We start from the raw sequence: 72,089 nt of genomic DNA on the forward strand, positions 1-72,089 counted from the left end.
CATGACATCAAAAACTAATGATGTAATGTATGGTGATTAACATAGCATAATAAAATAAAATTAAAAAAAAAAAGAAGAGTACAGCTTAGTTCTAAGCCACCAATAGTTGGTTCCAAAACTAGTATCTGGTTTATAATAGGACTTTCCATGAGGAGTTTCAGCTTTAACTCCTCTGACATAACATTTGAAAACACTTTGCATGGGACAAGGCAGAGCAGAAGTTTGTGTTGGGATCTGGGGCAAGAGGCATGAATGTGAGTTTGGCTATACTGACAGAGCTCACTTCTGCTGACAAGGTCCATCATCCCTGCCGACCTCAAGCACAGCCTCGGTGCCTTGGGGACACTGGGCACGTTCCAGCATTATTGTGTTTCTCTCTGAGCCTTTATCAATTTGGAGCGTCCATCTCAGCATTTATCTCATCAGCAGCCTGCTACCCACCTCCTAGGTGTGTGAATTTTTCAGGGAGCTCAATGTCCGGGGAGACCAAAATAAAAATTCATGTCTAAAAGTAGAGGCTGCAGGTCCGCTTTGAGCAAATATTTAGTGATATAGGTACAGTCCCTTCAGTAGCAACTTTTAGATGTGTAAATATAAAGTGGTGAGACATGTTTACTGAATTAAGGGAAGGACGAATAGGATCTCTTAAGGTTCAAAACAGGCTATCCTTTTAATTACCCTCTAGCATACAGAGCTGACATCTCTGTTTCTTGTGCCTTTCCCCAGCAAAACTAATGCTTGGTTCAAAGACCATTTGTCACAGCATCTCTGACACTTTCATCCTCTGTCTTCTCCTACATAGTAGCAGTCAGAGCTTTTTTAATTTACAAGGAAAAAGTAGCTTTAGCCAAAACAGGGATTTCAATATAAGGAGAAACGGCAAATTCAGAAACATGTCAGTGCTGATGTGTCTCAAGAAGATACTGACACCAGGAGTAGAAAACTGAATCATCTGTTTCTTTGTCTCTGCTCCTGCTAACAAGTCTGTCTCTCTCTCTCTCTCTCCCTTTCAGATTGATGTGCTCTGTTTAAATTATTCAAGTCCATACAAAGGGATTCCTTTCTCTATAAAGTTGGAATGATAATACACAATGAAGGCAAATATGATTATAATAATGCTGCTGCTGCTGCTGATGAAATACCTATTTTCTATGCCTAAAAACAAGGGTAATACCCATCCAATATGACTGTTGTAAATATTGGACAAAATCGTATTTGGAGAAATTTAGCTCACTTCCTGAGCCACAGTAAATTTAGAAGTCAAGTAAGGGTCCGACCACAGAGGGCTTTGCATGCTGTGTCAACAGTGATATTAATTAGCATTCGTTAAACACTCACTGTGTGCCAGGCAATTTTTGAATGGCTTTAGGTAAATTATCTTCTTTAATATTCTGCTCAACTGTATGAGTTGGGTGCTATCATTACCCTCATTGTCCAGATGAGGAATCAAAAAGACAGAGATGTGAGTAGGTGGGTAGCAGAACCTGAAACTGAAGCTTGTCCGCCTGACTCAAGGGTTTGTGCTCTTGACCTCTCGGTTACACTGACTCTCAGGTCGAATTTGAACCCCAGGACCGTGGTGATCTTATAATGGTTTCAACCAATGAAATTTTAGGAACAACTTGAGACCTATTTGGTTTTTATAAAGATCACTTAGATGATAACATCGAGAATACTTGAGGATACAAAGGTTAGCTCCCAGCACTGTTAGTAAAATTAAGCATAAAAATATCTCTGTGCCAAGAAACTGGAAATATATGTGACTCAAAATAACCCAGATAAATATATCACAGCCTTGAAACCATTTGATGATTTTAAAGGGTTCAGACCAAGGTTACCCTACATGCTGGTTTTTCAGAAAGCATTAGTTCTCCCTCTTTTCTCCTATGAGGCAAAATCTAGCTTAATGGCAGGACTAAGGACTTTTGAATTACTGACAGCAGACCAAGACTTGAGATAAAACAGCCTCGGATTCATGAAGAGATCAGTCAGATATTCAGCATTTCCGGATCAGACTGAGAGTGAGCTCCAGAGGGTTACCTGAGGCCTAAGTTTAAACATCCCTGAAGAGCAGGGGTACAAAGCAAGTATGTGTGTGCTGCCAATCCTACGCCCTAACAACTGCAACTCAAAGAAAGCCGAGTGGACTCAAAAATATTTCATCTTCATACTAGGCACAGTCCCAATTTCAATTTGTAAACTGACGAAAACCAGATTTCTCTCAGCACTTGGCCTTCGCTTCTCAATTTCTCTTCTCTCTCTCCCACACACGTCCCCACATATATAAACACATACACATACAGATGCCTGCATACTTTAGTCATTAATTTTTCTTTCAATATATTGTGTTTAAATAAATTCAGTTCCAGACAACATGGATAGGAAATTGTTCCCTTTCATTTAGTTTGGAATGCTCTTTGGTTCGTTGAACTTTTTAATAATTTACTTTTATGTTTTAGATTCCCTCAAAGTCTGCACAGGGTCTCCCTCTATAAGTAAGTAATAGACTCAGGGCAACAAGAAATAGCTTTTTTATTTCTCATAACCCAGGTCTATTTCATGATATTTTAGTTGATCTTTGCTTTTATAGGATATGAAGTCTTGCTGTTCTGGTTACAAAAAGAAAGAAGTCCATCTTTTCCCTCCTTAGCAACCAGCCTATTTTTCAGAGGTGAGGCTGTTGACCTAGATACTCTGCAGTGATCTGGTCACTTCCCCTGACCATTCTTCAAGATGGTATTATACGGAATATTACTCCATTATATAACCCATGGATGATCTCTAAATATATCCCTATCCACACTTCAGAATGTCTGTGCAGTTATCAGAGATCAATATGATGTTTGTATAACAAGTATTCCCCACAGAAATAAAATCTGATGAAGTAAGGCACGTTATGTGTGTGCATGAGGTAAGGATCTGTCTGGAAAAGGCCGAGAAGTTTATAACCCACCACAAAGGAACTACAGGGATAGTAGCATTTTTGTTCTTTAATAGATTTTGTAATCATATTTAGAATAGGTTATCCCAGAGTATCTCTGATGATCCCAAAGGCCTGCCTTGCAGGTTTCCTCCTTCTTTGACATGATTTGCTATTATCCAGCACAACAGAAGAACTATTTTTCCTCTTCATTGGTGTACCTACATACATGCAGGAGTGATTTTTTTTTTTAGAGTTTATGTTATTGCTTCTCTCCAAAACAATCTCTGAATGTAAGCACAGATTAAATTAAACAATAATTTAAAGTTGTATAAATAGTAGATGGGACTATTCATTCATTCAACTAACAAATATTTTTTTGAGCAGCAATTAGGTGCCAGCAAATGTGCGAAGTGTGGAAAATGTATCATCTGAGTTCTACATTTCCTTGGGATATAGAAAGGCAGAGGACAATTCTGTTTCCACTCTAATAATGAGAACAAGCCAGATACTATATAAAACCACAGAAGTTTTTAAATGTATTTGAGAACAGAGGCCACAGGGTAACCTGGGGGACTGAAAAGCACAAGGTGACGAGCCTCTTGAGCCTCTCAGATGAGAGAGCAGACACGCATTTGGCAGGGCAGTGAGAGGAAGAGGGAGCTGCCATAGACATGGGTAAAACGAAACTAGATGGAATTTTAATTACTTTTTAAATGCTGAGGCATGGAGATCTCTCCGCATTCCCTCACTGACTCTTTCCCTGGGCCTTCACGGAGTGCTCACAAGAAAGACTGGGGACAGAGAAGAGGAAATAAAAAAGACACTCTCTGTGGTATAAGGTATATGGCTATCTAAGTGAGAGCGAAGAGTGGGAGCCAAGAGGGGCCTGCTTGTGGGAGAAGGCAGTCATGGCTGGAGGGAGGAAGGGCAAGATATCACTCCTCCTGAGAGGCAGGCACGCCCCCACCCCCCCAAGTCTGCAGAAGAACTGCAAGGAGCCGGCCAGTGCTCCAGGCCTCTTACCAATTAGAACAAAGCCCTTGCTGCCATGGGGAATTTGAGGACTGCCATGCACAGAGGAGAACTAAACAGGGGGGTGCAGAGCAGATGGGACAAACAGAAGGTAAACACCAAGATGGTAGACTCAAATCCAACTGTTTCAGTAACTACACTAAGTATAAATGGATTCAATATCTAGCAAAATTCAAGGATTGCCAGGCAGGATTAAAAAAAAAAAAAATACCCACCTTTTTACTGTTTACAAGTAACACAAAAAATGCAAACAAGTTGAATGACAAAGAAATAAAATAATATACCTTTGAACCTTAAATGTAAGAAAGATGGTCTAACTTGTGATTCAAAAAGTTGCCCACATGATAATGTCCTGCTATTGGAATCAATCAACCTTTCCCTTTTGACACATTGATATCCTTAAGCACAAGGTATCTCCATTTCTCTGTTCATGCCATACTTTGTCATGCTTTGTCTTTTTCACTGCAAAATCTCCATATATTTTTCTGATTCTTTTTCATTAACCTAATGCTATAAGCAAGCAAAATTAAGTGTATCAAATTCACCGAAGTTTACAATCTCATTAGGGAAGCATGATACAGAAACAGAAAATGAGTGTTCAATGATTTGGTAAGAGGGACTGTTAAGGATTTCTGGAAAAAGAAGTCTGACAAGGGTGAAGACGAGGCAGACAGTGCTTTGAAGAAACCAATAGCTTCCCAATTGATTTCAAGGTTTGCAGTCATGCCTCCTCAGCTTTTCCTTAACAACAAATAAAAATGTTAGCAAAATAACAATTTGATTATATTATTTCCCTGCACAAAATTGTTCTCCCCAGTGACCCTATCTTCACCGGCAGGGATGGCTGTTTAATATGGTTAAAATCCAAAGCGGCAGCCTTTCTTCCTCCCCAGAACCTTGAGCACTCACTCTCTTGGACTGTGTTATCCTCCCAGAGTCTTGGCCCAGTTTCCTGGGTCCAGATATCATGCTTACCCATTATTTTGTTGGGTCCTGACATTATGCCTACCTACTGCATCCAGGCACTAACTAGGAATCTTTTGCCAAAATTGAGAACATGTTAGGGCCCCCATTTGTGCCCAGGAGACTCCCATAGCCATGTTTCATCATCTACAGAAGATGTCCCCTTAGATATCAATGCTGTGTGGATCACATCACCATGTTTCCTTGGAGTCCATATATTGGACTGATGCTTCCTTTATTGTACACCAACCCACCTCTGAGGTCCTAAATTGTTTCCCAAGCACAGGTTTATATAACATGGTTCCATTTGCCTCTTCCCTTGCTGACTTCTAAACTTCTTTCTCCAAGAAAAAGAACCAGGGATGATGGGAAGCAAATACACAAAGGATTGAACTCAGCCAGAATTATCATCAAATTGAAAGACAGTGAGTTAGTGCGATAGGCTTTTAATATAGAGGGCAAGCTATATCCTCACCTCAATACAGAGAACCATTTAGAGGTCTCAGGGCACTAAATGATATGAGGTCATGAGTTAGAGGATAGTGAATTTCCAGAGGCAGGAGATCCTGGTTAAAATAAATTTTCTAGGAAAAAGGAATGTGGGCATCAACACATATTTATGACTCCAAGACGTATTTACTTATGGGCATGTTGGTAGACACTCAAGCCCACACCTGTTTTATCATAACAGATCAGTCATGAGTAGGATGATTACCTTCAAAAATACTGTAAAAGTACTAATGCTAAGGAAGGTATAAATAACCTCCAAGTCATTACTGGTTAAGGGTGGTAGTATATAATTTTCTGTCAGGCACAGTTAAAGGAAGAATTACTAACTCACTGTCCACTCCATTGCATGTCAGATAATAAACATTGAAAATAATGTAGCAAAGTGGAAAGAAAACAGGCTCAAGTCTAGAGCTGTGGGCTCAAGTACTGATTCTTCCAAATATCCTGAGCCAGGCTTTTGGTCTCACTGAATCTCAGTTTTTATATCTATAAAATGGGCTGTTAAAACCTGTCCTATCCCATAGGTTGTTGGAAGAATAATATAAACATTACATATAACTTAGGTTATATAAACATTACACTGCCATGCAAAAGGTAATTATGCCTTGTTATGGCCATTTGCACAGGCACAGTGTCTCATAAGCAGGTTAATATAATGGCTTATTTTTGACATGTAAATGACCACTAAATGTTTTAAATCCTTCTTTAACACAGGAGATTTGAAGATCAGCTTTTGAAGCTAGGGTTTTGGCCAGAGACCAAGATAATTCAGCTGCCAGCTACAAAGTGCTACAGCAAGTGCCATAAACACTACTCATTTTTGAATTGGAAAAATATCTTTGCCAATCCATGTCTTAAGGGTTTTTATAGTTCTTTCCCACATGTCGCCATGAAAATGTTATTTTTCATATCTCATTTTTGAATGGTGCTGTCAGGATAACAAGTATTAACTCTTTTCCAGACCTGGGAAATTGAGGAGTATTTTAGGGAATCCAGTGAGTTATGTCTTGAAGGCATGGGCAGTACCGACTGAAATAAGCACAGGGGGCTGGTCTCCAGTTGCTAGCTGGTATTCCCAAGTCTGCTTCTGCACAGAGAAGCTCCCAGACAAACATTCGAGGACTGGCATCAACACCTGGGAGGACACGGTAGCAGTTGGGGAAATATTTGAAAAATGTGACAACTAATCATGTTATAAAGAAAGAGAAAATGCCATTGTCACTCTTAGCCATCCCCACCTCATGGCCACATTAGGAAAAGGAGGTTTGTTTAAAGCAGACCACAACATCTACATTCCCAGCAGCTAGAACTGAAGATGGTTTGGGGAGGGATGAGGACTCCGAACTGATGTGTGCAGGCCCCTGTTGCATCCAGGACCTAATCAGGAATGTCCTCCCTCTCTTACACTGCCATCCCGAGTATCAGCAGGGACCCTGAGAGGCTGAAATGGTAGAATAAATAGGTCTGAGTTTCTTAGGATGGGTCTGAAACTTTAATAAATGAAAATACTTGGAAAGTTATAGGACAGGACTAAAATAGTTTCAAGGGACTCAGTCCCCCAAGAAGATCATTTTTTAAAGAACAGCTGATAGAAGTTACTGCAAACAAATACAACTGTTTTGAGTTTACATCCTACATACTTGCAATACCACAATAAACCACTTACATACTACCAAGAAGTTTTGATATGAGTCAGATACAAAGCTATTCCCCTCACAATATTTGTCATTCAACTTGGTATATCCCAACCAGCCAAGAAGATTTTGCTGAGTTTAAACTCTGTAGCCTGGCATTCTGAAAACCACAGGTTTACTGAAGGTGCATTTTCAGACTCTTCACCTTGTCCACCTTTAAATATTTCTGAGCTATGGGGAGCCAGCTGAAGACTAAGCAGGGGTGTGACACTGTGACCATTGCCATGGTGAGGACTGGAGGAAGGCAAGGCTGGGAGTAGGAGGGGACACAGGAGGCTGTGGGCCAGTGACACAACTCATGGGAGCTTAAGACCGACACATGTGCACAGATAGAATACGTCTTCAGAAGTGAGCAAGAGTAGGAGGTCATGACTAATAGAATGTTCGGGGTGGGGAAGAAGAAAGAATCAATGACAGTGCCTATTATTTCTGATTTTGGAAACGTGGTGAATGGCAGTGCCCTTAAAAGATGGAGATGAGCTTCCTTTGGGGATGGGGAAAGGATGATGTACTCAGATTTGTGCATTTTACTATTGCTAATGGAACTTGTACATCGATGTACAAGTGGGAAGTGAGATATCTGGTTTAGAGTTATGGCAGGCATTTTTATGTTGACCCCAGATATTCAAGCTTTCTGTAAAACTCTGGTTTTCAAGCTTTGGTATTCAAGCTTTCTGTAAAACTCTCACCTTGAGGAATTTGCTTCTGACCAGCAGAATATAGGAACATTGAGGAGATGTCTCTTCCATGATTAGGTTACAAAGACTGTGACTGCTATCTTGCTAGGGTGCTCTCTCCATTGCCTTCACAACTTGTGCACTTAGATGAGGCTAGCTACCGTGCTGGAGAGGCCCACATGGCAAGGCACTCAGGGTGCTCTCTGGCCAACGGCCAGCAAGCACCTGAAGGCTTTAATCCAAAATTATGCAAAGAACTGAATATTGCCTCCACTGACTGCATGAGCCTTCCCCAACTGAGTCTTCAGATGAGAATGCAGACCGCCCGCTGACACCCTTCTCACTCTTTGTGAGAATCCAGGAAGCAGAGAACCCAGGGAAACTGAACCCAGATTCCTGACCCACAGCGATTGTAAGATGATAAATGTGTGTCAATTTAAGCCATTAAGCTTCTGGGTAATTTGTTTTGCCCCAAGAGATAACTAATACACAAGCTCTGGAGATGGGAACTGGGTTGGAGACTCACCAGCAAAGGGATGGTTTATGCTGACAGTGAAAAGCTCAACAAAAGATAATGTGTAGTGATGGGGAAAAGGAGATTGGTACAGAAGCTGGAGGAATAGTAAATTTTTTCAAAGATTTTATTTATTTATTTATTTGAGAGAGAGTGAGCAGTCATGAGCGAGAGAGCACAAGCAGAGGGAGCAAGGAGGGAGCAACAAAGAGAGAGGGAGAAGCAGACTCCCCGCTGAGCAGAGAGCCCAATGTAGGGCTCAATCCCAGGACGCTGGGATCATGACTTGAGCCAAAGGCAGATGCTTAATCTACTGAGCCACACAGGCACCCCTGGAAGAAGAGTAAAGTTAAGGGAAGGAGGGGGGATCACAAGCCTAATGAGAACTGTAAAGAAAGAGAGATCTGAATGGTGCGAATTGCAAGGTTAAGGAAAGCATGACCTAGTATCAAATGCTGAGATCAAGACTGAAAACTGCTTTTAGCAGCAAGGTGTCTTCTGCTTACTTTGATGTGAACAACTTCAAAGAAGTGACCCTGCAGAAGGCAGATTTCTACAGACTGAGGAGAGAACACAAAGTGAGAAGGGAAAAGAAACTTCTTTGAAGAAGCACAGCTGTTAAGAGAAGGAAAGAATAATGTGCTATTTGCAGTAAGATGAAAAGTCAGTGGCTTTTTTATGAGGGGAAACAGACTTGAGCCTGTGAGGCTTCTTGCTCATGCAAATTTTGATTGCATTTTCTGGTATTTATAACTAAGCTGTTATAACAAAAACAATAAAGAAATAACGCTCATTCATAATCTTCCTGCCCTTTTGAAGGTGCATATATGTCCATTTGCATTTTACAGAACAACAAAGCATTATTTTTGTATATATTATAAACATCTGCTAATGTATATCAGCAGCAGAGTTGTTTTTAATATTGCATAATATTGTCAAGCTTGCATACTATAAATGATCTATTTCCTATTTGTTGGACCTCTAGGTTGTTTCCAACTTTACATAACTGTAAATAATGCTGTGACTAATTGTGCAAAGTTGCTCCAAAACAAAAATGGAGAGGTTCCTCCTAAAAGATGTCTTCTGGATGCTTGCCAAAGCAAGCACTCCTTGGGCTTTGCAGGGCTCTGAGCTGAATGCAATAAAAATTCAAGTAAAAACTGCAGGGGCTCTTTCTTTTTGCTTCTTTCATTATCCCAAACTTCAAAAGCCCAACAGGTGAGTAGTTCAAATATACAGAAAGAGATCACTGAGTGCCCAAATTGATGTTCAAATTTCACTGAACCCAAATGCATTCCGTGAACTCACCCTGGCTTGATGTCTTTCTAACCAACATCCAGAGGTATAGGAAATATAGCAGAGGGCCTCACTCACCTTTCTTTTTTTACTTATTTATTTTTCATATACCTTCCTTGCCATTGCACTCCAAGTAAAATGATCTACTCTCAGAGGGCCAGGGGTGCTACCAGAAAATATCTTCCGTTTGAGCCTATAGCAATTGTTGCAAATCTGCTAAACATTAGGTTTGCCAAATCCTTATAAAGAATCACTTTCCCATTTCTGGTGAGATGCTTTTTGAAAGGAAAATCTTTTACTGCTTTTGCAGTGGTCAGCTGAAGTTCACCATGTTTAAAAGAGAGTATGTCATACCTTTTTCTGCTCATCCCCTGATTAACCTCTCTGCCTCTGAGATCACCCTTCTTTTATTCATCCTGGTTTAAGATGATGAATGAATCTTCTCATCTCCCAGGGCTAGTGCTAGTAGGATAGTTACCTACAAAAGGACAAGGGAGAAGTAAGTGAACCCTTTACATACAATGTCTTATTCAATTCCTTGTAAAGATTCTGTTTTACAGGTAAGGAATAAGAGCTGTTAAATAACTTGCCCTAAATCACAGAGCTCATCCATTTACTTGGGCTTAGAAGCTGGATCTCTGTTTTAGAAGTTCAGCTTTATACTTCCTCCTTCAAGATGTCTTTCCTCTGTCTTCCCCAGTTCTGTTGGGGAACTGCCCCATTGTTCCAATGATCAAAATGTTTGGATCAATAAATGATGGTGTTGACTTTTCAGGAAATGGTCCCTATTACTCTCCCTTGTCTTTTTTTTTTTTTAAGATTTTATTTATTTATTTGACAGAGAGAGAGATAGCGAGAGAGGGAACACAAGCAGGAGGAGTTGGAGAGGGAAAAGCAGGCTTCCCACGGAGCAGGGAGCCCGATACGGGGCTCTATCCCAGGACCCTGGGATCATGACCTGAGCCGAAGGCAGACGCTTCATGACTGAGCCACCCAGGTGCCCTCTCCCTTGTCTTTTTGTTAAGGGGCTTACCACACTACCTGGCACAAAATAAGACTTTGATAAATGGTAGCTATTATTAACAATAAAAAAACAACTTAACTCTGTGCAAAAATCAAGGACATCTGGCAGTTAGAGTTAAGTTGGAAGAGACAATGGCGAGAAGGTGACCACTGTTTGACCCTCAAGCTAGCACCGGGCAATTAGAATCTCCTCACCTCCTCCCCTGTCCTTGGAATGTGCATTCTGCCTGGGAGCTCTTCTAATGCCATAGCCTTGAGTAAGGTGTCGTTGAGACCACCTGGATGGTATACATGCCCAAACCCAGGTAAGACCTCTTAAGATGCCAGCAGGCAGGTGTAGAGATCTACTCATCTTGTGGCTGCCCCAGACAAGCCTTGTAAGTTCTCTTGCTTATTAAACCTGCCTCTGACCAGTCCGGAGACGTCTTCCTCTTTCCTCAGTCTTTCCTTGCGCTCTGTGTATACGGGGGATCAGTTTGTGAACCACCAAGGTATCTCCTAGGTAAAGCTGCTGTCAGGGAGCAGGGGGCAGCAGTGAGTTCAGGGAGAAAGGAAGTAATGGTGCTTCTCATGTGGATGGCATCCAGTGCTGCACAAAATGAAGAATTTTTGAAAGCAGGCAGCAAACAACCAAAGAGTCTCTCCACTGGTGGAAGGACTGTAGTTGCCAGGTGGGGTTTTGCTGTCAGGGTCCTGCTCTCAAGACACCGATAGTAGGAGTAAGACTAGGTCCCAACCCCAGAGAAACCAAGACAAGGGGCTGGAACCAAAAGAACCACTAGGGCTGGGAGAACGAATGGGGAGCTCAGTGTCCAAACAGCTTCTGACCGAGAGGGGGGTTATGACTGCAAGCTGAGTTATCCACCAGATACAGGCCCCCCACACCCCACCTGCTGAGCCTTTTAAAGAGTTCCTCCCAGGCTAAAGCTGGAAGAAAATGGATAATACCTGCACTGCGGGATGACTACTTGCTGGGAGAAAAAGCACCTATACACACAGAAGTATACTTCACTATGCTGGCACTTATAGGTCTCCAAGAGGCTGCTGAAATTTTATGCAAAATTTAGCATGAGTGTGTGCTGTTTTGAGAGGGAAAGAATCCATCGTTTTATCAGTCTCAGAAGGGTATATGGTCCTCGATCTTGCAAGGGCAAAGGACCAATGCTTTAAAGAAATGCTCTTTTTAAGCACAAATACTACAATCTATTTCTTTCCTTGGTCAAAAGTCTGGTGAGTTGAGACAGGGTGTTCACCTCCTATGGCGGAATTTTCTCATACACCTGGGCCTCCGATTATCATTCTATCTTTCAGTTTGCTCCCCTCCATTTTCAAAATACAGATTCAACAACTTCTGGTCTACTAAGGAGCTCCATTCTTACTACATGGCTATGTGTTTAATAAGTCTAATATCTTCTTCAAATCATATCTGCGGGTTCCTATAGGGTGGAGGCTACCATAAAATGGGCCCAGTCTGTCGTCCTGAGACTGAGAAATGCCCTACCTTCTCCCATTTCTTCAATCTTCCCCACTGCCTGGGCCTTGCATGTCTTTTACTCCCCCCTCTTGATTCTTCACAGCTCAGCTCAAATTTCATATACTCTTTGGAAGCTTCTGGGATTAAGTTAGCCCCCCGGAACTCTCTCCCTTCTCCAAAGTCTATACTACCATTAGGTGCTGGGAAAAATGTGTCAGGCAGTGAGTGTGTTGTAGAGCAGGCTTTCTCCACTATGGCACCACTCACATTTTTGGGCCGGATGATTTTTCATTGCAGATTGCATCTCCTCTCCCAGCATGACAACCCCAGTGTCTGCTAACATTGTCAAATGTCCCCTGAGGGACAAATCACCTCTGGTTGAGAACCACTGTTGAAGTGTGATCTTCATGTATCAGGCAATGTGTTAGACTCTGTACAGACTTTATTCATGGTCATACTGTACTCTCCTACCTTTATCTTCCTTTACTTCCATTCGCTCATTTCTTTTGAACTTATTTTGTACTGCACCTTTACCTTTACAAAGAACTTTAAACTCTTTGCAGGGCAGGTAATATAAACAAACACTTATTGCTTCTTTTATGCTTTGTTGCACATAGCCCAGACAGGTGAATATTACCATTGCCTTTTAGCACATAAACACTGAAGGCTAGAAATCTCTGTTTGCTAACCAAACTAAGGTCTAAATAACAACTACTAGAGCAGCAAAGACTCAAAGTCAGGACTGTCTGCTTCCAAAGTTCACAGTATTTTCAGAGCACAATGCTACTTCGGTTACTTTCTCTCCATAGACTCATTCTTGTTACTGCTCAACTGTATTTCAGCCTGCAGAACTGGGATCATGTCTACTGCCTCTTGGGAATACTGTGCATTTCTTAAGATGCCATAGGAATAGTTAAAGGAAAAATCTAACTTTCTTTTTTTTAAGCTCTCCAGAACCCCACAAAAGAGAACGAGGGTATAAAAATCTGGTATTAAGGGCATTCATTTTCTAACACTTAAACTACACTGAAACTATTCAATACTTTTGAAGGGTCAGAAAATACATTTCAGGAAAAAAAAATAAATCATCTCAATTATTACTTTAAAGCACAACCCTAGCTTTGTGGCATTTCCCTCATTTCCACAGGGGAAGGCTATTTCTCCAGCTTAATTCTTTTCCATTGATTGCTAGGATTTCAATCTCTTTAGACCCGTCTACTTGCATTAGAGGAAGGTAACAAATCTGCTTTACATTTTTCTCGACTCGAGGGGTTTGGAGTTTATCATATTCTTTCCCCTTTTCACGATCAGTAGAATTGAATTTCAAAAAACAAATATGCCTTTTAGGACAGAAAGCTACAACTCAACGTTTTGGATCCGCATCACATCCTCAAATTTGGAAGAGTAGAGGTTAAATTTCTCACTTCTCCCAACTCTAAGCATTTAAAGAAAAGCAATCTTGAGAAACAGACTTCTGAAGGGAAAAAGGAGGAAACCAGCAAAGGCACGGGTTGCATTTTCTGTCCAAAGGCTAGTTTCTCTCCTGAGATTTTGGTCAGCTGTCAGCACGAGGACATTCTGTAGCACAGGCGGGTCTGCTGAGGTTTCAATTATTTTACAGTCCAGGTGATTTCACACTTTCAATCACAACTACGGTTCAATGAGGCCAGTGTTCTACAGCTGATGAAATGAAGGCCCAGTGGCTAACTGACCCACTACCAATATTCAATTTCAAGTCCACCCAATTCCTGTCAGAGCAAAAGACTTTGATACATTTAAAGCTTTCCAGTCATGGTCAGGAAGTTTCCACTTAACTTTAGGCCAGAAATAAATCTTTATTACAGTTAAGACATAGAAATATTAATATCGCTGTATTTAGAGGACAACTGTTAAATTAAGCCTTCCAAACCACCACACGTGGACTGAAGCTTAGAGTACTTGCCCCTGAGAGATAATAGGATTTCTGAAAGCTGGAAAACAACTTAGAAATGATTTTACAGAACAAGGTGAGTTTATGTGTCTCGCAACATATGGATTTCTTTCTCCTTTTGTAACTGGGAGGCAGCAGGAACAGTAGAACGTTCTGGATTCAGTGGAATCTAGACTTAGCATTATTAACTAGAGCCCCAGGTATGCTACTTCCCCTCTGTAAGCCCATTTTTATTTTAACAAGAGATGAACCAGATAATCTTCCAGCACTAATGTTTTGTGACTCTATTATGCTTACCTTATCTTTACTGGAAAATCCAAAATAGGAAAATAAACATATTACAACCTTAGATTAACCTTAGTCTTTTTTGCTTTAAAATTGCAGTGACTTTTTTCTCAGCCATAGCCTTCCAAACTTGATGGCCTCTCACTGTTTTTCTCTCGACAGGGGTAGCAACAGAGGCACTCATGTGGTGAAGGATGTAAAAACCTCTGTACCAAGAGGCGCCTGGGTAGCTCAGTTGGTTAAGCGTCCGACTTTTGGTTTCAGCTCAGGTCATGATCTCAGGGGTGTGAGATCAAGCCCCGCTGAGCACGGAGTCTGCTTGGGACTCTCTCCCTCTCCCTCTGCCCCTCCCGCTCGTGCTCTTTCTCAAATAAAATCTTAAAAACAAGCAAACAAAAAAACCTCTGTACCAAAAAATTCAAAATGATCTCCCTCAAGTTTTTGAAGGTTTGTTTCTTTATGCTAGTGTTCTTCTATAGATTTTCTTCCTTAAAAGAATCTCATTAGCTCCTCTACTCTCATAGATTGTTTATTAATAGAACATGTCTTAGCTGCCTCCTCATAGCAAACAATTATTTTATAATTTGAATTTAGAAAAGGAAGACTTGAGTAATAACTAATATTTACATTCTCCTATCTTCCAAGCACTGTTTACATGCTCTACATATTAGGAAGGCATTTAACCCTCAGAAAACTCTGTGAAGTAGGTACATGTATATCCCTTACTATTCAGATCTATCCAGTTCTAGGCTTTGGTGGTTAGAGGTCAACTAGAGGTCAGTGAGCAAGTATGCCTGGCTGGGAAACTGCCTTATCTGAATCTACTTCGGTTTCCCCACTTGGGATGGTGAAAGGCTTGAACTTAAGTAAGGCAAACAATGGCATCCGAAAGTACAAATCTATTTGGTTCCGTCATTGCAACAGCAAGGATTTAGAGGGAGAGCTCACACAGGGAGGGTTATCTATCCTGCAGTTCAGGCACCTGAAGCACATGTGGGTTAAGGAAACTGCCTCAGGCTTTATGGCTTATATGAGGCAGAGCCAGAAAGCTGATCCAGGCACCAGGCACCCAAGTCAATGCCATGCTTGTGCTTGACTGCCCAGCTAAAACTTTATTTTCCTTTATGGGTGGTGGTGTCTCCACACATACAACACTGTTGTTCTCCTGGATAGGTCTTTGGGGAGGTTAGCCCGAGTTCCCATTCCATTTTTTGCAGAGCTCCACCCATCAACAGACTCTGATTCCATGTTCTAGTAGCACCAATAGAAACAGTTTTAGATTACGAAACTTGTTTTTTCTACAGCTTAAGAGTTTAATCACACAGCTTGAGGAACTGTGATGTTCCATTTAGTCACCATCTTTAATGAATTCTGCCACTGGGGATGAAACAGTGATCTGTCATCTAGAAACAGGAAAAGCAGACTCCCATAGCAGATAAATTCAGGTTGAAGTGCAGTGGAACCTGAGCTCTCGTTCTGGGTAATCCCTCTTGTAATGTCAAGAAATTTAGGGTCTCCTCGAACCATTGCTTGTCAACTAATCATGCTTATGAGAATTGTTTCCCATCACCAGTTAGGTTCACACCTCTATGTAGTCTTTCAATATTTCCCAAAGTATTTTATGAATGATATCAGCAATGATTCTCCTTACGAGCTCGGCCAGGGTTCTCATGAAATTGTGCACAAGCACGGGTGCCCTGCATCTTCATGACTTACTCCCATCGGGGTGAGCAGATAGCAATGCAGGTGGAAAACCAGAGGATAAGCTCCTGCTTTCCTGTTAAATAATACCTTATTGGTTAAGCTGACAGGTAATATCTCTAAAAGTTCTAGTGAAAAGTAAATTCATGCTTGATTTCAAAGGCTATTTACACTTTCACAATAGCAACAAGGAAAGCGAGAAATAAAGTAAGACTGAGACGGCATTCATAGCTCCTTGGAGGCCTTCCACATGACAAGCACCCTGGCTCTGCCTGCCATTCATTGCGTCTGCTTCTGAGTCATCATGTGGTGAGAGAGTCAAAGGCATGTGGCAGTGCGCCAGGACACCCAAGAAGCCACACCTTACACATGGGGCATATTCCAGCAAGGAGAGAAAAGACGTCATTGTAGTGAACTGCAATAAAAGTCGAGGCTTCAGACAAAACTCTGACGCTTAACACGTGAAATTTCCAAGTATACACCTAGTATCTCCAGTCATTTTTGATTTTTTTGGTGGAAAGGGCTGAGACTCAGTCTGAAGATCTTGGTTCTACCCAGGCCCAGTCATTTACCACCTGTGTGACCTGACCCGTGTCACGTGCCCTTTTCTAAGCTAATCATTCTTTCCATGCAAAGAGAGGAATAGATCCCATGAGCTCTATGGTCCCTACCGGCTCCAAGAGGCTTGTGAATTTTGCTTATGTTTTAGAACTCTGACCACCTAATCTGCCTGATTGTCACATCATTTCTAATAGATGCCACCTGTTTAACCCCACAAAGAGATTTCATATCACTGTGAAATATCCCTTGGAGATCCAAGATCAGCCCAAATCTAAACTGCTAACTTCTCACTAATTTACAAATGCTCACCCAGTGAAGGCTGACCAATACTTCCAGATGCAAGATACACCAAAAGAAAGTTTAATCAGTATCCAGATCTTTATCAAAACTGATTTCTATTTTTGGCCTCTAGCTCATCAAATATCCATGGAATAATTTTAGGGTTAACTAGTCATTATTTGAGTATACCCCTTATCATAGAGATTCATAGTTTGTTTTTTTAATTGAAATACACTCAAATTCTTTGTTTTCAAAATACTTATTACATAAGTAATAACCATAAGTCTAACTGAAAGGGTCAATGGAGAAACCTGTTAAGCACACATATGAATTCTATAATCTCTATCACCTGAACACTTACAAAAATCTTTTTTTTTTTTATTTTAAAGATTTTATTTATTTGAGAGAGACAGAGTGTGCGTGCACTCATGATGGGGAAGGCAGGTGCGGGGGAGGTAGAGGGAGAAGCAGACTCCCCGCTGAGTGCAGGACCCAACCTGGGGCTCGATCCCCAGACCCTGAGATCATGACCTGAACCAAAGGCAGATGCTCAACTGACTGAGTGACCCAGGAGCCCTCGTCTTGTGACTTTTACAGTTTAAAAGGCTGGGAACTGCTCCCTACAATTGAGGAACTGGTGTGGCTGCCATGGCTATGCTCTCAATGGCACACTCATCAGTTCCTCTGCGGATCCGGAAGTAACCATTCTCACCCCAACTGGCGCCCCAGCTGTTTTTAACAATCCAGTAATCCATCCCAGAGGCTGTGTCAGTGCCATAGCCCACCAGCAAAACAGCATGATTCGTCAGCTCAAAGGGGTTGAAAGGGTCTCGTAGGCCCGTGTGGTAATAGATCCCTGTGTGGTAGTGGAAGAAGTCATCATAGACTTGAAAAGCAACAGCCATGGGCCCGTGATGGACCAGCTCGAGCTTCATCAGGGCCTCGTTGCAGCCGCCATAGAAACCTCCCACATAGTGGTACTCGGAGGAATAATAACGGAGGCAGTCCTTCTTCGGTTTGCACGGAGAATCAGTGCCCGTGTAGGGGAAGCAGGCCTCTTCCACCAGCCCAAAATCTTGGGCATATTTTCCTGCGATGAGGTACGGGAAGCCACCTTCACAGCCTGAGGAGGAATAACACACAGTTATTATTACCCCTCTGTTAGAAAGGGGCACAGAAGAAATGGTCCCATTTTTCTTTTTTTCTTTTCTACTCCATTAATTCTTTGTTATACTCAGGAGTTGTTCTTAGCTTAAATGTTACTTCGTTCATTCATCCATAGCCCTCTAGCCAACTATTCTCTCATCCCCATCTCATGAACAGTTATTTGGCACCTGGTGTGGAAGGTAACTATAGCATAGTGGTTACATGGGGAGGCTCTGAAGCCTGACCATGGAGGTTCAAATCCTAAACTGTGGAAAGAATTTAACTTCTCTGTACCTCTGTTCACTTATCTGTAAAATACAGATAGGACTAGAACCTTCCCTGTAGGATTAAATTAGTTACTTAATGTAAAAGCAATAAAAGTTGGCTACTATAGTCATTATTAAATAGCCAGACACCACAACATGGCTCTTCCTGAAGGAAGTCTTCTCTGATCACCCCCTGTGAACAAGGTCTAAATCCGGTCCCCATCACCCTCCTCCAGTCCTTGCTGTATTATACACGTCCATAATCCTATATTTTTTCTTCAACGTTCCTTTAATTACTTAATTTCTCCTTTCCTCACTTCAAAGCTTCATGAGGGTAAGGACTGTCTCTGATACTCAGTCCCCAGGGCCTAGAAGTCACACTGTTGGTGTTTAATAAATATTTCAGAAGGGACTAAAAGGCCCAATGACAAATAATCATTCCTAAGCAGTTTCACTTTCTAGTGGCCAAATCTGGAGATGACAGCAGAAAACTTTGAAATGAGAATGTTTTGCTCTAAATCAATTGCAGCTGGGCTTTCTGCATCATTACACAGGGCCTGTTCTGAAAGCCCAAGGACAGAATTGTCACTTTCTCAAAGGGGGAACCAGTGTGAGTGTGGTTTTAATATGAATTTGGTTTTGGAGTGAAACTTTAGTTGGAACTGAAACTCTAATGTTTAGAAGCTATGTGGCCTTCAAAATATTATAGAACAACTTCATGTCTGTCCCCTGGCAATAAACAGGGATATCTACTTCTCAGGGTTTTGAGCATCGTTGGATAATGTACATAAAAGGCTCCAAAGAGCTAGTGCTCATTCAATACGTAGTAACTACTGACATTTTGCTGAATGGTGCAGTGAATTCCATGAGAACCACTCATTAGTAAGTGATAAGGATTGAACTCCAGAACTTGCACTCAGGTGCTCCGACTCTGGACACCACGCTCTCCACTACACCATCCTTTTACCTTTGCCGACAATGGCCAACTGCACCCCGGTGAAGAGTGCCTGAAATTTAACACTCACCTTGAGCATACTGGCTGCAAGAGACCACCTCCTGCGGACTCAGGATTGGGGTGTGCGTGTTGTTGGTTAGTATTCGGAGTCTTGCTTCCAGCATACCCATAGAAGCAAATGAGTAGCAGCTTCCACATGATGCTGGTGATTGAAAGGAAAGATATGTAACCAAAGGGAACTCTGAAGCACTTGCAAAGAAACACAGACAAATCTGAGTGGAGAGATACAGTAATATATTTATATTGAGTGTTGCTGTTGTTGTTCATGAGGATCAGCCCAATATAGAAGATTCAATGGAGAAATACTATTAACCTTATAGGCAAACATAAAGATCTCAGCTTTTTCACCAAAAGACAAATGTTACTACATGGGGCTTTCCTTGAGACTATTTTAGGAGGCAAAACAAAACAAAACGAAACCCAAAAAACTCCTCTGGTCTCTGCAAGGCATTTGATAGTATTCTTGATAATGAAGAAATGATATAGGTCCACAGCACGTGGAGCCTTTCAGTTCAGAGACAACTATGGAGGGATACATGTGAGCTGAGCTTTTCAGTATCTCAAGAGCAGCATTTTCTTTCTCTTTTCTTTTCCTTTTTTAAAGATTTATTTATTTGAGAGCGAGCGAGCACACACACATGGGGGGGCAGAGGGAGAGAGAGAAGCAGACTCCCTGCTGAATGCAGAGCCAGGACTCGGGGCTCTATCCCAGGACCCTGGGATCATGACCTGAGCCAAAGTTGAGAGTAGGATGCTCAACTGACTGAGCCACCCAGACGCCCCTCAAGAGCAGTATTTTCTAAAGCTGCTTGTTGGGGGGAACGAACCCGAAGAATGGCTCAGGTATGGGCATATTAGAAAAAGTTCAATTTACCCACGGTCCAGGAGGCAAAATATAACAAAGTCCGAGAAAAGTAAGAGATTATAATTATAAATGGTGAGATTAAAATTATAATGATGGATATGGTATTTAAGGTGGCCAATGAGGAAGTAAAACTCTAAGGATGGAGGTAGTGAAACTGAAAACAGACTGGTTCTAAGGGAAAAAGGGGAAGAGCAGTGCAGCTGTGGTTCCCTGAAAAGTGTCCCCTGGAGGAAAGAACATGAAGAGTAGCTGAATGGAGGTCGGGGAGCAGGGAAAAGAGAACTGCTTTAATACCTGGATGCTCTGTTGAAGACAAAATAAATGTATTTAAGAAGCACATGCTAGGAATATAGTTGCTATTTCAAGAGAAGGAAGAATGTTTTGTTATGAGGTAATTTATATGGACAATATTATCTGTGTTTCCTCAACAGATGTGGGTAAATACATACATACATTTAAGAAAATATGGCATGCATGTAACAAAGCTGGGATTTCAACTTGTTATAATTCTAGAAAAAAAAATGAACATAATTTTAATATCTCTATTACTATAGAGCCTCTTTTACCTCTACCACTGATATAAATTCTACATGGAGATATGCTTGTACCAAATCCCAAACATTGGTATTAAATGTAGTTATACACAACTGATGTTATTCAATGCACTAATATATTATTTACCAAATTATTTGAATGGTGAGCACTCCCTTATGCACATACAGTAAGATTAATGGACAGCATTACATGAAAAAAATCATCCTACGCAAAGTGTTGCCTTTGTTCTCTTTAATAAATCTGAATTTAGTAATTTAGTACTGCCTTCCTTAGAGAGAGAAGTATTCAAAAGAACACAATGCATTAGAATACCATCAGGGCACTGTTTTTCCCTTCCCCAGGTAATGTCGATTCATGTTCCTCCCTGAGTGCAAACGAAAGCCGGGACACTGTATGCTCAGCCTCCAACATCCTAAACTCTTCCTGAATTACTTATATTGCTTTCCTCAGACTAAACTGTGAATTTCCTTGAGCGTACATAGGACATGTGCCTTCTTCATCTACGTGCCTGATGCAATGAAGAAACTCCATGTATGTTTATAGAAAGAAGACTCAAATTAGGAACAAGTAGACACATATTTACAACGAGGAAAAAGAGTGACTTCATCGGAAGCAGTCAACCTTTCCTTGTTTCTAAGCTACCAGGGAGGCAGAACCTACTGGGAGCCCTCTGGCGAGGTTCAACACCACCACAGGTCCTGGACTAGGGTCTATCAGAGTTTAACTACCCTTTAACTCTTCCATTTCAGATGTTCCCCAAACTTTTCCCTATAAATAGCTCAGATTTATCCATACCTTCTACTGCTTTTGCTGCCAAGAGATCACCTCAATTATGAAGATTAGGACAAACGCTTGGGAGAGGATCTTAAATTCATCTAGTGTACTATTGACTTGATAATGTATACACGGAGACTCAGAAAGAAGCAATGACTTGTCCAAAGTCCCAAAACTAACAGATGGCAGGTGCTAGTGGCTAAGTGTCTCCTAATGCAACTTGTGCTCTTTTCAGTTCATAGGTCTGCATCTACTTTAAAGAATTTTCAAATTTTCTTCCCCATCATCTAGTCACTAACCATGCCAAAGTTAACTGGCACAATTTGTTTTTGGAACCATCCAAGTAACACTATCCTTGGGAACCCCTCTTTCAAACGATAGAGTGTCAAAGAACTAGATCATCAATAGTAAACTGACAAAGCCAGTGTTCCTTTCATGTGTCTTCTAATAAATAACGTCCCAGGTATCTGGAAATGGCCCCATTTTGGTCATCCAGCTTTCCTGAACCACGGTGGCCACAGAAATAATCACTCTTGCTACTAAGCATGGAACGCTCCTCATGGGACCATCCAGCACTGTGGGAGGGCAAGGCCATGTGTCCATCCAAGGACTCAGAATGTGCTGTGAACAGAGAAACCAGGGGAATGAGGTAAAGAGATGACCTTCCTCAAGCCACTGACGTTCCCAGAAGAAGGTGTCAGCTGCCAAGGAAATTAATGCCTCTTTTCAAACAGTCAAGGCCAGAATGTAGATTGTAAAAGGACTATTATCCCTTAAGAAGACTAGAGCGTAATAAAGAATAAGGGGAATCTGACCCAGAGGTCTGCAGTAAATATATTTCCACAATCCCCAATAGGTAAACAGGATGATTCTCACGTGGTTTAACAGTGTTAGGCTGCAGCTTCCCTACAGGGGAGAGCACGCTGAGCTAAGAGTAAGGAATCGGGAGTCTTCATCCTCAGCCCATCACTCGGCCGTGGGACCCTGGGCATATCACTGGACCTTCCTGGCATCTCTTTTTATCTTGTGTGTAAAATGAACAGCGTGGAACAGAGTGTGAGGTGTCTGCATTCCAGCTCTAAGGGTACAGATGGTATTTAGAACAAGGCTTAAATGAACTAGAGTTTAGACAGTAGGAAAACACTGCACTTCCTAACTAATGTGACCTGAGAGACACTCCCCTTCTCTCCTGAAGATACAATCATAAATAAAGACAGCATAGTGGGGAGAAGAATCCAGAAAGTCCAAGTCTTCCAATTTCCTAGCTTCTCCTCCCTCTCACACTTGGAAGAGATCTAGCTACACAGCTGGTGCTTAAAGCTGATTTCAAGTATAAAGGTAAAACCTCATTTGTCCTCCCAATATTTCTTTTTTCCCTTAATCTTGATTTGCTCTCTGAATACAGAAAAGTTGTGAATTCCCTTAAGTTGGGTAATTCTGAATTCTGGTTTTCTAGAATGCTGGTGTTCCTAAAGTGAATGGAAATTTCCAAGTAGCCCCGTATTTAAGAAGAGAAAATAACTAATTTTTCCCCAACCTAAAGTGCAAAAAAACAAAAGGAAGTCAAAAGAGGAACCTTTAAAAATTGCCCATGTCTGTACAAATCATATTTATAGCACTCAAACAATATGGAAATCAGAGACAACAGCTTTTGCCAAGCTACAAGAAAACCAATGTCAAAGAATTTGGCTTTAAAAAGTCTAATTTCTGCCCCTGAATTATTGTCTTGTCATCAGTCAATTGTATCTTTCGGGAAGTGAGTGGAACTAAGCTTCTCTTTTGACCTTCTCCTATGCTCCTGATGAATTAAAAAAAAAAAAAAAAAACACTTTATTAAGTATTTACCCTATGGTATTTTAATATTTTGCTTGCAGATCTTGCTAAACTGCAAGTCCCTAGGCTGAGAGCCATGCCACAGTTGTCTTTATATCCCCAGCCATTAAAAAAAACTTAACACGTTAGATGTTCTATAAACACTCTGTAATATAGCAAAAGCAGCCACGTGCCAGGCTTTCAATAATCAATGCTTGACATTGCATTATTTACTTAATCCTGTCAGATAGGTACAGGGAATCTGTTTGATGACAGAGTAAATTTTAATCCTCTCTTAACATCAACCCTTTAATTTCACTTCCCATTCATTCCTCAATTACCTTCAAAGTTCTCTCACTTCCTAACCCTCCTTTCCAAAGAAGCCCTCCCCAGGAAAGGAAAGGCAGGGGAGAATTTTCAGGATCCATAATTTCTCTAGAGCTGAAGAGTCCCAGAAGAACTTGTAAAAGCAAAGACAAAGAGATGAGATCTCTGATGTCATCTGTAGGACAGGAATGCAGCTGGCTGGCTGCTCCAAGACCTGCTCAAAGCTCCACATGCTCAGAACACTTGGCAAGAATTCAGCGAGCATGGAACTGAAGGGCTGGTGGTGAATGCTGAGCAGTCAGAGGGGCTGATTGTCATTGAGTTTCTAGGAAAGGGGAAGGACAATTTATCTTTGGGTGTTATTAATTTATAATCATCTCAGGAGACACTAATCAGAATGTTTCCAGACAGCAAATACTACACCTATTTTATAGTAACAAATCAGTCATGTGTACTATAATTATCTTCAAAATGAGCTTAGAATAAACCTGAGTACGGTATAAATGATTCTCCGAGTCATTGTTGGCTAAAATTTAGGATAACAAGATAATTTGCTATCAAGTACTATTAGAAGAAGAGTTATTAAATCTACTCATACTGGATCAAATTTCCAAAAATAATAGGTAAAATGCAATTAGAGTGATACTTTTGGTAAATCTGGGCTGTGCAAGGCCACCATTTAGGAAGTGGGGTTAATACTTAGCATCGTATGTCATGTTCTGACATAAAGTGAATTAAAAAGGTCCTTTACACAGCTCAAAAAATTTGCTTTACCAGAAAAAAAAAATTAAAGGATCCATTTTTCTGGGCTCTTACAGTAACTAAAAACTAAATGATGGGGGGCAGGGGGAGGTGGAGAATGGATGGACAAGTAGCAAAGAAGGATTCCACCAAACCACTTGTAGAAGGAAGACCAATTTTAATTCTATGCAATCCTTTGTTTCTACATGAGTCTCTCCTACTGGGGAGGGCAGAGGAGTTTGTCTTACCTATTACTGATTAATTTCATTTGCTAGCTAGAACGTATTTTGAGAAGGATACTCAAGAATGCTGGGCTCAGCTGGAGAGATTATCTATTATCCAAGTCTATGATGGATACAAAAAGGAAGAGGTGGCCGTTGGCCAAATATATTCCATTTCTTTACTAAAGTGGATCATGCCTGTTGCATCTCTGTATCCCCAGAATCTACCAAAGAGCCTGGAACATAGTAAATGTTCAATAAACATTTCAGAATGAATAAATTAAAAATCAGACCTTTTTACCTTGGTTTCGAACAGGACTAACAAAATTGGTACCATGAACGTTTCTCCAATCCCACGATGCTGGCAAACGTAACATCTTCTCCTGTAAGTCAGTGGTCAGGGGTGCGGGTTTGGGCCTGGGATGGAAATACACATCTGACTTCAATATAGAGTCTTTCCATTGAGGATGACTTCCTCACCTTTAATTCCGTGACTTCAGCTACCTGGCTGCCTAGAATCCAGATTCAGGCCCAAAGAGCACTTGTCCCATCAGAGTTTCCATTACACAACGTGTCCATTATGCAATGTGTCAATTATACAACTAAGTTTTGTCAGTGGCTTTCATTATCTGTGTCTTTTTCAGGATCTATTAACTTTCTTCTATGAAATGACACTGGTTCTGTCCATCACAGAGATGCTATTTTAAGTATGCTTAAATAGCTGCATTTTCTTAAACAGATTTTGGCCAAGAAAATAGACACATGGGAAGTTAAAGATGGCCTATGAAGGAAAAGAGAGGAACTACCGAGGTTTGACTCAGGAGATGGCTGGTAGTGATGATGAGGCAGCTGGAAAAGAAGGGAAGCAGGCACAGAAATTAGAGGTCTAAGTACAAAGTAGACTGACCAGCTCCATCAACAACAGACAAAAATGCTTCATCATTATTGACCTGCAGCCTACACGATATGGTTGCAAAGTAAGACACGAAAAGCAGAGTTGCCTGGAACGATGGATAGACACATTGTCTGGAAATGAGAAAATTGTTCTACAAGCTTCTCTGTATTAGCAGTGAAAAACAAACAGCATTCTAGCTCTAGACACACTAGATTTCTTGGGTGCTTCCCAAGTCAGCTACATGACTTCAGTGTTCCAGGTCTTTGCGCTGCTCCATTGAAACTGCCTATTGCCCCTGTTTAGAAGAAATCCCTTCAGGAGTTTTTCCCTCTTAATTTAAGGACTGCTCCCACAGCAGCCCGGGCTCACGAACCCCCAAGGAAAACTCACTCCTAGGCTCCATCAATTCTGTAGTTAGGACACTACTATTATACCCTGATAATGTGTATCTTTCTGATCCTGTAACTACTTGGATTTCTCATTCAACTTGGCAATAGCCAGACTGCACTGTTCTAACTTTTCAGTGGTTATCCTGTGCTTTATACCAGGTTCCAATTTAGTCACTGTTAAAGATTCTTTCTGGACTTCTTCGTGTCCTCTGCAACTACTTCCAAGGAGCTCCCTTCCGCACATGCTTTAGAGAGGCTGTTAAGTCAAGGCTAGGACACAATGGAAGGGAGCTAAAATAGAGGGAGAGAAAAAAGAATCACATATTAATAGCCATCATAACCTTGAGAATTATAAAAATAGACAGCACATTCCATAAAGAAATGTCAACTTTCACTAAAATATTAACTAAGCCAGGGACATTGCTGGAAGCTGTATATGACACAGAGATGAACATGAGGTGCTATTTGACCATATGGAGGACAGTATTAAGAGACATGAAACAATAATTAGAATCACAAATAAAAAGAAGTTGTAATGTTATAAAACATACAACTTGGATAATACCCATGGAATAACCAAGGTACATAAAAAAGCTATGCACCATGAAAACTGTATATATAGGGCAGGGGAAAAATCAAACCAAGAAACAAATCTTGGATACTTCCTTTAAGATTTATAAGTAAAAATTAGGGTACGAACAATTTTAGAACTGAATAAAGAGTTTCTGGGATCTCACACTGAGAGGCCAAAAGATTTGATCAATCAACAGATATTAACCAATTGTTTTGTTATGTACTTAAGGATACACTAAGTAATTTAAAAGATAACGAAGGAATTGAAGTTTGGTAGCAAAATGTAATTTCAGAGCAGGTATCTTAGGGTCATACTGATCTCCTACAAGTGGTTTCACCACTTACTAGCTGTGTGACATTTGTCAAAGAGTTTAACATCACAAAACAATCAGTCTCAATGATGTGAAAATAAAGAGTGAAAGAGGAATTGGTGAGACAGACAAGACTGCAAACATTACCGGTGCACTATACATTATAGGCTCTTAATCATTTGGGTCTAGATTCTTTAAGAATCTGGTGAAAGCTCTGAACTCAGGCAGATGACCATACCTAATACATTTTTCTACACTTCTGGCAGTCTCAATGACTCCCTAAACCTCATGTTAAGAATTTCTGAGAGATTCTATTATGTTACTGGATTCTTCTAAGAGGACTAATTTATATACAAAAATGCTAATGAAAACCAGACAGCCAGACCACAATGTTTGCTTCGGTATTTCCCATTTCACTCAATTCTATCTTCGATCTTTAAATTTCTATGGAGACTTCACCTTAAAAGCAGCCCTTCATAAAGCTAGCCCTTTCCTAAAATAAAAGTGGTTGGGTGGAGGGCATCAAGGTAAAAGCAGCATGGCCCATGATGCACTGCCAAGCAATTATGTCTAAGGCTCAGATCTTTTAGGCGGGAGCTCCAGGACCAAATGCTGACACCTCTTCCTCTCACGCTCCTTTGGATTTTCACTAAACAGTTCTCGACTTCCTGTCTCACACATGCACAGTATTAACTCCATCACTTTAGCAAAACTGAGAAGGGACACAACATGCTCCCTTTCTTAATTTCCATTAACCAGAGTGTCCCATGGACTAGAAATTCCTTAGAATACACTTTGAGAAATACTGTACGAGATCCTTTGAGAAAGGGGCAGAATAATGAGAGAATGCTATCAGTTGAGATAGGAAAATTCTCCATACAGCCTTGCAGTTGAAAAATGTCAGAGTGTTAGGATTATTAGTCTGCAAATGTAAAAATTAGAAATGTATTTTAGTTAATTAATCAATTAGTGGCCTGTTCAAACAAAGTCTGAACCAAAAACTCTATAGATATTAAGAAATAATCATTGTATTCTCTGAAAACTGGAAAATGTTTCAATGTATTAAGAGGGAAAATAACCTAACTAGCTTATTGAGTCCCGGTGACTCCATATTGGTTTCCAGTTCTCTGCCCTTCGGTTATACCAATTTCTCCCAGAACAGGACTATCCTTGGCCATTTAACCCATGTTAAGGGACCATATATTCTGATAGATCCAGCTATAGTTTGGAGGAAATTTTTAAAAATCTGCCAAATTCCTGACTATGTAAATTCAAAGTATTTTTGACCCCATCTCCTAAAGTAAGAAGTATGACATGGAGTATGTAAGCTAAAGATGGGAAGTGTCAATTCTGGCTGAGGGTAGTAGAGGTACATTGATCTATGAGAAGGAATTTTTTTGCTGGACCTTATAACAGAGAGGGTTTTGAGATTTTTTACAGGTGACAAATCTGACAGTTATTGTAGGCAAGGTGAGGGATACTTGAAGCAAAGGGAGTGGCATGAACAGAGGTAACTTGAAAGCAAAGATTTCGGTAATTGTGTGTCATCTTGTTTGAAAACAAGTCATGGTACTAATATAGGCGTGGTCAAATTTAGATGGCTTACCCGGTGAAATGTATTCATGAGATAACAGGTGGCAGCACAGCCATAGCCAGATACAGGAAGATGAAACTAGCATTTTAGGGAATGGCTGAGAATGGGGGCTGGAAGGGACAGGACTAGAGAGACAGGATGTGGAAGGCTGATCCATAATGCAGCAGAAAAATGACAAAACCCTACACTGGTGTAGAGAAAATGGCCGGGGAATGATGGAAATGGCAGATGCTGTGAAAGCAAGACCCATCAACAGGACTCAGAGAGCACCAGAGATCTATGGAAAAGAGAGGAGGACAGTCGGAACAAAGATACACTAAAAAGTTTAGGTTGCAATGACTAATAAAATGGTGGGCAAACCAGGGACAGCAGGTTGGAAGGAAGGGTGGCATTCAACACAAACAGCTTTATTAGTGAAGTGATAAAGGGATATTCTTTATTACCTTGGGATTCTCTGGCCACCACCTCTCCTCATCATGTCTCTCAGGGTGAGAGTCTCATATTCCGTGTATCTGGTTGCAGTCCAAGACTTCTGAATGGTATTGATTGCTTTCACAAACTCGTGGTTATATCTGTAGAGCTTATTAGAAGAGCTGCCAACAAAAATAAGGTAGCGCCAGTTACCCTCTTGATGTAATTGAAGGTAATATATATATATTTTTTTTGGTGATGCAACTGAACCACTTTATTCAAATCTCCAAAATAATCTTTATTCTACATTTTTAGTGTATTAGCGGGGGGGGGGTCATATAATACTGAATTTCTATTAACAGTCAATGGTATAGTCAAACATCACATGTTCGGAACACAAAATTTAGATAAACTGAAATGATCAGATAAAAAAATCCAACTTCAGAAAACAAAAACCAAACTATTAAGGATCCCTGAAATATTCTTACCCTTCATGAAACTTCACTGGACTCAAGTTATTTTGTAGTGAGGCATTCAGAATATGCCCCCATTAACCCAGCTCAAGAATCCTTGGGAGCCATGAGTAACTGCATCAGACTCTCTAGAAATAAATGTAATCAATTTTTGATCTGAAAAATCCCCTTAATCTGGCTCTAAAGTTATCAGGCTTCTGAAATGCATCCTCCTCCTTGCTCCTCATATTTCAAACAAACTGTTGTTTATAGTAGTTTCTGCTGACATCTTTTGTTCAAACAAAAGTCAGTTTCTCTGGCACCAAAGCAAATTTGGGTTTGGTTCATACATGAAGAGACAACCTATGAGGAGGGTCCAAAAAGCATTTTTCACCGTTGCCTGAGGAGAGGCACACGTATACTAACAGCCTGGAATTGGAATGACTCCTATAAAAATAAAAATTCAAGTTAACTAAGATGTATGTATAAGGATGTTCAATGAAACACTTTTGTAATAGTGATAAATTGTGAATAACCTAAATAAATGTTTTAAGATAAGGAACAATTAAAGAAATAATGGTACTTCATTTACTATCTAGTTTATTCAGTAAAAATGTACAGAACATCATTCAGTGTGTGACTATTAATTAAGGGAAACCTCACTAAAATGGAGTAGGGAGGTTGGCAGGGAAACTAGCTCTCATGCCCTACCACTCTTCATCAATTACAAATCCAAAGATTTGTAGGATTTGTAAAGGAAGATAGGGAGGGACCTTGCATGTGGATACACTTTGCTATTCCAGTAAGAGGAACAGCCCAGCCAATGAGAGATAGTCACAACTTTCCCCTGGACACAGTCCAGCCAATGAGAGATTGCCACAGCTCAGCCAATGAGAAGCCACTATACTTCCAACTCCCAGTTGATTCCAATGGACTTTTTGTTTGTAAAAGCCTTCCCAACTCCCTCCTTTCCTCTATAAAAGAGTCTGCTTCTCCTTTGTTCTGCAGCTTTGCCTACAGTTTTTGCCTTAGCTTGCTTGTTCCAGTTGCGGTTCCCTGTTATTCCCGAATAAAACCATATTTTGCTGGTAAAATAATTGGCAGTTTTATTTTTAATATTAACAAGTGATATGGAAGAGTGTTCACACTACATTAAATAATAAGGCAGGATATCAAAGAAGTTTATGCCATCTGCAATGACGTGGATGGAACTAGAGGGTATTATGCTGAGTGAAATAAGTCAATCGGAGAAAGACATGTATTATATGACCTCACTGATATGAGGAATTCTTAATCTCAGGAAACAAACTGAGGGTTGCTGGAGTGGTGGGGGGTGGGAGGGATGGGGTGGCTGGGTGATAGACATTGGGGAGGGTATGTGCTATGGTGAGCGCTGTGAAGTGTGTAAGACTGTTGAATCACAGACCTGTACCTCTGAAACAAGTAATACATTATATGTTAAAAAAAAAAAAAGAAGAAGAAGAAGATAGCAGGAGGGGAAGAATGAAGGGGGGGGGAAATCGGAGGGGGAGACGAACCATGAGAGACTATGGACTCAAAAACAAACTGAGGGTTCTAGAGGGGAGGGGCGTGGGGGGATGGGTTAGCCTGGTGATGGGTATTAAAGAGGGCACGTTCTGCATGGAGCACTGGGTGTTATACGCAAACAATGAATCATGGAACACTGTATCAAAAACTAACGATGTAATGTATGGTGATTAACATAACAAAAAAGGGTATCAAAGAAGTTTAGATAGAATTAACCGTTTTGTGAAAGGATATTTATATTATAAATACTCTTCTTTAAATGCCAAAAATGGTTATCTGAATGACAATGCAGGATCACCACCTTTCCCCACCCTCTACAATTTCTACAATGCAACCTTTCTAACTTTGTAATAATAATAATAAAAGGAGAGGACGGCAGGAACTGTGTATCACGTACATATAACATGGCAAACATTATTACCATAGGATGCAAAAAATTATCACATTGGACCTGGGTTTATATCCTTGTTACTCAAATTTGTTTCTTGAGTCCTGTATTAGCAGCAGCACCTGAAAGCCCTCTAAGTATCCAATCCAAACCACCTAAGTCAGAATCTACATTTTAACAAGATTCCCAGCTGAGTCATAGTAACATTAAAATTTGAGAAGCACTGGTTTCCCTGTTATCAAATGCTTGGGTACAGATACAGATAAATCCAACACAAAGAGCATGTTTACAAAGCAAAAAGATAGTCACACAATTCAAACATGTATCAAACCTATGTGCCAGATGCTAGGAATTACAGAATACACACCAAATTATTTCTACTTAGAGAAGATTCCGTCACTCAAGTGTGACTCATTATCCAAGACTTCACAACCATGCAGAGCAAGATACACCTAATCTGAGAACATCTAGCCATACTATGAACTTTTCTTTCTCTTTTTATTTAGATGTTCACTGAGGAAGTATTTTGACATAGTCAAAAAACCTGGAAGCACTGAAGATAATAAGAAAGATGGGCAACTATATTCAGAACGTTATGTTTTTATCAAAGTTCTTCCCTTCTTGTTGCAAAGTATGAAACCAGAGAAGTACCTTTACTAAAGAGATTTTAAAACTGCCTATATCATATTTCTGACAACACTTGTACAACAACAAAAACAAGTTACAGTTGTTTGTCTCTTTAAACAAGGGGATAAAATTTTAAATTGTAAATGTGTATTTTGAAGTATTTTCTACTAATGAGTCACTATTGATTTTGAAGTATTCGAGCAACAGTAACTCAGCCCTACTTCCCTTGCTTTATCATTGACGTCTAGCAAATATCAGACACTGACATGTGCGTTATAATAACAAGGTAGGTCTTAAACACTTATTTTCAGTGTTTAAGATCCAAGTAAATTAAAAATAACGTACTTTACTATGGGATGACAGATCATTAAGAGCTGAAAGGGACCTTGAAGGTAATTTAGTCCCCAATGTTCATTTTATAGGTGCAATAACATAGGTTCTGAGCACTCCAGCTGGTAGCTTCTTCATTAAATGCGGCAACATTTGAAATAATCAAAAAGAACACATTAGTACATAGTACCTCCTAAATGGTAGGGTGAAAAGTGAACAGTTTAATAGGAAATGTATTGTTCAAGGATCACGTCAAGCAAAGCAATTTAAAAGGTAAATTCAAAATGGAGGGGATGTATTAGTTTAGATCTTGGTGAGTACCTTCCCAGACAAGAACAATTTGTCCCTTTAAACTCTTGTCCCCAACCTCTTTACTACAGAATCATTCACTCCCAGCATGGCCTGGCTTGGGATGATTTATTCATGTGTCCTTTCCATGGATTTGACAAACTAAATGAAACAGGAAGAAGTTGCTACCATTAATATCCATTTATCTTTCCCTTCCAAGTGAATAAAATCTGAAATCTCTTGTGTGGTTCAGTTACTTAAACTGAACCTCACTTAACAAAAACATTAACTGCATGTTGTAAGCTGAATTGTGTCCTTCCAAAATTCACAGGTTTAAGTCCTAACCTCCAGTACCTCTAAAAGTGACTATATTTGGAGATATGACCTTTAATAATGAAATTATGGTAAAATGAGGTCATATGGGTGGTCCCAACCCTGATATGACTGGGTGCGCTTATGAGAAAAAGAGAGCAGGACACAGACAGAGGGAGGCCGTGTAAGGACACCAGGAGAAGGTGGACATGTCAGGTCAGGGAGAGAGGCTTCCCAAAAATCCAAACCTGCTGACACTGACCTTGGACTTGTAGCCTACAGAACTGTGAGAAAATACATTTCTGTTGCATAAGCCACGCAGTCTGGGCTCCTTATGGCAGCCCTAGCAAACTACTACACTCCATCAATACTAAGAATTTTTATTTCGGTTATTCACTGCCTTGTGTAAAATTTATTTCAGTTAGTATCACCTACATTTGTTGCAACATAAACATGTATCTACGAGTGTTCTACAACATGTTATCACATGGCAATAATAAAATGATTTTTCTTTATTAGTCACTGCAATTCTATACTCTCTCATATAAATTTCCTTTAAAGCCATCACTGGTCCATTACTTTCAGAGTGCTGTGAAAAAAATACTTTCTCCTCTCAGTTCCATTACTCAACACCAGTGAATTTTTATAGAATATGGCTTCTGTTTCTAAGTCAAATAAATTTTATATAATAAAAAAAAAAATTTCCAAGAACTAACCTAGACACATACTGCTACATACTCTAAAACAAAACTAAATGTATCTCCCACTGGTGACGACTCACTTTTCCCGGAGCCTCTCAGAGTGTGCTGTGTTCACCTTCACTTTCTCAGGGATGGCTCCCATTTTGGTTCCAGTAAAACAAGCCCAGTTCCGGCCCAGCACGTCATGCACCCATCCAGGCAGGGTCTCGTTGCAGTAACTGGTTACCGTGTGACCCTCTTCTTTATACTATAATCAAAACAGGGAAGGAAACGTCAAGTGAATTGATGTTCATCTCTCAGGTCCATTTCCCTGGCTCCCATTCACAGTCAAGATGCTCTTTTTTCATTTCATCTTGGGAACCAGCCTCTGCCAACCAAAATAAAAACTTCACCCTGAGAGGTTACATTCTGAGAATTAGCCTAGAAAAGGATGAGAAATAAACTTTTCTATGATTACCATCACTAAGTGCCAAACAAAATTTACATAAGAAAACACTTCTGGGAATCAAATGCAGGGAAAGAAACATTTTTAGAGCATCTACCACATTCCAGGCATTTTACAAAAGTTCCCTCCTTCAATCCTCACAGGAACCCTAGGAGGAAGGAGGCTTCCATAACCCCACTTTACCAGCAAAGGAGTGGAGGCCCAGCTCAGAGAGGCCACGGAGCTCCTAAGGAAACAGAGCTGTGAATTGGCAGAAACAAAATTCTGCTTGGGCTGTCAGAATATAGTTTTCTACTCACAGAAGATGGACCCCGGCAAACTACAAAACAAAGAGTGAAACATTTCCATACAACAACAAAATCCTTTCTTCTGTCAACCTCACCATTGAGTAGGACATTCTGATTACGGGGGAGCTAAGAGGAACCTGATTATTAAATATGCTCTCCATTTAATTTCACGAATCTGGCCCTTTGTCTCATTGAAAGTTAATACTGAAAAACACCTACAAAGTGACAGACCTGGGATTTGAACTCATACTTAAGCTCCAGAGCTTACAAACATTCACATTATAACATCTCCTCATGGAGGAGGGACACAAAATCCAGAATGAGAGCACAGAGTTTTGGGAAGAAGAAAGGAAAAAATCACGCTAAATTTCAATGAGGAGGGACTTGGGCTGATTTCAGGCATTGACTTAATCTAATGGAACAAAAGCCCAAAAGCAGTCAGACAACACATAAACAAACTGGCACGGTGGTCAGCTGTGTTGCAATACTTTCCACAAGTACACAGTAGGTTATTTTTGGTTCATGGGCTATCGTTTGCAAACTCCTAATTAATATGACGGATAGTACTTTACCTGTGTGCAGGGGTTGGCAAGCTTCTTTTTTAAAAGCCAGAAAAATCGATATTTTAAGGCTTGCAAACTATAAGGCCTCTGTCAAAACCACTCAACTCTGCCACTGCCATATAAAAGATGTATAGGGAATACAGACATGCATGAACTAGGCTGTGTACCAATAAAACTTTATTTACAAAAACAGGCCTGTCAGGGGTGCCTGGGTGGCTCCTGCAGTTAAGTGTCTGCCTTCGCCTTGGGTCATGATCCCAGGGTCCTGGGATGGAGCTCCAGCATTGGGCTCCCTGCTCAGCGGGGAGTCTGCTTCTCCCTCTCTCCCTCTGCCTGTCTCCCCAGCTTGTGTTCTCTCTCTGAAATAAAAATCTAAAAAACAAAACAAACAAAAATAGGCCTGTGGTTTGGAAACCCTGAGTTCAGAGGCATGTATGGGCTAAACTATACATCAAGTAAAATTACCTTATTGCATCTGACTCTCTCTAAATTTAAATCATCTCTTTAGGAATGGAGTTAAAACTGTCTGGCTTTACAATCCCAAAGAGCTGGATTTGAATCCTAGGCTTCACCATCCACTAAGCTCTCCAGCACAGAATAAGTTACTATGGACTACTCATACTTACACTTTGCATCTGTATTTGTGGTTCATGATATTGTGAGACCTGTCTATCTACCTCTGGCTAAGAATATCTTCACTTGCATGAGTTCAGCTCACCACTCCTTCTGTCCCTGCCAAAGCCCCAACTCAGGATGCGGAACACTGAGTAGAGGCCTAGGATATGACTGAGCTGTGACATTAGAGGGTATGTTGTATGGGGTCACTAAAATTTATATTATTCAAAACTACACTCGACTGCTATTTTTATAGATCAGAAACACGGTAATTATGGGTAACCTCGTATGATGTAACCTAAACCCTTTAGCGTTGTATTTCGTTTCTCTCTGGCACAGGCTCTCAATCATGTTCCCTTCTCGGCTGTCAGCTGTCAGACAGGCCAGGCAGGGCTAAGCCAAGGCTCCCCCACCCTTGAGGTTTTAGAAAGCAGTCTCACAAGACTGAAGAGTTCTTGAAATGTATCTCAAAGAAACTGTCATATACACATAAATGAAAAAAAATGCTAAATATAGGAAGACACTCCTCACAACAGAAAACCTAAAAACAAAACCAAGAACAAAAGTGCCCAAATGTTCATGTATAAAAATAATTTAGTAAATTAATAACTCAAATAGTATTATATAGCATTCTACATGATAAATAGTAGTTCTGTAGGAGAGAGGTAGGTAAAGTAGGGCTAGAGCAGCCTGAGTGCTTCTGTGAGTATAGTTTTACTGAGCACAGCCAGGCCCCCTCGTATCTGCGCGGTCTACGGCTGTTGTCATGCTACAGCAGCAGGACTGCGCAGCTGCTCAGAGGACACAGGCCCACAAAGCCTGGAACATTTACTATCTGGCCTTATAAGAAAAAGTGCATCAACCCCTCCACAGAACCATAAAAAAAGCAAACCTATGTTAAGAAGAAAAAGAAATTACAAGACAGTGCTTAAGTTGAATACAAACACATAAAATTTTTCTGAAATACGGTTTTTAAAAAATGGAAACAAAAGGTGAAATGGGTCTCTGGGTGGAATTTTCTTGTTTATAAAATGAAGAGTGTTACATAAATTTTGTGAAATTAATCACTTTAAAAAAATACTCTTATTTCCTAAGAATGAGACTCACAGCCTACAAAGTCCTAGAAGAGGACACCCCTGAGGGATAGTCCAGGTGTTGTTAAAGGCTACTAAGGCTCATCTGTTTGGAACTAGGATTGCACTTTCTGGAAAAAAAATTGTTATTTATACAACCTATTTTGTGTTTTGCTAAGTTCTTTCACTTATTTATCAAGTATTGATTGGGCACATTTTTCTCAAGCATTGTGCATGTGCTAGGCATGCACACACATATGTACTGAGGTGGCCCCAGCCCAAACCTGAAGAGGCTCACAATTCAATGAAAGCAGCAGATGTAAATAATTCATTATGACATCATGCAGTTCAACAAGCTAACCATGATGGAGAAGCCCGGGAAATTTCCCCATCTAGGCAGAAATTTAGATCACAGATGAAATAACTTTCCCTACATACCAAAAGAGTTACGGGCATTCAAGTTGGAAGAACTGGGCCCCACGTTTTTCATCAGTGTGGTTTTGCACACCTGGTTGACACAACTGAGTCATAGTTACAAGCAACATGTCTAACACCAAATGAGCTTTCCCTGTGACAGGAAGGCTGACTTGTTATTTCGAAAGGGGGAAAAAATTCACCAAAGCATGACTTGTTTCACTGCATTCTCTTACCAGATCCGTTTAAGGACTCGAGATTCCTCATTGACATACAGCACGACAGCACCTCCACATTTACCTCTCACTTCATGCTTTATAAATACTTCACAGGTCACTCATCAATCTTAGAGGCTCAGGGAAACAAAGAGATAATACAGTCTCAGGGACCAAAAAAAAAAAAAAAAAAAGAGCCCTAAAGAAGGTGGTCAAATGAGAATTTATAACCAAGGGCTCCTAGATCCAAGGGTTCTTCCCCATACTGCGTACCACTTCTTCATACCCTTTTGTATTCTCACAAAGAGCTAGAGAAGTAAACATACTGGTCAATTGCCCAACACAGAGAGGAGATACCTAGATGTCATGCAGCCAAAGGTTTAAATCCCAATTTGCAAAGGGTTTCTGTCTGTATCATTTGAGCCACAAAATGATTCCTTGGGATAACAGGCATTCCCCTTCTCATGAAAAAAAAAAAAAAGTGGCTTCACAAAGTAAATGGATAAGAGAGAATTCAAATATGGGCTCCCAGGTGATTGGATCATTGCTTCACCCATTGTTTCCTTAAAAAAAAAAAGTTGCAGAAGATTAATGGACTCCCATGAATCAGGTCCAAATTGTTGTCAAAGCACTTTAAGGGCCACCTACATTCTCTAGCAGCCCTAACAGGTACCAGTCCTTCCCCACGGTGAAGTATTTATATTGCCTTCGTTTGTTAAGTCTTTTTAACATTTTTGATGGGAGGTGGGTAGAGGTCTAGGATATGTTTTTCTGGCTGGACTGCCTAGACTATATCCAGCTCTGCCACTTACTGGCCGTGTGAGCCTAAGCAGGTTACTTATCCTTTCTGTGTCCTCATCCATAAAATCAGGATGATAAAAGATTCCACCTCATAGATTGTTTTATATATACTAACCTATTTAATTTTCACAGCAGCTTATGAGGTTGTTCTGTCCTCAAAAACAAGCACTGTGAGAACAGGACTTTTTGTTTATTCAGGAACTAGGAAACTGGCATTAGGAAGCAATTAGTTATGGAATGAGTGAATACATGAATGAAGAATAGAATAGAAGGAACAATAGATGCCAAGTCCCGTTTAGCAGTAACACAAGAAACTCAGAAAAGATATGAAATTTGTAAGAGAAGTGTGGTGCTTCTAAGATACTAGAGAGACCCTGAAATTACCTTATAAAAGGTAGGACAGAGTTGTTAACAACACCGTGCAGAACTCAGTAGAAAGGAGGGATTTACCACTCCAGAAGCCAAGTGCTCATGACCTTCCAGCCTGAGAGGACCACACTCTGTGCTGTTATTTTCTTGCCTGGAACCTTCTCATGGTATCTGTTTTTTTTTTTGCTGCTCTCATGAAATATTTCTTATTATGATTTCTGACATTATTACCAATCCAGAAGTTGAAGTTTTGGCCACACTATCCAGCTTGAAATGTAGCCAAAAATTTTTTTTAAGAGTTTTCATTTATTTCATTTATGTAAACATCAGTGTCTCAATACAGTCTTGCACAGATTGTATAAGATTCTATTTATGCCAATTTCAACAAATACATAATTTCATAAAATGTAAAGAAATTCCACATGCCAGCCCTTAGGGTTAGGAAACTACTAGTATTCCATAGCTATCCACTTGCTTCTTCAAAATTACTGCTGGATTGCCAAACACTCTCAAACCCCTCCTTAACTTCCCACTCATTTTATTTACATTTACCTAGTAATATTAACCATCTGAAAAAGAACAGACTGGGATATTTTAGAACTCAAGTTATTTACCCTGCGTCTCTCCCAATTGCTTTTTTGACACTGAGGGGTTTCAAATCAACTTGTTCCACTGTTTCCCTGATTAATAATATACTTGGCAAATATTTGAATACTTTATGTGATGCACTATGAGAAAAAAGCAGTTTAGTAAAAAGAACTTTGCCCTTTAAATCTTATTCTGCCACTTATAATTTATGTAAACTTGAGTAAGCCACAACTAAGAAGCCCCAGTTTCTTCACCTGATAATGGGAATGAAACCCACACTTCACTGGATTCCTATGACGGATAAAGAGGACATTGAAGTGTGAAGAGTTTAAAAAGTTATGAAACACTCAAAAAGCAACAATATAAATACTACAACCTGTTACCATGGAAGATACAAAGTTGTCTTAAGACTTTACTCTTGCCATGGAAGAACTTAAACACTAAACCCAATCTGGCAACTGAACAGCTGATACGGGTCCTACCCTGTCAACCAGTGGCTTCCAAAATGAAATGAAAAGATGATCCACTGGAATATTGGGAAAAATAGAATTTTTTTTTTTTAAAGATTTATTTATTTATTTGAGAGAGCGAGAATGAGAGAGAGTACACGAGAGGGGTGAGGGCCAGAGGGAGAAGCAGGCTCCTTGCCGAGCAGGGAGCCCGATGTGGGACTCGGCAGGGAGCCCGATGTGGGACTCGATCCCGGGACTCCAGGATCATGACCTGAGCCGAAGGCAGTTGCTTAACCAACTGAGCCACCCAGGCGCCCAATAGAATTTTTATTTACATTTGTAATTATATAAATAAAACTGAAAACCCACTTCCACTGTTATTTAATATCCAAAGCAACAGTGACACCGCCACTCAGTTTCAAGGTCCAACGTTCACCTGCCATGCACTGTGTTTACCAATGCGAAGGTTAGGACATGGCATCTTCCCTTTTACATGTGCCTACCTAAACTGATTTATGTACTTACCTGCTTTAATTAAGCTAATTCTCACAATATGAACAAATGGCTTAAAATACTTACAGAGAAACCAGAATTTGCAAATAAATTTAAGCAGACATAAGCAAAGGGTAAAGCTTACATTTGTCCTATTCCTAGTAGGAGTTGTCAGCCTCATAAAAATCTAAGTTTTTGAAATCAGATGTTTTGAAATGTTGCCATCACTGCAGTATTTATTCACTGCAGTATTTATTCAGCTTTTCACCTTATTTATAAATAAAGCAAATTTGTCTAGCTACACTTGTGGTAAGCATAGCATAATGCATAGAGTCATTGAATCACTAGATTGTACACCTGACACTAATCTAACATTGTGTTGACTATACTTCAATTTAAAAAATTGCCCATTAAATTGTCATCAACCCTAATACCAAATAGCAATTCTTCAAAACGTTACTAAACTTTGACACTTTCATACTTCTAACAAAATGGATCAAAACTATTGAAATCTTTTAAAGATTTTCAGTAGAAAACTGTGCTTCCAAATGTTGAAAGTTTTCAGTATGAAAATCATAGGTTAACAGATTCTTACCATAATGAAGCATACTTTTGTATTATTTTCAAAGGATAGCATCATGAAATATATTTTGGCAGGATCCAAGTGAATCAAATATTTAATCATTTAATATTATGCCATGTGTTTGACATCAAACATCAGTATAGTACTGCATGTATATAATTTCTTAAATGTACCTTTACACACTGTGGAATACATTATAAAAAATTTGGAGAACCAGATCTTATCCATCAAGATCATTCACCATTTCCGAAAAGAATATCTGGCGTGAAGTTGAATGATTTAATGGTAAACCATATACATAAAGATATTATATTCCAGCAATACTGATTAACAAAAACTGTTTACTGGAGTTTTGCCCTTTGTTTCTTGTATATATCTATGTAAATGTAGATTAACTGCTTTCAATTGCTGTCAGGTCTAGAGTGTGAGTAAAGCAAAACAAAACGAGGCACATTTTACTAAATTGATACTTTGCCAAACTTACCCAAGAGTACCACAGTTTTCCTCAGAAAGAAACAGACTTCCCTCTGTCAGTTTCAAGGATTAGCTCTGGTTTTCTAACTAGATTTAACCATTTGTTTAAAAAGTTGAATTTCAAAGAATTTTGAAACTGCCAAGAAATCATTATAGTGCTTGCAACCAAATACCTTCAAGCATTTTACTGAAGGAACTGGCAGCTGGATTTGCATGTGGAAATGGAGTCATAAATTTGCTTCCAGTGCTTGAAAGACATTCAGTTTAAAAGAAAATAGACACCCCAGAACTACTTAAAACAGCAGTTTATCACTCAACAAAGTAGTCAAAATCCCTTGGCTCATTCCTCACTTCCTCTCTCATAAACTGTGAGACTGGGAGAAATCTGAGAGTTCACCTAATCTAACCTTTGGCTCGTGCCTCTCACTGTTCTAAAGACAGGGGAAGGCAGGACATAACTTACAGCACTCCAGACTCATTCCCATTGTTGCTTCTCCAGGCTTTGGGGAACCACTGCAGTCATAAAGCTCACTATTTACCCTGACAGATAACTCAGTTTTGAGTAATTCTGAAAGTTAGAACTTTGAGCCCTATCTTGGCCTCTACAGTCTCACACAAAAATTAAAATATAAACAAACCAGATAAAATCTAAAAGTCTCAATTGTTTTCTACCATGTCATTCAACAAATACGGCCTGAGGGTCCACCACAGACTTTAAGTACATAAAGGTAACAATACTCCCAGAAACACATCAATGAAACAACAGGACAACACACAAATGAATATTATTCATTTTCTTTCTTCTACAGAAATTTATTAAAGGTCTATTTATCACATATCACACTATATACAGGGAACAAAAGTTAATAGAGTACATTCCTGCCCTCTGAATTTAAAGACTAGAGAAGACAAACAGTTATGAGAGAATGCTAAGCAGTATTATGTTATGGCGCTTCCTAACACAAATGTACCCACCAAGTCTTCTCCAAAATCAAAACATTTATGTGCAAAGTTGCTCAGAGAAATAGAAAAAAAAACTTTAGTAGAGGTGATTTTAAATTCGATATGAAATATATTCTTATACATATTAGCTGCTTTGTCAGTATTCAGTATTCGCATCCTGGAAATTAGGTTGAAAATATACCACTCTTTTAGAACTCTGGAGACGGGTAACCTCTTTTTTTAGAACACAGAACCAAAAATATAAACATAGCATCGTTCCTGATTTGTGCTTCTAGAATCCTATAGAATTAATTCTTTGCAAGCTGACAATACTTGTGAAAAAAGCCTTTGAAGAGACAAGAGAAGTGTGGTCAATTTTCCAAACACTTATCAAGTCCTGGGTGATAGGGTTCTGAAGACACACAGGGAGATCAACAGATTTTGAATCTGGAAGAAGGTGAAAATGTGCTATCAAAATCACTCCATGTCTACAGCAGTTAGAACAGTACTACCTGAGCAGAGGTGACTGCAAAGCACAACGTGAACCAAATAATGGCATCTCTCCCACAAATGGAGAGCGCCGGGGAGGGTCTCACAGGGGCTGCGTCAAGGTCCTGAGTGACGAATGATCAGATCCAGAGGTAGGATGGAAGAAAGTACCCACGTAGAAATAGTTACGTGTACAGTTACTTCACTTTTCTAAGACGTGACCTGCCCAGAATAGCAGACCAGTGCCTCTCAGAGGTCATAAAAGTATCTAAACCAATAAAATAATGATAAAAATACGGTATCTAGAGATTCCTCCATCAAAGCAAAGATACAGGAGAAAAGCCCTCCCAGAAAATAGGGACTAGGTGTAGCCCCACATTTTCAGTTTACTGAACTGAGCAGGAAACTAGTCCATTGTTTAGTAGGAAAGAGCTGAAAGATAGCAATCAGTGTGAACAATAGTGTAACTGCAAGAAGTCAATGTGGCAACGGTACTTAATTTGTAATTAATTTGAAGCTTACAAAGCTCTCCTTCCAAGTTGGAGGACTACAAAAGGAAAGAAGGTAAGTTTTCCTCTTGAAAAGGACTCTGGTTTAGGAAAGAAAGGGAATAGCCTAATTTGGTAAGGAAACGTAAGCTTTAAGCCAGTTCTCCTAAAATTTCAAAAGGAGCCAACGCAATGCAATTCATTCTATTAAACTAGCCTTCAAGATGCTTACAAACTGGAATTCACCAGAAAATCTATTGAAATCCTACTCCAAGTACCATTACTTCTTTGTGAAATGGCTTTTCTTTTACTCTTTAGCCCCAAGGAGGTCCTTAGGCTTGAGAGACTAGCCCTTGTCATTTTACAATTAGATGCCATGTGAGTTTAAGCACTGTAAGAGACTCATTTCCCTATCTAGAAAATGAAGCTAGTAATATCTACTTTGTAAGATTCTTGTAAGGTAAAGCGCATCAAGTTCTTAGTACAAAGCTGGCATCTAATCAAAAAATAGGCCAAAAAAAAAAAAAGTATTAATCACCCCATCTTTCTGGCCAGGGTAATGCAGGCCTATGATCTGCAAAGATAGCTTTTAGCAGTTTGACTTATCTCAGCAAGACTGTTCCCCCAACCAAGTGCTCCACAGAACCATCTTTCCACCAATAACATATCTGTGCATCTTGAGATATCCTGAAGCATTTTCTCCTTACAGTAGGTGCTGGGGTTCCTCAAGGTAATTAGAGAAAGAAGGTACACACGAAGATAATTTAACTGGGAATAAAGTTTGCACTATGAACAAAATTAAACACAAAATTCAAATCCTAATCAGTTTGGAAAAAATAATTTCAGTAGAGTAATATTCAAAGGGAAAAACTTGAGTTGCATATCTTTCCTTTCATTCAAAGGCTGAATTGTGAAGCCACCTAAGACTTCCAGACTTTTCTTTCCTTTTTCCTGTGTAGTCTCTGGTTGTTCACATTTCAAAATGGTGGTTGCTGCTTTCCAAGGAAATGTTCCGGAGGGCAGCTGCCTTGGAGGTAGGTCACCAGGACTGCTCAGCATTTTACAGGCACAGAAAGACTCCAGAAGGGAATGTAGCTGCCAGAGGCCTCTGCTAGCTGTTAGAGGGAGGCAGGTCCATGGCTGAATGCTGCTCTGCCTCTTAGCCCCAAAGTCTGTGCTTGGCTGTTGTTTTAAAAGAGCCCCTCAACAGATGCTCTATGTAACAACTAAAAGACAATAAAAACTAGAGTTACAAGCCAACAAGGATCATACTGTCTCTTAGGATGGTTTAATCATATTAATTTAAATATAAATAAATAAATAAATAAGTAAAGACAGTACTAGTATTTGAAATGCTGGTAAATTTTTAATGCTATTTAAGACATTCACGATAATGCTATTTTGCCATTCTCAAAAGCTGAATGTTTAAGCAACATGTGTCATGCACACAGCCAACATGCTCAAGAAGCACATGCAGATGCATTTGAAATTAACTACCACTGTATAAATCTAATATAATTTTGAAATGTACTTGGAAGAAACAGGCTAAATCTAGCAACCCAGATACATTAACACATATACCTTTCAAATTCTACAGGGAGGCTTCATGCTGCTTTGATCCTTATTTCCAGGTACAAGCCTATTTATCCCATTTACAGAGCAAATACTGGGGGTGGGGTGGGGGTGGTAATCTTCTAGTAGAGGTGTCCCCCTAATTAGAAGGAAGAATGAGAATTTTAAGACAGAATTTTGTAAACTGCACAAAAAATGAGAAGACCTCATTTTTTGGGGAAAGTTTTCCTATTTTATCTTCCTAAACGACCGCTCTCTGATATATTAAAGAGTCTGAGAAGTTCTGAAATAAAGGAAACGATTCAACACAATCTATACTTATTCAACTACTAGGAATTCAGGGAGGAAAAAAAAAGCTTATTCTTTTCAGCTTCAATTTCCACTTTGAGCCATTCATGGTGGCTGCCTGAAACCACCTCCAAAGCTTCACAAGATGAAGTGAACGGAACCGATGAGCAATTCCTACTCAGCAGATGTGTGGGCCACTGTTGGGCCATGAACAGTTTGGAAAACGCTGATACAGGATAAAGCCGTGGAGCTTTCAACACTTGCCCCCAGTTCCCTTTTTTATATCCCCCTTCTGTACTTAGGAGTTTGTAAAGGAGGTAGGGAAAGGGGAAATAATATTGTGTTAAAATGCAAGGAATGGTTAAGTCCCTATCAACTTTACTCTCTAACCACCTTTTGCCCACAAAAACGTTAAGACCTCTGAATTTATGGATCCAATGAGAGTAATGATTTAAACTCTTTTCTAAGTGTGAGGAGAATGTAAAGAGTGAAAAAGTTCCTCTTTCCTTAGTCAGTAGTCTAAGTTCTGAGCAACAGCCAATTTGAAAAAAATGAGGGACTCTCCCAGGGAAGAGTGGCAGGTATGCAAATTTCTCCGGAAGAGCCACCCTCTCCACCAGAAGACAGACCTAAAATGTCAGAGCCTCACGTGGTTCCTTCTTGAGTCCTTTTAAGAAAAAGAAAAAAAAAAAAAGCAACCCCAGGAGGCACAGCTACTTCAAGGAAGTGAAACAACCTTCAGCTGATTTTTTCTTAACTGAGTCTTGATCTTTTTGGGTTTAGGTCTGCTTAGGTTAGAAGCATCAGACTTGGGAGAACCAATTCGATGTGTGCAAAGAGAATAAAGTGAAAGATCACTCGCATAAAATAGTGCAGGCAGGTAAGAAACAGCAAATAAGCAGGCTCAAGCAAGAAATGTGTGTAAAAACCCTAATCTTTCTAGTCTCCATCTCCCTCTCCCAGATGAATCAACAAACATTGCTGGCTTTTAAGAAGTTAAAAATTTCAATGGAGCTCACCCAGTTTGTTCCTCAGATGTCTCAAATCATGTACCCTCACAGTTCCCAGCTGCATGAACAACTGACTGATAAAATCAGTGACATCCTATGAAGAGTTCACAATGGGAAACTAAGTCATCATGTTAAGATTAAGCATCACCATGAAAGAAAACAAAATTAGGCATGGACTGTTAAACTTAAATTTAAACACTATTAAGAGTAAACCCCAAGTTGTTAAAATTTAAAAAAGACAAAATCTGGATCTCAGTATACTGAATCTATATTAAAACAAGCAAATTACCCCCCAAAAAAAGTATTCTGAAAGGTGAACCCAGAAAGCAGAGTGAAAAAAATGTGACAGGATTCCCAAATCTTTAATTGTAGAAACATGATTGACATTTCTGGCTGTTGGCGACAAGCTGGAAATTTGTAAGTCACTAGCACACAAAATGGGCTCTAAATCCTCTGGTATGTTTTTCCCAAATTACGGCTCATTTTCAGTACCAACCTGCTTTAGAAACACCCATGGAAGTCTTTTTTGCTTAGAGTTCTACTAAGACTGGTGGGCCCCAAACAAAAATCAACAAAATTTGCTTGATGGTCATAAGATAAAATTTTCAGCCATGAGTCTAGTTTCCCTTCTACACATCTTTAGCCCTTGAGTGGCTTAATCTTCAAAATGAAATCAGTTCACTTTCTCGGAGAAAGTGAAATGAGAAGCAGGAAAAGGCTAGAAAACCTATTCAACTTGAGGGTGTTCTTTGGGACTTAAGTCTCTTTCATATGACTTCCTTCCTCTGAGCAACTAGATTAGATGGTGTGCAGAGGAACTTTATACATACTCATCATAAAAAATGAACAAAATACATAAAAGCATAAAACAAATCATTTATCCACCCAACACCAAGTCAGCCATAATTAAACATCCCGTTTCATTACATTCGGTTTTCATTTAAGAGGCTGGCTGCTTTTAATCTGCAGGTACTCTCAAGCGGTGGAGATCTGTTGGGTTTGCCAATTATAACCAAATGGTAAAGCTATTAAATTTGATGACTCTTAGAAACCAGCCTGCAGACAGTACTGTCATTTATTTTGACCAGTACATTATTTTAAAAGAAAATTGAGTACGAATGCCTCTAAGAAAGTTTCCGTTTTGTCACAGGTCTAATTACTCTTTACTGTTTTATATGAGGGTCATTTCAAATGCTTAGGTATCTGCCTGGGTGGGCCCTAAATGCATTTGAGTTTGTAACCCCTCAAAGCATTCAGATAATTGAATGTATGCGAAAGTTGAGTAGAAAAACTTACCTTCTATGAATATATACCTAGTGCTTCCTGCCAAACTCAAACTATCCAAAAAACTTTCAGTGTCAAGATTTATCTCCTTCCAAGCTTTTATCTAGCTTGAAGTCATATGCAAAAAAAGATGATCCCCATTCAAAAAGAACTTACAAACCTTAAATCGTGAAAATTGCCCATCTTCCAGGTGAGGCCTGAGAACTTAATAAAGCAAATTCCTAGCAATAGTAGTGGTATCACAACTGCTCCAAAGTTGGCATGCAGGGAGAATGCTGTGGAAGCTGTCTGCTCTGTTGAGCTGTAGGATAGTCTGGGGAAAAGGTGGACCAGCAGCCTAACAGAATACTCTGCAAAGATCACCTGCTGGGCAAACTCTAGCAGGAACAACAGACAATCGAAAGCAAATGTGCAATCTAATGAAAGCAAATCTGAAGAGGGCAAAAGGAAACAAGTGGTAGGGTTTGGTATGAGTCAATGGAGAGATATGGAAATCCACTTGATTTGTAGACTAACAGTACACAAAATAAAGGTGATAGATGTACATGGAAAAAATGTCAGATGTTTCTTTAACAGTGGTAGGCCGATGTTGTAGTTTACATGAGACATTTTAAATAACACATACTGCTTACGCCTTGGTAATTCTTCACTTATAAAAAAAAAATTTTCATTTTCAAAGCTATTTTCTAAGTCTGTAGAAAAAGCCACATGTGCTTTGCTCATTTCAATAGGTCTGCATTTTTCTTGAGTTAGAACCCAACTTGGTTTCCCTAGCACCACTGCAGGAAATGCCCTGGTGCTTCTGGTTAAAGCCAGCAAGTTGTTTGTGTTAGCCAGGGTCACCAAACGTGCTTCCCTTTCCTAGTATCTAAAGTCAATTCCAGGGGCGCCTGAGTGGCTCAGTCAGTTAAGCATCTGCCTTCGGTCATGGTCCCAGGGTCCTGGATCAAGTCCGACATTGGGCTCCTTGCTCAGCGGGAGCCTGCTTCTCCCTCTTCCTCTGCCCCTCTCTCCCCACTCGTGTGTGCTCTTTCTCTCACAAAATATTTTTTAAAAAATAAAGTCCATTCCACTCTATAATTTTTCTTAGATTTTTTAAAATTCAGTTCCCCATTACCCTGTCAGCTGGATTTGCTAAAAGAACATAGATTTTTATCACTCTGCAAAATATGTTGACCTAGAACTACTTGATTAGGTTAAGGGAAATTTTAAAGCCAAGTATCTTATATATATTCTACTCTGTTTATTGAAATTATGATCCCATCACAAGGCCTAACTATCGTCCAGTCAGAGTGACTGATTTCTCAGCACAAAAACAGCCCTGACAACGGTTCTATTAAATAGGCACTTCAAGAAATATACTGAAATCAGTTAACGTTAGAACACTCTTCCTATTTTTATTCCTAATCAGAGAATGCCATCCAGGAGCCTGTGATTAGGTAGGGTTCTAGCCTACAACAGTGTATAATAGCGATTCTCCCCACGTGTGGCTGAGTATACCAATAAACTCATTTGGCTTTATAAAGTGGATCTCTACTGACCTATAACTTATGTTCTGAGGCTATGGAAAATACCAAATCTGCTTACACTGTGATTTAAAGAGAAATACAAAGAGGTATTAGGATTCCTCCTCCAGCCACCAGCTGTTGCCTCTGTCCCTCCTAGCTTTGGACTCTTCTTTAAGCTGAGAGCAGACAAACTGATGGAAAGGTATTAATATAGGGAAACCAACAAGATCTATTTCTGGTTATGGCTCAGGGAATTAAATGGTGACTTTAGAAGTTTGCCCAACATTTTCTCCCATTCTGTAGAAGGGAAGAATGAAAAATTTTCTAAGCCATATGGGTAAAACTATTTTATTTACTTGTCTATACTTACATACAACTCCCATCTAACACTTAAATAATTTTTTATTCAACCTATTTCTCAACTGAATTCTACTTCCATGATTCATTTTCATTTTTTTAAACAAATTCTCGACCAAGTGCCTAGTATGTGTCAAGCAAAAAAGGACAAGGGGGAAGGTGGGTAGATTCTATAGTGAACAACTGTCTTGAATATCTCCTTGTCCATCAATTCCATAGGCAAGTGGTTCTCAACCTGAAGGCAAAGAACTTTCGAAGGGTTATAGCGGAGTACCTACAAGGTCTACAGAGCCCTGAGCTCATCAATATGCAGACCAAGAATTATATTCGGAATGAATTATACTTACCATCAATGTACTACAACTTTAAAAATTCATATACTGTCTTTTTTTTTTAAATACATAGTATCCAGGAGTGATAGTAAACATTTCTTAAATGGTCAAGCATGAGCTCCAACTACTAAAATGAGCAGGCTGCCCTCAACAGCCAGAATGGATCAATCGGCTCCCACCAGCTGATTATCAGAGCAGCCAATCCAGGCAAGAGGGGAGAATTTTTCCTTTTGTTCTCTTTCCTTTTTTCATGTTAAAAAGGGATTCTCATGGGGGGAGAAAAAAAAAAGGAGTTACTATTCTAAGAAAAATTGTTGGCTTAGATGTAACACCATATTGTAGTGATTAAATTACAAGAGAAAGCACAATAAATTTAGAGGTTACGCTTTTGTTGGTGTTTTGTTTTTCATCATCTTTAACAGATTCATCCCTACTTTCCCATGAATCCTACAATTGGCTAACTCTTAGCAGATGTTCCAAAGGTTGTAAAGCCTACTTCATGAAAAAGTCTGTGTGTGTTTGTACTCTCTTTATAGCAAGAAACAGCTAGTCTCAGGTTTGTGTCCTCAATTTACTTAAACCAGTTAACACTCTGCTCGCAGGAGAAGTTCCAACTTCAGAACGATATCTGGGATGGACTGCAATGTGTGCTAAACTATTTTATCCTAGAATGTATCTGTAATTGGAAGCAATGCATTAGAATAGAAGAATGGACAAGACTTCTTCCCCAGTGAAAGAAGGAAACAAGCTGGACTGGCAGGGCTACCTTTTACTTTAGCCCAAGGAGTAACTCAAGTTCTCCATCTCTTGTCTCAGCTTAGTAAAGGGAGTTATTCACATTAACATATCAAGCACATTCTAACAGACAGTCCCTGACTTTACAATGGTCCAACTTACCATCTTGGACTTTACAAGGGTGTGAAAGCTATACACATTCAGTACAAACCAGACTCTGAATACTGATCTTTTCCTGGGCTAGCACTATGCAGTAGGATACTCTCTTGTGATGCGGGACAGCAGCAGAGAATCAGTCAGCCCCGTGATCCCAAGCCCCAGGGCAGGGCTTGAACTCAGGACCCTGCGATCAAGACTGCAGCTGAGATCAAGAGTTGGACTCTTAACTGACTGAGCCACCCAGGTGCTCAGTGCTGTTGCTTCTGGTTATCTTCTTAATCTAAAAATCAAAATTCTGAGGGTCTGATTAGAAGAAGCTTCAAATATCAAATCACCAAAAATACAAATGCATTTCCAACAAAACTAACCTTAAAAAAGGCAAACCACTTGTAGTCGTTCAACACAACCTCAAAGCCTTGATTGTAAATGATGGTGAAATGGCCGGTATTGCCAAGATCATCACGTGCTGTGTCCAACTTCTCAAGATGCACCACTACTTTTTTTTCTGGTGGTCCTAAAAAAAAATGCACAATAAAGGAAAATTATTTGGACTTCAACTGGGAGGGGAAATCTCCTCTACAATTTCCATTATTTTTAAGTGGCTTTACTTTCATGCTACCGATTTGGACCAGTCTGGCTCGTGAAGATACCAGCCCCCATCCTGTTGCTTCCCTCTGCACACTCCCACAGGGTCTCAGGCAAGCCTGTGAAGTAAAGGCTCAACAGTTAGAGATATGTCAAGTAGCCCAGCAGGCAGAGACCCCGAAAAGTACAGCCCTTTCCTTCCCAGAACATCCAAACACTGAAGAAATTTGTCCACTAAGGAAAAGGAGGAATAAGGGATGTTTAAAACGATACACAGAAATGGGTAGAATACAAGACGCTAATTAAAAAAAAAAAAAGGGGGAAATATAAAATATAAAAGGATCTGCTATCAGATTATAAGGACAAAGGAAATTATCTCTTCAGAGAAGAAAAGGGGTATCTTTTTCCTCAATGGCTCTACAGTTCAGAACCTCAGAATCTGAATCCTTTCACGGTATTCAGCAAATTCAAGATTTCTATCCTATAAAGCTAGCTCGTGCTGATAGGAACTAAGCTTTCAACTTCCAGAAGATGGGGTGCAGGTCTTGGGGTGTCTATACTAAAGTCAAAGATATGACTTATAGGCAGAGGCTGCCTGAAAGGGTTCTGCTGTGTCCATCTGGAGGTTTCACACTTTGGACATTTCCTTCAGATTAATGCTCTGTAATAGGAGATTGCATGTGACAAACAGGGCCAATCCTGATCTCCCCCTCCTCCGTACCTCCACATTCCACTTTAAAACAGAAGGTGTTTATAATGCCCAGGATTAGGAAATGCCACACAGTCATCTGGAGTTGGACAGTTGAATAGGTCTGTTTTAGTAACAAATGACCTGGCAATCTTCCTCCTGCTGACAGGGAAATTGCAGCAGAAGAGATTCACTCGCTCTGCACATGCCACAGGGTGGTAAGGGTTTGGCAGAACAAGAGTGCCTCTTTTGATTGGGGATTGCTTTTTTTCTTCTCCATTTTCTTTGTCCTCAGTGTAGCTATGTTATCTGAGGGCATACGGAATATCCCAGCGGTGTTCTAACACTAAATATTCATTGACAGCCTTCCATGAGCTAGACATTGTGCTTGTCTCTGGGCATTCCCAAATATAATTACTGGCTAAAGAGTTATTTCAAAAAAAAAAAAAAGAGAGAGAGAGAAGAAACGGCGGGGGGGGGGGCAACTTTTATATATCTCCCGGCAATACATGAAAACACTGGAGCCATACCAAAAGTTTTCTTGGACTAGTAGCATCAACACACGTGTAAATCAAAAACGCTAGGCATAAGGGTTCTTTTCCACAGGCTAACAAAAGGAAAAAACAAAAAAACCAAAAACTTTTCTTGCTATATTCTCCAGTGTTTGAGCTCATTTTCCATGGGCAAAATTTAAAAAAAAAATGCAGATTGGACAGGGAGATCAGAAGACTGCACGGTTTCAATTCCTTTCCAAACTAAATTGACCAAAAGACAGAAACTAATGGAGGTTAAAAAGTTCCTGAAGAAAGTGTTTAGGTCCGATAATAACCAAGAAAACGTGAAATTAGAAGCTCTCAGCTGCTAAACTTTGCCTTCTTGGACCTACAGCGGCAAAGGGTACCCCAAAGAGCTTTAGGTCCACCCGGCTTCCCACTGGCACCGGCCCCAGGTGGGGGCGCTCCACGTGGGCGCTGCGAAAGAAGAGCTCCGGGACGAAAAGGTAGGAGTCCCGGGCTAAAGCGGGTAGGGAGAGAGTCCCGGGGCGCCGGCGGCTTACCCATGACCGAGCAGTTGACGTTGCGTTGGGAACCCACAGCGCCCACCTGGAAGACCCATGTGCCCAGCAGCTCAGGGTAGGTGCAGTTGGCCGGTGTGTCGCAGTGCGCGGTGCCGACGCCGGACAAGAGCAGGAGGAGGGCGGCCAGCAGCGAGCGGGGCCAGGGTCCCATGCTGACGGGGCTCCGGAGGGGAAAAGGCGAGATCCGTAGCCAGACAGCAGAAGGCCTAGAGCGAGAAGATCGGGACAGCGCTTGCCTTAAAATAGCCGGAGCTGCCGGAAACCGGCGGCCGGCGGGGGCGGGGCGGGGCGAGGGCGCCGCGGGTGGGGGGAGGAGCGCTCGGGAGCAGTCCCGCCCCGCAGGTGAGGAGACCCGAGTACGTGCTGCTCCGTACGTGGAGGGGCTGGACCTTGAGCCCGGAGAGAAGCGAGGCACAGGTTCTATGACTATGGGACGTCTCAAACTAGGATTTAAGAGCCACAGTGACTTTGCTCCTTGAAAAGTAACGGGCGGGGTGTTGGGGAGGGGGACGTGGAGAGAGAGAGAATGTGTGTGGGCAGGGAGGTGACCAAAGATCAGAAAGAGGCGGAGACAGAGTCTCAGGAGGGAGACTGAAGAAGGTGAGGCGAGGGGTGGAGGGGGAATAGACAGAAGGTGAGTCCCAGAGAGGGAGAGGTCTAACAAGTGAGGTTTTCTTTTACTTGCTTTTCTTCCCCGCTTCGTACTCACCAGCTCAGTTTCCCACCCCCGCCTCGGAAAAATTTTACTTGCTACCTCCAGTCACCCTGGCTGTTTGAGAACTGCTCTTCCTTCCGTTTTACAAAACTTTCTTTTTTTTTCCACAACCCTTTTTTGCTTGGTTTTGTCTAGTTTCCTGTTAATGTTGTTTATTATCCACAAGAGAATTCATTTGTAGTGCAAACTTGCAGTTTTTGTGTATTCGTTTTTTTTTTCTCCCCTGCAAACTTGATAGGATTTAGTTAACACATACAGGCACACACATGCACAAAAGCTGTCAGAGATTATGTAGCTCAACCCCTTCTTCTCTTACCGATGAAAAGCAGGAGGCTCAGAGAGAGGAAGTAACTTGTCCAGAGTGAGGAAGGAAGCGGGTGGGAGAAAGCTGGTCTTATGAGCAGGTTCCAGTGTGCCAGTCTGACTGCCAATAATTATTAGGTAGCACTGTTTTCAAGTGCCTCTTTGCTTAGTTTAAATATCACCCTTTTCTGTGAGAGCTCCTCTGACTTTCCTGGCTGTTAGTGGAAGTTGGGGCTCCTTTTGCTCACAGAGCCCATTATGTGTGTCAGGGCTTGTGTCAGCCTCAGGGCAAGTGATGAACAAAATAGACTTTTCTGTGTCCCTGCCCTGTAGGGCACATGTATTTTGCCCTCATCACACTGGTTACAAGTAAATATGCATGTTATTCACATGATTCATCTTTGTTTCCCTAGATTCTGACTCAGAAACACTCAGAAACTGTCTTGTGGTGTTAAAATAAATAAGTGAAGGGGTTTAGAGCAGATCTCCTCAAAATGTGCCACTTACACATGTGCACTATTTTGGGCTGAAGGCAATCAAGACTACAGGGTCAAGAGAAACTTTTTTGCCCCACAGCTACCTAGAAGAATCTAAATGGGGATCTTTGTCAGAATGAGAGTTATTACCAGAGATATATTTTTTCTGACTGACCCATCTGTATGGCAGGGCAAACATCTAATTACCAAATACTTGCTCTTCTTACTGCTCTGTGAATACTACCCCTCCCCTTTGAGGCACCAGGCCCCTAGCCCTTCCTTAGCTCAGGTTGGCATATATACCTCATTTTACCTTTCTGGCTTTGAACTGCTCACGTATGTGGGGTTCCCATACAGATAAAATCACATTTTATTTCCTCCTGTTAATTTGGTACATGTCAATTTAATTCTTAGCCCAGCCAGGAGAACTTTTGAAGGGTAGAAAAAAATTTTCTTCTCCCTGATACAACCTTACCTTGGTTTCTAAGCCTGAAAGCCAATTTCAATTTGGCAAGAGGAGTTACTCTTGAGAGCTCAGAAGTGGATATACTCTGTAATGTAGGCACAAACTGCAAAGGCAACGGTGGGGCCTTTTAGATTTTATAGCCCTATACTTAAGATTAAAAGTTGACATCATATAATTAAGCTAACACACTTAGAGATAAATTGGCAGAGTAGCACTGCCTTTCTAAGTCCCTGGGAAAGCAAGTTATTTGTTGTTAAAACATTAAAACTTTTACTAGGTTGTCAATATTGAAGAGTTGAACAGTCCCGTTGGAAATTTCTTTGATAGGTATAATCAAAGTAGCATACCTAATTGTGAAGAAAGTTTAAACAGTCTTTTTTCTTTTTTTAATTTTATTTATTTTTTGAGAGAGAGAACACACGAGCAGGGGGAGGGGCAGAGGGAAAGGGAGAAGCAGATTCCGCACTGAGCATGGGGCTTGATCACAGGACCCCAGGATCATGACCTGAGCTGAAGGCAGGCACTTAACCAACTGAGCCACCCAGGCACCCTGAAATAGTCTTTTTTTAATGAATGATAACTGAAAAGGAATCTTGGAGACCTTTTAGTCTAATGGGTTCATTTTAATATTGGAAAATGGAGATCCAGAGATCATAATAACTTGTTCAATGTCACATTGCCAGTTACTGAGATTCAAAAATAAGCTTCAGGTACCTTGAGTTTAAATTTAGTTTATCTCCAATTATCTACTAATTCCCAAACTATTCCCCCTCAAAATAAAATATTGCTCTGTTTCCATTAGCAGGGAGGAAAATCAGTGATTCTCAAACTGATCAGGCCCTAAGTTTTATTTTTATAACAATATTTTATTTTATTTTATTTTTTAAAGATTTTATTCATTTATTCATGAGAGACAGAGAGAGAGAGAAGCAGAGACAGAGGGAGAAGCAGGCTCCCCAAGGAGCAGGGAGCCCAGTGTGGGACTCGATCCCAGGATCCCGGGATCATGACCTGAGCTGAATGCAGACGCTTAACCATCTGAGCCACCCAGGTGCCCTATAACAAATATTTTATAGAGATCTTTATTATTCTGAAATGAAATGTACACATAAGCCAGTTACACACTTAATAAAAAAGAAGAATATACCAAATTTAATATAAAGAACAAATAAAAAAGATGTTTTAATTAAATTTCTAATGCAAAGACATATTTCATCATCTAAAATGCCCATGGATCAATATACTGGAAAACAGATTAAGACATTCAGATACTTTTTATACCTCTATGTAAAATTGTAGAATTAGGATAAAAGTGACAGGTGCCTGTTCTCTGAAAACAGAAATCATTTCAGTGAGTTAGAACACAAATATCAGGGCCCCTGGGTGGCTCAGTCAGTTAAGCCTCAGACTCTTGATTTTGGCTCAGGTCATGATCTCAGGGTTGTGAGATCGAGCCCCACATCAGGCTCTGCACTGGGTGTGGAGCCTGCTTAAGATTCTTTGTGTCTCTCCCTCTGCACCCTACCTCAAAAAAAAAAAAAAAAAAAAAAAGAACATAAATATCTCATCAGATGATCATTCAACTACCATACCTTGGTGTTGATGCTAGATAACTCTGTCAAGTGTCGATGCTAGATAACTCTTGGTCAAGTCCCAGCAGAACAAACTACAATCTTCTGTTGATTTACCTGGAAGTGTCATTCCTAAAAATTTGGCATGTATTTAAATGATATGAAACACAACCGATTTTTTAAAAAGATTATTTATTAATTTATTTGAGAGAGAGAGAGAGAGCACGAGTGGGGAAGAGGCAGAGGGAGAAGAAGATTCCCTGCTGAGCAGGGAGCCTGTCATGGGTCTCAATCCCAGGACTCTGGGATCACGACCTGAGCCAAAGGCAGATGCTTAACTGACTGAGGCACCCAAGTTCCCCGTAACACAGTTGATTTTATATGCAAACTGGAATTTGGTGCTCAGATCATTATAACAAGTAAGTTTGTAGAGAGGCAACATGGCTTAGATGTAGTTCCCAAAGTGTGGTCCCAGAACCAATAGGACCAGCAGCAGCCACATCTTCTTGGAATTTGTAAAAAAGCAAATCCTGACCCCTACCTCATAACCTACTGAATCAGAAAATGTCCACGTAGGTCCCAGCAATGTGTGCTTTAACAGTCTCCTTTCCAGAGTTCCTGATACAGCTACTGTTTGAGAATCACTGTTTTAAACATTGGCAAAGACTCAAGTCACACTGCTTGAGAGGGGAGCCTGGCACCTACCTCTCACCAGCTGTTTGATCTTAAAGATGTTATTTTTACTTCTTTTTGTACCTTGGTTTTCTCATCTATAAAATGTGCATGATTGTGTTCCCTCTCTGCCTCACCTGGTTTTGAGAAGACAAAATGAATTAATACAGATCTCTATGGAGATCTGACTGCATTTATTATTGTATTTATTTTTATTAGAAAACCATAGGCTCCAAATCTTGTTCTCTATTGTAGCCCTAGCACCCTGAATAATTTCTGACACACAATAAATTCTCAAATATTTGTTGAACGAATGAATAATATGATGGACATGAATGTATCTATATCTCATGGTGAAGAGCAAAGAGCATCATGATTTCCAAGTTCCCTGCCTTGAGCATAAGTTTGAAAGCCACTGTTCTGGAATGCCTATTAAAGCAATGAAAGATCTTAGAAATAGAGGGGGAAAAAGAGAACCTGACATATCATTGTAGCATGTTATTTGGTTGGCATGTACACCTCTGTCATTGGGAATCATAATAATCGTAGTAATTTTATTTATTTAGGACTGTACATTGTACCAAGATAATTCACATATATTAGGTCATTTAATTATCACACAATTGTATGAGGAGGATATTATCTATTTTATTGGAAATAAAACTGAGACTCAGAGAATTTATTAGGGACTAATGCCCATAAAAGAGAAAGTGGAGAGGGAAGAGGAATAGGAGGGGGGGGGAGCCTCAAATTTCACTCCTGTTAAAGGAGGAAGGAAGGAAGGAGGGTTGAGGAGAAGGAGACTCAGGAATACAACTCTGAGATCGTTTCAGCCGGCACAGCAGAGACGAGCTTGACTTGGGCAGAAATGGCCAGGCCCTAGTCCCCACGCTGCCTTTAGTCATTGGCCCTGACTGGAAAGCTGAGGTGGTTCCTGAAGTCATTACAGGTGGAGGCTGTCAGCCAGCTGCACTCCTATGCAGGTTCTCTCCTGAAGAAAACGGGAGCAGTGTGGCGCCCTGGCACCTACAGTGGGGACCTTCTGTCTGGAAGTAGGGCTTGATCCACAAGCATGAAAAGGACACCGGACCATTTGTTGAGGTCTTGTGATGTCCCGAGTACTGTTTCTGTCCTTCTGAACTCCTAGGAAAATGGCAGAAGGCCCTCTTGTGTCATCCCATGTTCCTGTGTTCATGATTCATTGTGATTATCTGACTGACTGCTTTTTCTACTGGATCCATGCTCCTTGATAGCAGGACTTTATTATTTTTGTACCTCAAAGTTTTAGACAGAGCCTTGCCAATATTCACTCATTCATCCTCTCCATAAAATTTATGAAAGGGCGGATCCTATGCAGGAAGGAAGGCAGAAGGAGTAAGTGATTAATTAGCTTTCTGTACATGAAAACAAGCTAATTAGAGCTTACCCTGGCTGAAATAAGAGGGTTGCTTAGGAATGCTGCCCAGGTTGGCTGATTGCACTATACTGTTTCTCATACTTTTTGTTCTTAGGACCCCTTTGCATTCTTAAAGATTATGAAGACTCCAAAGAGCTTTTGTATATATGGATTATATCTGCAATATTTACCCTATTAGAAATTGGAAGTAAAAAGTATTGACTTATTGAATAATAACAATAAAGTCAAAGTAACACACTTCTAAAAAATGTAGCTATATTTTCAAAAAACAAGAAAAAATAGAAGAGTAACATTGTTTTACCATTTTGCAAACTCGAATGCCTGGGCTAATGGAAAAGTGCTGTATTATCTGCTCCCACATTGCATATGTTGTGATGTGTTGTTTTGGTTGAAGAATATGAGGAACACCCAGCATTATACAGATATGTAGTTGAAAAAAAGAAGAACCTTACAAATTCCTGAAAAAGTTCCATGGGTTCCCATGCGTTCTCAGAGCACATGCTGGGAACTTCTTCACTAGAAAAATTGTCCACCCTGAGATTCTCTCAAAAATGTGTGTCCTTGGTCATGAGGTGAGTAGAGATGAACAGAAAGTGTGGTTTTCCGACCACAGTCACAACTGCAAGAAGGGAAAAACTGCTTAAGCCATGTTCCCTACTGATTGGGGGTCATTAGTGTCATTTTTGTATATGAGGGATGGTAATATTCTAGGTTTACTCAGTTAAGATATAAAAATTGGAGGAGGACATCCTTGCATTTGATGGAATATGAGCTGAAGAAGTTAGAAAAAGAACTATTGTGCTTTCTATTTGAATAGCTTATCATAACTTGCACAATACATTCACATGTTGTGTAAATCTGATAGCAATCTTATAGATATCATTACTCCCACTTTACAGATAAGGAAAACAGGGCTCAGGAAACATAAGTCACTTTTCCATAGTCTCACTGCTTGTGAGTATAGATAGGTCTGATAACCAACCGAACACTTTCTGGTTTTTCATTAGATTACTGGAATGCGATTTCTAAAGAGATGTGGTCAGATATAAAATTAAGAGAAAGAAAGGTTCTACAAGTGAACTGGACAGAAGATGCATATGTTGAGGCAGCTGTGGAACCATGTAATGGAGAGAGTCTCTACTATTTGATCCCATTCTCACTTCACTATTTCCTTCTGTGAAATAAAACGAGTTTTGGAAATGAAATTTTTAAGAAGTATCCTCTTTACTTGATAGACCAGACTAATCCTGTAGATCACACAGAGTAAGAGCCAACAGATGTAATGAATGTATCCACTTTGCTCCCTTTCCATCAACATCACTCTGGTCCAATATGCCATCCTTTCTTACTGAACAACCATGGTTAGCTTCTAATTTCATCCACTCTTGTCTTGAATGTAATGTACAAGCCACGAACCTAAGTGTCATCCTTGACTCTGCCTTTTCCCACACCTTCCATCTGATCAGCCAATGTATCAAACTACCTTCAATACTGTGAATTTTTTTTTTAATTTAAATGTAAATCATATCAAGTTACTCCCAATATTTGGGAAGCTGAATACTTCCCAATAGGTTATCTTTTTATCATCTTTGAAGAAAATCCTACAGGAAAGATCTGCGTGGACTGTCCCCTATCTCTTTGTTCCTCCAGTTGCTCACTGTACTGGGAACTCTTGCCTTTTGTTTGATCCTCAGACCCTCTAGATTTCTCCTCTCTTCTTTACCTTTGTATTCTGCTATCCTCTCTACCTGAAATAACTTACCTATTCACATGGCTGCTCATTCTCACTGTTTATGACATTGTCACTGATAAATATTTCACCTTCTCAGAAAGACCTCCTCTACCCATGCTATCTGAAGTTGCCTTCTCCAGCTATTCAGTTTTATTACTCTGTTTATTTCTATGTAACACTTAAAACTGCCTGTAATTATTGAATTTTCTTGTTTATTATGTTTCTCCCCTATGGAACATAAGCTCCATGAGGCTTGGGACTTCTCTGTCTTGTTCACCATGGTATTTCCAAAACATAGTAGGTGCTTTGAACTTAAAAAAATAAAATAAAACTGCCAGTTATTTTACCAGCAAAAGACGGGCTTATTCGGGAATAGCAGAGAACTATAATCCAGGACAAGCAAGTTATGGCAGAACCCTAGGCAAGTCAGCAGAGCAAAGGAGAGAAATGCTCTTTTATAGAGGAAAGGGCCAGGTTGGAGAGGCTGTTGGAAACCCAAAGTCCACTGGAGTAAACTGGGAGTTGGAAGTATAGTGGCTTCTCATAGGCTAAGTTGTCAATGTCGCTCATTGGTTGAACTATTGTAGGATAGAGGGAGACTTTCTTCCTTCTGCTGGGATAGTGAAGTAGTAGCTAAAGCAGTAACCATGTGCAACGTCTGTCTTCCTGTTGGATTAGCAATTGCTGACTAGTGGCAGGGCATGAGAGCTCCCACTGCCGAACCTCTGGACTCCATGAGTGAGGTTTCCCATAAGTAATGTTCACAGTGTTCAATAAATACTTATTAAACATTGGGGCGCCTGGGTGGCTCAGTTGGTTAAGCCTCTGCCTTCAGCTCAGGTCATGATCCAGGGTCCTGGGATGGAGCCCCGTGTCGGGGGCTCCCTGCTCAGTGGGGAGTTTGCTTGTCCCTCTCCCTCTGCCCCCCATACCCCCGCTCATGCTCTCTTTCTCTTTCACTTTCTCTCTCTCAAATAATAAATAAATAAATAAAATCTTAAAAAAAAACCCCACTATTAAATGTTGATTGAAACTCTTTTACACTCCAGCTTTAAGAATCATGTTGATTGGAAGCTAAGTTTCATTTGTGTTTGTGTGGCAAATGTTTGTGGAATGAGATGATACATTTTATATGTCTCACTTCATACTCTTCACTTTCAGAGACATTCAAGTAGTATAAGGGACCAGCCTGAGAGCCCCAGCAATCTCTGGAATTTTAAGTTAATATAACTGTGTGGGTTAGTTTGGAAGTTGACAGTGGACTGCTCCACAACTGTTTGGCTTGCTGTCCTGAAGTGAAGTTACAAACACATGTTGGCCAATAGGAAGTCTAACCCATGTCTCAGCATTTTATTTCAAAGTTTCAAGTTTTGATTTGAATTCCCTTTTTTGTATATGTTATCACTGACAAGGAAACATGAAGTCAACCACGGTGAATTCTAAAATAGCAAAACTGTAGAGCTTTTGCATGAAGAGCAAAACCAGACCAGGATGACAGGTTTCGAGGTCAAGACTGTCCATTTCTCCAAGCAGAGAAAGAGCAACCCTTTTTTAAGAATCAGATAACTCACCCAAGTAATGATATGGGAACATCTAAAATATTTCATTTTAATAAATTGAAAATAAGTTGACTTATTATTTATTGTTACTTTTTATTATTTAAGTTGACATAATCAAGCTGATTTATGCATTCCTCTTTTTAAACATTTAGTACTCTTAGAATTTAAATATATATATAAATAATAGATTTTTGTAAATATATAAATAACTTTAATGTGGGCACAATTAAGGTAACAACTCTGAGGAAAAATGACCTCAAATTTATCATCATTTTTATTTGTTCTGTAAGGGTGGAAAACTTCTCTCTTCTTCCTTTCTAGGTTCTTTGGATAGTTTAATACTTAAATTGATATAACACAGGTTGACAGGAGAAAGACAAACAGAAGTTCCTAATATGTATACCTGCTGTACACAAAGGAGAGACCTCGTGAGGCTGGACACCTGGTTCCAGACCTGCTATGACCGCATAAGCAGAATTATAGCTGTATTAGTTGCATTATTAACTTAGTTCCACATTTTGTTTGTTTCCCTACTTAATTATGTGCATAGAATTTGCCTTTCCCACTCCTAGCCCGTGTTTACCCACTGATTGTAGAAACCTAGTAGGAACCTGACGGTAACATTTGTTTTGAAATTACCTGAAATACCTGATGTACCAGGTCCCAAAAGACACCTCACTGGAAGAATGCATACCTCCAGATTATTTCAAACCCCCACTCTCCTCAAGGTTTCAAGAAGCCCCACGCCCTCCTCTCCTGTATTCACTTCCTTTGCAAACATATAAGCTGTACCTAGGCTCAACAGGACAAGGCAGCTTTGCGATGAGCTGTCCTTCAGATAATAAAGCTGTCTTTGCTTCCCAAAACTGGTGTCTCAGACATTGGCTTACTGCGCATTGGATGCACAGACAAGTTTGAGTCTGATAACACCAGGAAAACTGAGTAACTCTCCAGAATGGCCAAAGCCATCACCTTAAATACCATCTTCAGCTAAAGACAAAAGATATTCATGGTGGGGAATCAGTGATAGGAGATTACCAGGAAAAGCACAATAAACATGAGTAAGGTTGTTACAGAGATTTAAATCTGTACGTCTCCATTGATAACAGTTTCTAGAGATTTAGAGTCATTCCCATCTTCCTGGTACAGCGAGGGTGACACCCTTACAAATGGAGATTTCCCTTGTTAACCTCTCTTCTAACTTCTATTGGGTTTTCAGAGCTTCACCTGTTTCTGCTGTTTCTTAAAAATGACCAGCTTAAAATAATCAATATGCCAAAGAGGCATGTTTTGGGGAGGTATAATTTGTTCTCCTTCAGTTGCTACGGCTGATTTTTGTTCCTTATACTTAACCATATTTATGCTGTTATGTAATGAGATATAAAATTCAATAAATTTTGTTTAAAATTATACCAAGTACATTTTGCCATTGTGCTACAAAGTTCCTGCCCCCCCCCCACCCCTTTTCCTTTTCCTTTTCATTTGCACCCTGCCAAGCAAGGTAATCTGTGTTCACTTCCTGGTGTGTCTACTTCCAGATCTTTTACTAAACTTACCAGCCATTTACAAACATGCATAAGAAGCAGGGCACGTGATGTATAAAGGCACAGATTCTAGATCATGAATGCCATGGTTTGAATCCTGGCACCACCTCTCACTATCTGTGACTTTCGGGAAGTTATCTTCTCTGACTCAGTTTCTACCCTAGTAAAACTGGGATAATAGTAGTACCAACATCACAGGGTTGTAGTGAAGTTTTGAATGAGTGAATATGTGAAATGCTTTTAATAATGTTGTCACAGAATAAGCACGTGGGTATGGATTTTGAGGCTTATTTTTATGAAATGGGAGCAGACGCTATACATTTCTCCTCCGTCTGACTTCATTTTTAATAAAAATTATTCATTCTTGAGCCCTGATTTGGTCTCTGGGCTGGGTGTGGAGCCTGCTTAAGAGTCTCTCTCCTCCCCTTCTCCCACTTGCTCACGCATGTGCATGCTCTCAAAAATTGTTTTTTCATTCTTAAGCTACAGAAATCTCTTCACATCAAGCAATTGCATTTGTTTAAGGAAAATAGGTGCATGGTACTTAAGGCATATAACAAATCTATTTAACTGTTACTTAATTGGCATTTGGGTTGTTTCTAGGTATTTTAGCATTACTCCTTTTTTGCCACTGCAAGCCATGTTGCAATAAGAATTTTTGAACATATATCCTTCCTACGGCTGCTTTTCTTTCTTTCTTCTTCCTTCTGCATGTATAGCCATGTTTCCTTAAGATGAGATGCATGTACCACTTTATGCCTGCCTCTACATATGATGACAAGCCTTCCCATTCTAAATATCCATCCTAATCCTAAATAAAAGGAACCCATAAATGGGGAGTCATGACTTTGGAAGTTATTCCCTGTGATCTCCTTATTTGCTGCAAATAAAGTTTACTTTGTGTGACAGTCCCACCTGGCATAGTTTCTGTGACTCACCAAGGAGCAGACTCACATTAATTCAGTGACACCGGCAACATCAGAGAACCCTCCCCCACCCCTGCCTTGCCCGCTCCTTGCAAACCTCCTCTCCTCCCTGAGTTACAAATCTTTTAAATTGTTTTAAATTTAAATATTTTAAATTGGTTGAAATATTTAAAATAATGATTATTTAATTTTAACTTTGTATCTCAGAGGCACCTAAGGTCCGTTTTTGTATCTTGTGTGATAGATGGGTTCAGTTGTCTTTTCATTCAGGCAATGGTACCAACACCATTTATTAAATCTTATTTCCCTCTAAATTTAAATTTTTTTAAATGTTTTATTTATTCATGAGAGTCAGAGAGAGAGAGAGAGAGAGAGGCAGAGGCAGAGAGAGTCCTTGCTAGGCAGGGAGCCCGACACGGGACTAGATCACAGGACCCTGGGATCACGACCTGAGCCAAAGGCAGATGCTTAACCATCTGAGCCACCCAGGCGCCCTCCCTCTAAATTTAAACACCAAATTTGAATATATTCAATTCCCATAAATAATGGAATGCTTTATTTTGTTTTGTCTTACTGATTGACTTTAAAGCAAGTTTGACTGACTTATTTCACTCAGCATAACACCCTCCAGTTCCATCCACGTCGTTGCAAATGGCAAGATCTCATTCCTTTTGATGGCTGCATAATATCAGAGAAAGACATGTATCATATGACCTCACTGATATGAGGAATTCTTAATCTCAGGAAACAAACTGAGGGTTGCTGGAGTGGTGGGGGGTGGAGGGATTGGGTGGCTGGGTGATAGACATTGGGGAGGGTATGTGCTATGGTGAGCACTGTGAATTGTGCAAGACTGTTGAATCATGGATCTGTACTTCTGAAACAAATAATGCAATATATGTTAAGAAAAAAAAGAAGATAGGAGGGGAAGAATGAAGGGGGGGAAATCGGAGGGGGAGACGAACCATTAGAGACGATGGACTCTGAAAAACAAACTGAGGGTTCTAGAGGGGAGGGGGGTGGGGGGATGGGTTAGCCTGGTGATGGGTATTAAAGAGGGCACATTCTGCGTGGAGCACTGGGTGTTATGCACAAACAATGAATCATGGAACACTACATCAAAAACTAATGATGTAATGTATGGTGATTAACATAACAATAAAAAATTATTTAAAAAAATAAAATAAAATAAAGATGCCAAGGGAAAAAAAAACAACTATGCTGTATGTAGAAGATAAGTGGATCCAATGTCAAATCTTGGTTCTGCAACCTAAAATTGGTCAGGCATTCTGAGCCTTACTTTTATCATCTGTAAAAATGGGGATAATCACACCATTTGCTCTATGTCTTTTTTTAAAATGATATGTATAAGACAACTGAATGGCATGAAAAGATGATAACAGTACATGTGTAAACAATCATGTCAAAAAATAGTATGCATGTCAGGGTAACATTTTTGTTTAAAAAAGTGGGACCTATATTCATAGAGACAAGGGCTGAAAAGTTATATTTAAAATATTAACAGTGGGTGGGAATGCAAGCTGGTAGAGCCACTCTGCAAAACAGTATGGAGTTTCCTCAAAAAGTTGAAAATAGAGCTACCCTATGACCCAGCAATTGCACTACTGGGTATTTACCCCAAAGATACAAATGTAGTGATCTGAAGGGGTACATGCACCCCGATGTTTATAGCAGCAATGTTCACAATAGCCAAACTATGGAAATAGCCTAGATGTCCATCGACAGATGAACGGATAAAGAAGATGTGGTGTGTATATATATATATATATATATATGTATATATATATATGTATATATATATATATATACATATATATATATATAGTGGAATATTATGCAGCCATCAAAAAGAGAAGAAAAAAAACAGAATCTTGCCATTTGCAATGACGTGGATGGAACTAGAGGGTATTATGCTAAGCGAAATATGTCAATCAGAGAAAGACAAGTATCATATGATCTCACTGACATGTGGAATTTGAGAAACAAGACAGAGGATCATAGGGGAAGAGAGGAAAAAATGAAATAAGATGAAACCAGATAGGGAGACAAACCATAAGAGACTTTTAATCTCAGGAAACAAACTGAGGGTTGCTGGAGTGGAGGGGATTGGGAAGGATGGGTTGGCTGGGTGATGGACATTGGGGAGGGTATGTGCTATGGTGAACACTGTGAATTGTGTAAGACTGATGAATCACAGACCTGTACCCCTGAAACAAATAATACCTTATATGTTAATTAAAAAAATAAAAATAAAATAATAAAATAAAATATTAAAAAAATAAAACAAGTTTGATCCTTATTTTTCTATTTCATATTTTTCTCAGCTTTCTCAGGCATTTTCCCTCCTCCATAATGAATTTTAAGGGCACTTTATTTGTCTTAAAATTTTTTATCACCTTCAAAATTGTATGTTTTGCTACCCATCACCTTTGGTTTACTTGTTTGTTTTCTTAATGGAGCATTCAATGGGTATTATTTTATTTTTTAAGTTTTTATTTTAATTCCAGTTAGTTAACATATAGTGTTATATTAGTTTCAGGTACTCAATATCATGATTCAACAATTCCACACATCACCCTGTGTTCATGAGGACAAGTGCACTTGTTAATCACCAACACCTATTTCCTCTATCCACCCTCCCCCCCCATAACCATCAGTATGTTCTCTATAGTTGAATCTGGTTCTTGATTTCTCTCTTTCTCTTTTATTATTATTTTATTTCATTTTTTTTTTTTAGAGAGAGAGCAGGGATGGGGGTGCAGAGGGATAGGGAGAGAGAGAATCTTAAGCAGGCTCCATGCTCAACTTGGGGCATGATCTCATGACCCTGAGATCATGACCTGAGCCTAAATCAAGAGTTGGATGCTTAACTGACTGAGCTACCCAGGCAACCTTGAGTTTTATTTATTTATTTTTTTAAAGATTTTATTTATTTATTTGAGAGAGAAAGAATGAGAGACAGCACGAGAGGAAAGAGGGTCAGAGGGAGAAGCAGACCCCCCGCTGAGCAGGGAGCCCAATGTGGGACTCGATCCCGGGACTCCGGGATCATGACCCGAGCCGAAGGCAGTCGCCTAACCAACTGAGCCACCCAGGCGCCCCAACCTTGAGTTTTAAAAGAATTAACTTTGTACCATAATATTCTTTGGGTTTCTTTTTTATTATTTTTTTAATTTGAGGATCTAATTGGCCTTATTAAATGGTGTACAAATTGGGCAGCATCGTGTCTAGCCAGTAGATGTGTGCTCTGAGAAGCTGTACAAAATGGAAGGTTCTTATAAAGGAGGGTGGGGCAAGAAAATTATTAGCAAAAGAAAAAGAATGTTCCAGGCAAGATTTTTGTTTGCTTTTGTTAACCTTCAAATAAAACTGTTATTTTACCAGCAAAAGATGGGTTTATTTGGGAATAACAGAGATCTGCAATGTGACACAAGCAAGCTATGGCAAAAACCAGAGGCAAGTCTGCAGCCAGGGGAAGAGGTAAGACTTTCTTCTTCCTGCTGGGATAGTAAAGTAGTATCCATGAGCCAGGTCCCTATCTTCCTGTTAGATTTGCCATTCATGAAGAGTGCTAGGGCATGAGAGCTAGTTTCCCTGACAACCTCCCTACTCCATTTTGATGAGATATCCCTTAATTTTCCTGTTTCCCCCTTTTGATCAAGATCTTTCTTTAAAAGCATTGCTGATTAATAACTGGGTTCTTTATATTTAATGATTTTGCCCCTCAGTTCCAGGAAGGACCTTTTCTGGTTGTCATATCCTCTGTCAGAGGGAAAGTATTTAGTAACTGGAAACCAGTTAAGGCCACATTTGAGTAACCAGAAAGGTTAGGAGGGAGAAACTCAGGCATTCCAGTCTAAAGTGTACATCTTCTCAAGGTTGTAAGTGTTGGAGATCATCTTGAAGCCTTGAGCCAACCTCACCTCATTGGGTACATCTTTTTAATTTTTTTTTTTTTTTTTAGTTCAACAGTCAACAAAATACAAAATTTAAAATCATTATACAAAATAGAAGAGGTAACATAACAATTCCAAATTGTATGATGGTTCTAAATCAGGACTCTAGGTCTGAAAGTAGCCAGCTCAAATATCTATTGACACTTATTCCAATTTAAAGGAGAAAGGATCTCCTTATAAAGGCAAACCTGGGGTCTCTGTTTCTAGAAGTCTCTCCTTAAAGCAACCATGAAAGCAGATGAGTAGTTACAGCAGGAGCACACGGAAAGAATTAACGGAGTGTATTTGGGAAGATACAATGCAGGTATAAACATGAAGCAGTAGCTGATAACCTTGATGGAAAATAGAAAAACTTCAAAGAATCTTTTAAAACAATATTGTTATCTCAGGGGTGCCTGTGTGGCTCAGTCAGTTAGGTATCTGACTCTTGATTTCAGCTCAGGTCATGATCTCAGGGTGGTGAGATCAAGCCCCGTGTCAGGCTCTGCGCAGAGTCTGCTTGAGATTCTCTCTCTTGCCCTCTGCCCCTCTCCCTGCTCATGCTTTAAATAAATAAATAAATAAATAAATAAAATCTTTAAAAAATATTTAAAAAATAAAACAGTATTGCTATCTTAGAAGAACTGTTTGGAACCAAATGTGTTATTGATAATACAGCCTGTAAGACTGCAAATTCAGAGACCATGAATTTGGATAAGCTTCCAAAGTCAGTTAATAGTTCAGATGAAAGAAGACTTGGGTGAATTCTGAACCTTCTAACCCTTCATAAAAAACAAGTAAAAAATTAACTTGTCCCGAGATCATGATTGAGGCTATTTGAAAAGAAGAGTTTCCCCCCCTTTCACAAGGGTTTGGGAAATGCAGACAAGGGCCTTATCTTTCGAAGAAACAGAGAGAAGCAGCAACAATGAGAAAAAGGTATACAGACCTGCTCTGGACATTTTGGGAAAGGTCTCGTCAAATGTCCTCTGCTTTGATTCTAGGAATCTTCACTTTCAGGTCACAAGCTGGTGGGCAGCTCCAATCAGCGTTTGGTGCTTTCTTTAGATGTGCCATGTGAACCCAAGAGTCTATTTCCTGGAGTTTGGAAGCATGGGGGTTGGTTTGCAGTTGCTCATACGGGCCTTTTCAATGAGGCTGCAGAGAATGTTTCTGGAAGTGTCTATTCCAATAGATGAAATCTCCAGGTTGCCAGGTGTGATGCTTAGAGTCATTGTCCCCAGGCAGTGCACCAGGAAAAGACCGCTCTACCAAAGCACAGCTGTTTCTAATAGAATAAATGAGGCCTTTGCACTACGGAAGTATAGCTCCTTTTAACAACTGTGGGTCAAAGGAAGCAGGGGCTAAATGCATTGGATGCCCTGTGACTATCTCAAAGAGTGGGAGTCTATGAGTTCCCAAGAGGGTGGATCTGAAACTAAGAGGGACTAATGAGAGAATGTTGCCAGGGGAGTCTTAATAGTGTCATTAGTGAGTACACCTAACTTTGAGGATTAAGGATGTTATGCATGATGAAGTATTATAAAAACTTGTCAAACAGCCCAGATTTCTTGAAGAACTTGAGTGATAAAGGGGGTTCCCCACTCACTATGTTTTGAGAGGCATTTCCTAGGTAAGAATAATCTTTTCAAACAGAATTTTAGCCACAGGAAGTGTTGATCTGTCTATAAGGGAAAGCTTTGGTCCAGTAAAAAACAAACAAACAAACAAAAAACCACAAACAATGACTAAAACATATTTATGTTCATGATATGGGGAAAGGTATACGAAATCCACTTACCAAACCTAAAATGATCTATTTTTTTTTTAAGATTTTATTTATTTATTTGACAGAGAGAGACACAGCGAGAGAGGGAACACAAGCAGGGGGAGTGGGAGAGAGAGAGAGAAACAGGCCTCCCGCCGAGCAGGGAGCGCAATGCGGGGATTGATCCCAGGACCCTGGGATCATGACCTGAGCCGAAGGCAGATGCTTAACTGACTGAACCACCCAGGTGCCCCTGATTTGTGGTTTAATTTAAAATGTTCACAAGTGGTTCCCAGTATTATATTCTGATTAAGTGGGACAAGCAAGATAGGCACTTTTTGTGGCCTTCTTAATATTTCTCCACCAATACTGGTTCATAAGAACTATCATTTTTCAGTAGAATAATGGTTTAATGTATGTACAGTGGTAAGTAGTAGGAATTTTAGAATTTCTGGTAGAGCTGGATTGTTATTTGGTCCAAACCCGAGTTCTCTCTCTCTCTCTCTCTCTCTCTCTCTTTTTAAAAATTTTATTTATTTGACAGAGAGAGACACAGAGAGAGAGGGAACACAAGCAGGGGGAGAGGGAGAGGGAGAGCTGGCTTCCCGCCGAGCAGGAAGCCCGATGCGGGGCTCCATCCCAGGACTCTGGGATCATGACCTGAGCCGAAGGCAGATGCTTAACGACTGAGCCACCCAGGTGCCCCAAGTTCTCCCTTTTTATTGAGGCAACAGTTACTAGATTGCCAATATTGTTTCTCACTCCCTGGGGCCTATTGTTCAATGTCTTTTGTCAATTTTTCCAAATTCTCATTTGAGAGAAGATCCCTTTGGGCTGTGACGGAAGTTTGGCTATTGGTTTCCTTGACAACAGAATTTTTGGTGGAAATATCACTGAGGTGGATTAGGTCTCCAGGGAATGCCTGACAACCTTAATAACCAGAGAAGCCAACAAGATTATGGCATCTAATGTATTTTGTATATAGGAGCCATTTTGAATTTTATCCTCCTTGGAGTTAAGGGCGTCTTGCTGTTTCCCTAATACTCCAATGTCAGGAGCTACCCCAAAGGCATACCAACTACCAGTATATATGTTTGCTATTTTACCCTTGGGTGTATAATTCAGCCTTTTGGGCTGAAGTACCAAAGGTAAAGGAGCTGTCTCAATGACTTCAAAAGAGTTGCAATAGCATACCCAGTACAATATTTACCTTTTTTTCCTTTAAATAAGAAGCATCAGTAAAGCATGAAAGATCTGCATTAGTTAGAGGAGTTTCACTGTAAATTGTCTTAGTCAAAAGGTAATCTGTCAGTATTAAGCAGTCATGAGGGGTTTTGTCTGAATCCAAATGTAGTCCTTGTTTTGAGATCAGATGCCTTACGTATCTAACCCAAGTTTGAGCAAACTAGAATTTTTCTTTGGAGACTTTATGTCCCTTTAAGGCCAAAATGCTATCTTCCTTGAAGAGTTTTGAAAAAGGGGGTAGGGAAGCAAATCGTCTATGTATTAAAGCAAGGTAGAGCCTATAGGAAACTTTATATCATCCAAATCAGCTTTTAAGGTTTGTGAAAAGTAATAAGGACTCTCTCTGTAACCCTAGGTCATTACTTATTGTCCAGGTGTATTTCTGTTTTTCCCAAGTGAAAGCAGAAAGATATTGGCTATCCTTCTCTACTGGAATATTAAAAATGCACTGCCTAGATCAATTACAGAGACAAATTTGCTTTCAGTGGGAATGGATGTTAGTAGCATGTGGGGGTTAGGAATGATAGGGTGCCTAGGGATAACTGTTATTTATTGCTCAGAGGTCCTGCACAAATCTTCATCCTCAGTCATTTGGTTTTCTCACAGGTAAAATAGGGGTAATAGAGGGGCTAGTGCATGGGATATTGAGGCCCTGGGTCTTGTAATCTTCTGTTATGGGCTTGATGCCCTAGAGAGCTTCTTTATTTATAGGGTATTGATTAATTATGGAAAGAGATTTTGGGGGATCCATTTGAATATTCATGGGAAGTGCACTGTGGATTCTGCCAACATCAATTGAAGATTTTGCCCTTAAAGAGGATGGTAGCTGATTCAATAGGAACAAATGATTATTGTCCCCAGATTCAACTATAGTGTCATTAGAGCATAGAAAGATGTCAAATGGTCACTTAATTCCCCTGGTTGGCTATTTTGATTACTACTTTCAAATTATAGAATTATTTTCCCCTTTTGGGAGAAATTCTGGCATGATACTTTTTAAGAAATCTCAGCCCAATAAATGGATAGGGGTGGAGGAACTAAGGAGAAAAAGGGTGAGTATCTCTTGAAGGACCTAGACAAAGGGAATAGGTTCAGAGACAGGGACCTGTTGAAGTTGATTAGACTCCCACTATTAGAACTGTTTTAGTATTCTCATGCAGGTGCTGCTTTATAGCAGGGGGTTAAGCACTGGGAGTGTAGCTCCCAGTGTCAATATGGACAGAGATTCATTCCCGATCTGAGGAGTGGTTTCTCCAAGCTGATTAAGAGAGAGAATTGGGAAAAAATCCTCAGTTCCTAGTGGAGTTCCTGAGAGCAGTTCCTCAAAGCCCCACCACTCGGAATTAGGAGGACACTAGAAAGGCTGGTTAGAAGGTACCTGGAGCACTTAAATTTGTAACAGTCTTTTTTCCAATGCCCCGTCTCTTTGGAATAATAGCAGAAACTAGAA

General features: G+C 40.0%; 1 protein-coding gene across 2 annotated transcripts; it reads right to left on the reverse strand.

Annotated features, from left to right (window-relative positions):
• Positions 1-13,921: 13,921 nt before the first annotated feature.
• CTSC (cathepsin C) lies at positions 13,922-52,548 on the reverse strand. 2 transcript variants are annotated; one of them, XM_028091707.2, is made up of 7 exons: positions 52,269-52,548; positions 50,307-50,452; positions 33,484-33,650; positions 28,790-28,939; positions 24,886-25,001; positions 19,300-19,431; positions 13,922-17,985 (listed from the first exon to the last, which is right to left on the reverse strand). In XM_028091707.2, the coding sequence occupies exons 1-7, from the start codon at positions 52,438-52,440 to the stop codon at positions 17,483-17,485; spliced, it is 1,386 nt and encodes a 461-aa protein (XP_027947508.1). In that variant the 5' UTR covers positions 52,441-52,548; the 3' UTR covers positions 13,922-17,482. The 2 variants fall into 2 exon arrangements, with proteins under 2 accessions (XP_027947508.1, XP_087874037.1); XM_088017911.1 differs by having other exon boundaries at positions 52,315-52,410.
• Positions 52,549-72,089: the final 19,541 nt, after the last annotated feature.

This window comes from Eumetopias jubatus, unplaced genomic scaffold (genome assembly GCF_037043125.1).
Source record: "Eumetopias jubatus isolate StellerSeaLion01/CBP00866 unplaced genomic scaffold, mEumJub1_p1.0 scaffold_13, whole genome shotgun sequence".
In the NCBI taxonomy this organism is placed as follows: Eukaryota; Metazoa; Chordata; class Mammalia; order Carnivora; family Otariidae; genus Eumetopias; species Eumetopias jubatus.

Bases quoted from the DNA above. Each gene is read 5' to 3' on its own strand.
- CTSC (XM_028091707.2), bottom strand. From the start codon at position 52,440: ATGGGACCCTGGCCCCGCTCGCTGCTGGCCGCCCTCCTCCTGCTCTTG. The intron at 25,002-28,789 runs GTAATAAAGAAT...TTTCCATCCCAG, and splicing joins GGTGGCCAGAGAATCCCAAG to GCCCAAACCCGCACCCCTGA. The intron at 19,432-24,885 runs GTAAAAAGGTCT...TTCAATCACCAG, and splicing joins TAGTCCTGTTCGAAACCAAG to CATCATGTGGAAGCTGCTAC.